Raw genomic sequence first — 51,486 nt, forward strand, 5'->3', positions numbered from 1 at the left:
CATACTAATCTCATATTCTCCCGTACTTCACTGATAATGTGTTTAAGATCTATGATGTTTTGCAGAATCTCTAGAATTTTTTATTTATAGGATCATGTCATATGCAAAAAGTAGTAAGTTGACATCTTCCTTTCCAGTTTGTATGCTTTTTATTTCTTTCTCTTGTCTTGTTTCTCTAGCTGAGTCTTCTAGCCCCCATTTGGGCTTGGTCTGTCTAACTAAAACATCATGTACTTAGGCAGGGTCAAGACTCTTTTTCTCCTCATTCAATTGTCTACCTTTCTGTTCCTTCCAGGTCCCATGTGTGGTAGTTTGAAGGTAATTGGCCTCCATAATCTCATAAGGAATAGTACTATTAGGAGGTATAGCCCTGTTGGAGTAGGTATGGTCTTGTTAGAGGAAGTGTGTCACTGTGGAGGTGGGCTTTGAGGTCTCATAAATGCTCAAGACACCACCCAGTGTCTCAGTCTACTTCCTGTTGCCTGAATATCAACATGTTGCAATTCTTTCTCTAGCACCATGTCTACCTGCATGCCGTCATGCTCCCCACCATGATGATAATGGACTAAATCTTTGAAACAATAAGCTTCTACCTCAAATGTTTTCCTTAATAAGAGTTGCTGTGGTAATGGTGACTCTTCACAGCAATAGAAACCCTAACTAAGACAGAAGTTGGTACCAGGAGTAGGGTGTTCTGTGACAGACTTGACTATGTTTTGGGGGAAGATTGTGGAAGGACTTTGGAACTTTGGGCTAAAAGAACCATTGAGTATTAAGAGTTCTGTGGGATGTTCTTTAGGAGCTTGGAAGATAAGAATGTTAAGAGTAGTGCAGAAGATGGAGGCTTGCTTGTAAAATTTCAGAGGGTTTAAAGACTATCAAGACCATTTGTTATTTGAATTAAGATTCTGTGTTTCTGGTTAGCTGGGGCTGAAGAATAATTTGTGTTCAACAGGACACCAGAACTGCTGGAGTGAAACCTTTATGCTACTGGGTCAATTGATACTGGTTAACTGGAACTAAGAAATTAGTGATGATTAAGAAGAGGCCAGCATTACCGAAGTAGGTGAACTCTTCTGGGAAGTGTTTCCTGAGAGCACAGAGAAGTTATGTTCCAGAGGCGGCCAAGGTTGTTCCTCATGCTGGCAGCCGGACTTGGTAATGTGTAAGAGTCACCCAGGTGGTACTGGTTTTGAAGGTATGAAGGAGTACTGGAGAGCAGGTGAGGCTTGGCACTGTGAGAGGCCAGGAGAGGCCATTGGTGAAGGTGCAGCTTCAGTGGTAGTTGAAGGCCCAGGACTGAAGGGCTCATGCAAAGAAGTTGAGGCTTGGCACCATGAAGAGAGCCCATGAGAGGCTATTGGTGAGAATGCAGCCCAGTTGCAGCAGAAGACCTCAGTGTTTTGGAGATGCCAGCACCATGGGATGAGCACCAAGAACAGCAGCAGCAGTGGAGGGGAGCAGCTGGAGCCTAGAAGACGAGCTGTCTGTGCTGCAGAGGGCAGAGCAGGGGAAGTGACCCAAGCCCTTTGGAGGAATCCAGAAGATCATGAATGGATCCAAGCCATGGAACAGTTAGAATTTGGTTTTGATTTTATTTTATTGTGACTGTGCCCTGATTTTTCCCTCTTGAAGTAAGAAAGTATTTTACTGGAACCCACAGTTGAGAGATTTTGAATTTTAAAAGACTTTGGATTTTTAAAAGAGATTGGCTGTATTAAAGGGACTGAAATTTTAATGTGTTTGAGACTGTGAGACTTTTATGTTTTTAATGTGAAATCTTGGGGATAAATAACAAAGGAAGGGTTGTGGCTTAATAGTGATGTATTTGTGTGTCAAGTTGACAAGGAGTCAGTTGTAATACTGTCTGGTTTTGTTTCAATTTGACACAATCTTGAGTCATCAGAGAGGAAGGAGCCTCAGTTGAGGAAATGCCTCCATGAGATCCAGCTGTAAGGCACTTTCTCAATTAGTAATTAATGGGGGAGGGCTCAGCCCATGGTAGTACCACCCTTGGGCTGGTGTTCCTGGGTTCTATAAAAAAAACAGGCTGAGCAAGCCAGGGGAAGCAAGCCGGTAAGAGGCACTCCTCCATGGCTTCTGCTTTGGCACCTGCCCTCCACGTTATTGCCCTGTTTAAGTTCCTGTCCTGACTTCCTGACTTCAGTGATGAAAGGCAATGTGGAAGTATAAACCAAATAAACCCTTTCCTCCCCAACTTGCTTTTTGGTCATGGTGTTTCATTGAAGCAATAGAAACCATAACTAAGACACCATGTCTGTTAGTCTTTGGGATTTCAGAAAATCTCAACATAGAACCATCTTCTGGACTGAAGTTCCCCTCTTGACCAAACAGACACGCTCGGTCTTCAACTCACAGAGTTCAAAATTTCTCTGAATTCATATTTCTTTGAATCTTAGCAATGCTATCTGTAAAAGATAAGGCATGACACTCGGAACTTTGTAACTGAACTGTAAATGAACTTTGTAACTGAATCTCATAGTGCCTTTGGTGGACACATCTGAATGTATAGGGACCTTTAGAAGGAAGTGAAAAAGAGGGAGAAAAATTATGTGTTTGGTACAATTTAGGTTATGTAAAATGCCTTGAGTTATTCATAGTGAGTTGGCATGTATGTAGCAGACATCAAGTATCCAGGAGCGGGAGGAAACAAATACCACCCACCTGTTTACCTTGCTTTCATTTATGGATTTAACACATCAGTATGCACCAGGACCTGGTCTTTTGTCTGTGTGGGGAGCACATTGCTCATTTGTGGCTCCATAGTCATCTTTGGGGAAAAACAATAGAGCCTGAAGAAAACTCAAGCCTGTCACAGTCCCTGATTGGAGCAAGAGAGGGTCCTTCACCTAGTCATGTGCATCAACTCACTCAGTGGGAAGTACATCTACTACTGAGCAGGATATAAAATCATCCCAGTGTTGATGTTGACAGCTCCCTGGTGACAGAGCCTTCTCTCTGATATGGAACAGGCAGTGTGCTCTGAATCAGGGACCACCTCATCACATCAAAGATGAGATTGGCAGATCTTCTCGGAGACAACAATGAAAGCTTTGCCTAGTCAGAATGTGTCTGCGGTGGTTTAGAGATTAGAACAAAGGTACGGATATGACTTCCTAATAAGAGTATATCTGATGGATTCAGGAGAGGGAGGGGAGGTAGAGAGAGAGAGAGCAAATCCTTTGTGGGATATCATGACTCTGCTGGTTGGCTTAAACACAGTAACTATTTAAATAAATAAATAAATAAATAAATAAATAAATATACATACATACATATATATATAATTAATATATGAAAACATGCATATATATGAAAACAACCTATGTATACTTTACTATTCAATGAATGAAAAACATTTGATGCAATAATAACTTCCATCTGTTGTGATTGTTGGTTGTAGAATGATTCTTTGGACCCCTTCATACCACCAGTCACCCAGATAGAAGAACATGATTCACAAAGAAGTCATTTCTGGGCCAGGTCACTAGGAAGCCTGCCTGGAATCCACTGTGAAGAGAATAGGTTACACATAGGGAAAGCTGTGCCAGAGAAATGACTCATTAGTTAAGAGCAGTTGTTGCTCTTGCAGAGAACCAGGGTTTGGTGTCTAGCACCCTTATTAGTAGCTCACAACTGCTTGTAACTTCAGCTCCAAGGGGATTTGATGCCATCTTTTGGCCTCCACAGGTACCTGCACACATATGCACATACATGTGTAAATAGACAATGCCCACGTATATGTAAATAAATAAAAACAAAAAATTTTAAAATAAGGAGACCAGTGTATGTAGACTCACAGTCAAAATCAGTCTGATACTGGTCCCTGTGTAGCTCCTCAGTGCTATGACTCTGCCCACAGATGCCATGTATTCCTTGGTCAAGACGCCAAGTCAGATATGTCCAAAGCAGCGGCCATGATTGCTACTTCTCTTCAAAGTCAAACACAGCTAACTTTGCAATAAACACCTTGAAAATGAGAGCTCACCATTTACTATGACACTATCTGTGCTAATACCTAACTCACAAATGCCCTTTAGATTGCCCATGTCTCATGATCCGAGCTTAGCTCGCATGAGGCAGGGAGGCAGGGCTGAAGGAAGCAGGGGGAGGGGCAGCAGCAAGAATCCAGCTTTTCATCTCTGTGGTCATTCTCCCCAGGTAGACATTTTTACTTTGAGAATCCAAGAAACATAGTCTATAACACCCCTGCCCTCCTGCCATGAACAAGCAATGCTTATGCTGTTTCCTTGGCTACCCTGTGTGTGGGACCTGAACAATCCATATCTACCACTTACATTCATGTTTTCTTTTAGGAAACCAAATGAAGAGGTGGAGAATGGGAGGTGACACACCTCTCTGCATTCCTTTATCCACAAGTAGCTCAGGCAGATAGCAGTGGATCATTTTGTTGTTGGGAGATGAAGAACAGAAGCAACAGGAAAGAGTTCTGTGTGGTGATGTATTGTGTACCCTAATAGACTTGCCCGAGGATCAGACGACAGAGCCAGCCACTAGATTAGACATAGAGGCCAAGACAGTGGTGGCACACACCTTTAATCCTATCACTCAGGAGGCAGAGATCCGTCTGGATCTCTGTGAGTTCAAGGCCACACTGGAAACAGCCAGGCAGTGGTGGCACTCACCTTTAATCCCAGGAAGTGACAGCAGGGCGGAGAAAGGTATATAAGGTGTGAGGAAACAGGAACTAAGGCGGTTCAGCTGAGACCCTTTCGGGTGAGGACTCAGAGACTTTCAGTCTGAGGATTCATGGAAACAGGATTGGCTGAGGAGTTGGCGAGGTGAGGTTGGCTGCGGCTTGTTCTGCTTCTCTGATCTTTCAGCTTTCACCCCAATGTCTGGATCTGGGTTTTGCTTTCTGGTTTTTTTGTTTTTGTTTTGTTTTGTTTTTTGTTGTTGTTTTTGTTTTTTCGAGACAGGGTTTCTCTGTGTAGCTTTGAGCCCTTCCTGGAACTCACTCTGTAGCCCAGGCTGACCTTGAACTCAGAGATCCAAATGCCCCTGCCTCCCAAGTGCTGGGATTAAAGGCATGTGCCATCACTGCCTGGCTGGTTTTGTTTGTTTGTTTGTTTTTAAAAGACCATCTAAGGCCGGGTGGTGGTGGCACATGCCTTTAATCCCAGCAATTGGGAGGCAGAGCCAGGCGGATCTTTGTGAATTCAAGGCCAGCCTGGTCTACAGAGCGAGATCCAGGAAAGGCGTAAAGCTACACAGAGAAACCCTGTCTCGAAAAACAAAAAACAAACAAACAAACAAACAAAAAGACCATCTAAGATTCGAACAACAGTTCTGGGTCTGCTAACTGGGTGAAAGAAAAAAGAGAACACAACTGAGGTAAGTGTCCAGTGTGGCTTGTAAGATGCCTCCAAGTCTGTTTGGGTTTTGTTCTTTGCTTGGCCCAAATCAAATGGTATCACTATTCATTAGAGACCCAGAGCTCTCTAGAGCTACTGAATGTTTCTCTAAGACCAAATGCCATTTTTCCCTCGTGCATTCCAAAGCAGTGGTAATCAATGATAACCCAAGGCCTTGAAGACTGTGTTCTAGCCAGCCATGTGAATCTGTTTCCAGAATCTCAAAATACCCAGCAGCCAGATATCCCGAGCCACTTTCTCAAGTGAAACTTGGTGTCATAATTCCAGGAAACAGTATCTAGGAAACTCCTCATTTACAAATGGGCAAAAATATTCAGGAGTCAGGAGCAGAGCTAGAAAGGAGAGTATTTTGTCCTCATATAACATCCTTCTTCTTTAGATCAGCATGGTTAGAAGACTCAGCTTCTATGGAAACACTGTGGGTTGATGATCTTGTCCTGATACTGAGGGAAACATAGTGGGAATTCCAGACAGTACAGTGATCTAAGCCAAACCATGGAACTCAAGGAAATGTGTTGTTTGACACATGGTTTATAACCACAGTGGAAGTAAACTAAATGCCCAGACGGTGGGGAGTGGTTACACATTGCGCCTGTACAATGAAGTCCTGGGAAATAGCCCACGAACAGAAGAAAACTACCTGTGCAGCCACATGGGAGCTTTGCAGGTACAGTGTGATATGCAAAGAATGGAAGTAAGATTTCCATTTATCTACCCAGGGCAGCAAAACAAACATGGCAAACCTTAAAAAAAACCAAAAACGAACAAAAAACCCAGGCCACCAGTGAGAGAGATTGCCTATAGCTGTTGTCAGGGATGGAGTGGGGCAGAAGAGGGAGTGGGGGGGGGGTTGGAGCATGCCACTAGTTATGCTCAGACCTGACTTTGGGGGGACTACGTGAGTTTCTCATGTACAAATGAAACAACAAATGGATACAACCCAAAGAGATAAGGTTTATAAATGAGTGCCCCTCAACATTTTATCTTAAGTAGGGAGGGACTCTTGGGAGTTAATGACTGTTGGGGAGCGGATGTGATTTTCTGTGGTGTTGTAGACAGTGAAGAGTTGTCCTTGGTCAGTGACTAGCCCCCACCCACACTCAGGCAGGAAACTCACTGGCCATACACAAAAACAAGACATTAAAGTAGGAGGCAGACTTGTTGGGAGAAGGGGAGAGGAGAGAGAAGAACAAGGGGTGGGGGTGGGGGTGGAATTCATTATATAGATGCATGAAACTGTCAAAGAATTAAAAAAAAAACCCACAAAGGAGATGCATAAATGGCTGGTGTGCAAACATTATTTCATCCTTGTTGGGCATGTTCCCACTGAAGGTGTTCTCAGCCCTCTGCTCATCTCCTGCAAATCTCCTCCTCACCAGGCAGCTGCCCTCACTTAATCTCCCATGTGAGATTTTTCTTTCAGTATGCTCTTAAATTACTCTTCTGGTGATTATCAAGGATGTCACTGCTGTTATCCTCTCTCTCAGTCCCCGTGTGTGTGTGTGTGTGTGTGTGTGTGTGTGTGTGTACACATGCACATTTGTACACATGCGTGTGGAGGCCAGCAGTTGATGGTGGGGATTTCTTCAGTTGCTCTGCCACCTTTTATTTTGAGTCAGGATCTCTCATTGAACCTGGAGCTCATTCATTTGGGTAGATGCGTGGCGAGTGAGCCCCAGGGACCCTCCTGTCTCTCCTCGCCAGCGCTGTCGTGGCCAGCTTTTTATGTGTGTCAGGGATCTGAACTCAGATTCTCATGGTTTGGGCAGCAAACACTTTACCAACTCAAGCCATCTTTCCAGCCCCTTTTATCTCTCCTAGATTCAAAAAGCAGATTTCATCTTTGCAGACATTCTTCTTAAATAACAAATGAGCCTGGTTTGAACACTTGAGTATATGACTTTTTTCTCTCTTTCTCTCTCTTTTTTTACACTGCTTTCTCTTTTCTCTGCAGTGGTTAGATGCTTACAAAGGGAACAGCAGTTTGATAGCTATCATTTCTTCTTCGTTTTTGACTGTTTTGGTTCACATTGTGTCAGTATGCTTTGCTTTCAATATAGGTTGTGTTAAGATGTTTTAAGTAAAGGAAGTTAATCGCACCGATCACAAATGTGGAAACACATGGTGAGGTTCCCAATGTTTGGTAGATTTGACCAGGAAAGCTGTCTGTCCCCCTGGTGGACAAGTTGTTCCTCCCTCAGTGTCTTCAAGTTTCTTTTCCCCTTTATTTATTTTTTTCATATAATATACTTTGATGATATTATTTCTTCTCCCTCAACTCCTCCCAGATCCTCCCCACCTCCCTACCCACTCAACTTCATGTTCTCTCTCCCTCTCTCAAAACAAAACAACACAAAACAACAAAACAGAAAACAAAAACTGAACATCAAGACAATCCAAAAAGGAAAATTAATAAGATAAAAAAATACTAAAGCAAACCCAAAGTGCACCACCAACAATAAACAAACTTAGAGAGGAACAAAAACCATGAATTCATTTTGTGTTGGCCCACTGCCCCTGGGCATGGGCCTACCCTGGACTGTGGCTGATATGCCCAGTGAGACTCCACTGGAGGGATGTTGGTATCTGAGTCCCTCAGGACGATCAAAGAAAGAGGGTCACTCAAGGATGAAGTAAGGCCTTGCGGGCAGCAGAGAGATGATGTCTGTGGAGTGAACCCTGAACAGCCATGCAGAAGCGTATTTATTGATTGTTATACAAGAGTTGTTTTTTGGGTAAAACAAGTTACTCATACCAAAGCCCCTGATCTAATCTGTGTGTTTCTTGAATGAGCACCTCACCCTTCAATTTCAGTCCTTATTGTCCACTGTTTGTAGTACTCAATAATGCAAGACATTCCAGATGTGTCAGGACCATCTTGTGGCTAAAGTCACGCAAAAGCTGTAAAGCTCCTTCAGAAAAACAATCCTATAAATCACAGAAAACAATCACTGTTTTCTACAATGACTTCTTGAAGGTCTAAATACTTTCAGAAACAACTGTTTCATTCTAATGTTTACCCTAGATACAATGATTCTTCCAGATTTCCTTCTACAGAGAGAACAGATTTCCCTTACCCAGCAGGTATCAATTTCAAATAACTTCTTGGTTGGGGTGGGACACGATGCCCACTTACTTCCCTTCTCAGCACAGGAATTTTGTCTGGTTTGAACCCACTCGGGTCTTGTTTGTGCTGTCGCAGTCTATGAGTCCCTATGTAGATCCTGTGATACACACGTCTGTTACGTCTGGAGGACGCTGCTCCCCTGCAACCATCTGACACCTCTGGCTCTTACTGCCTCTTGCTGGGACCGCAGTGGGCACCAGTGTTCTCGGAGTGTCATCGTACTGCCCAAGGATGGCAAGGGAAAGATGCCAGAGAGCTAGCAAGGAAGTAACAAATCCTGGGGCAAAGCCAACAAGGAGCCCAGGTCTAAGTCTGTACGTGCTCAGAAACCTAGTCCAGCGTGACAGAGCTCTGTAAGAAAGGTCCCAAATAGAAGCTTATCACTCTGCTCTGGTCTCTGAGAGACTGAGATTTGGGGTTCCCTGGGCAGGAAGCCCCTCAGGAGCTCCTTAGTAAAGGACTTATCAAACTGTTTCAAGACACTGAACCCCAGTAACTTACACCAGAAGCACAAAGTGTGGAGAAGGCCCAGCCACTGGCAAAGATGTATAGACAGGTTCAATGGGTTGTACATTTAGAAAAATAAAAGTATTTAATAATAAATAAATTCACATTTAAGTTTACATTTTTATGTTTAAAAATAAATGTAAAAAAGAGTAAAATGTTTTAAATAAAAATCTAGAGTGGTATTTGCCTAGAACACATGTGTATTCTGGTGTACTTTAAAACGTGTATAATACCCACTGCCACCTATACATGGGACAGAGGGTTTATATCTGGAATATTTAACGAACAATAAAAACTAATCATTAAGGCTAATCTAATCAAAAAGCTAGCAAATGAATCCAGTGATAGTGAAGAAATGCAGGTGACTAATATATGAACACATTTAAAAAATATATTTGAAAAATGGTTCAATATACCCCCAATCACAGAAATGTCCATGTTCAATGCTTCCCTCTCTCTCCACTGTCACAATAGCTATTATGAAGAAAATAGCTGAGATGAAATGCTAGTGTGGATACAGGGGAGGAGAATTCCTCACACATTGCTGGTACCAGTGGAAGAATTCCTCATACATTGCAGCCACTGTGGAAGTCAGTATGAAGGGTCCCCAAAACCCCAAAGTTGAACTAATACATTGATCTAGTTCTGCCATGCCTGGATATAGACACAAAGGAATCAGAGCCATCACGCCGTAGGGATGCCTGCACACCCATTTTTACTGCTTGGAGATCATTTATCATGAAAGCTGGGATATGGAAGAGTCTCAGTGCCCCTCCCCCATCAGATGAATGGATGAAATCTGGTACATTTACACAATAAAATTTTATTTGTATGTAAAGAATGAAATTATGTCATTTGCTGGAAATAGACGGAAATGGAGACTATTAAGTGAAATAAACTGGAGCCAGAAAGACTTTAAACGTATCATTCCAATCTCTCCTCTTTGTGTGGATTCTTTATAAGTGCATCACATTTCTCAAGGTATTCTTTTTTAGTGCACAGTTGCAAGACTTATGCATGTGTGAGTGGCCGCTTGTGTATGAATGTGGAAGCCAGAGGACCACCCCAGCTGTTACTCACAAAGGCCATCCTTTCCCTTTGAGACAGGCTTTTTCACTACCTGAAGCTTGCCAACCAGGCTAGACTGGCTGTTTAGCAGTCCTCAGGGACCTGTCTGCCTTAGCCTCCACAGCACTGGGACTGCAAATAAGCACTGCTATGCTTGATAGGTTGACATGCATGCTGGGGACTGAACTCAGGTCCACACGCGTGTAAGGCACCTCAGCTCTCAAGGAATTCTTTTCAGAAGGACACCAGCAGTTAGGTCTGGTTGCCCATACCTGGTCATCCGGGGCACTAATGAGGTCGAGGGTGGGAGCATCACCAGTTCAAGGATGGTCTAGGCAAAACGGTAAGACTCAATTCCAGAAAAAGAGGGTACTAGCAATAAATAAAATGGAAGGCCACACTAGTCCTGTATGACTTTGTCTTTCATGGGTTTATTTATTTATTTATAATTTTTAGTTAATTTTTTTCATGCAATGTATTTTGCTTGTTTTTCCCTCCCCCAGTTCCTCCCAGATCCTCACCATCTCCCTATCCACCCAGCTTTATGTTCTAAAGGTTTTATTTGCAAATATCATTACTGGGTAATAACATTAAACAGATATTTGTGGGGGGACTGCCAATTCAAACTATAATAATCTAACTTTGGTTCCTGATAACACACATATATGTGTACACACACACACACACACACACACACACACACTTCTGTTTCTGAGTATAATGGCTAATCTTGGTTGTCAAACTTGACTACATCTGGAATCAATGTGGAGGCCCACAAAGGTTTCCTAGTGAGATCTGAGCTTGCTTTACCCAGCAGAGCTGCATTAGAGGATTGCTTGACCATGTGCATGGTTTCTAGGTAATTGGAAGGGTCTACACTTGGCTGAGTTGGGGGGAGGTCTTTTGTTCCACCCCTTGGCATTCCTATAAATAGCCCTTTAGAATAGACAGAAGGGGCCAGTGGATAAGGATCCAGGCCCTTCTGAGGCTATCCTGTGTTTCTGTTTCTCTCCCCTTTATCCTTCTATCTAAATCTCTTATCCCTCTCTCCTTAAGAGTACCCTGGGGTAAAATGTGGGAGCCAGTCTCCCAGCTGGTCTCCTACAAATCAACTAAAACTCAAAACAGCTGGGCATGCTTGTGGGATTTTCTTGATTGGATCATGTGTTGTGGAAAGATTCACTCTAAATCTGGGCCACACCATCTGGTGGCAGCCCACATAAAAAGATATGGAAGAAGGAAGCTTTTGCTTTTTCCTTGCTTGCCCTCACTCTCGCTGGCAAGTCCATTTATCCAATTGCTGAGGCACTCCTTCACCAGAACCCACTTTGGGATTTCAACATAGGCTGAAGACCAGCAGCTCTTCAGTAATCCTGTTGGATTCCAGTACCATAGCAGGAGATAGCCACTGTTAGACTACTCAGATCACAGACTAGAAGATTCTCTCTCTCTCTCTCTGTCTCTCTCTCTGTCTCTGTCTCTGTCTCTCTCTTTCTCTCTCTCTCTGTCTCTCTCTCTCTCTCTCTGTCTCTCTCTCTCTCTCTCCTCCCCTGCTTCCCTCCCTCCCCCTCTCTCCTCCCTCACCATATTCATTCTATCAGTTCTGTTAGAGAACCTTGACTAATGTCCTGAGGCTGGCCTAGAACCTACCACATAGCTGAGGTGAGGGTGACTTTGACCTTCTGGTCAGCTCACCTCTACTTCCTGAATGCTGGTATTGCAGGTGTATGCACTGTGCTGCAAACTGACCTTCAGGCCTCTTTCAGGCTTAGTAAGCATTTTATCAGCTGAGTTAGTCTCAGCCCCAGCTCTGGCTAGTATTTGTTCTTCTCACATGTGAAAATTTATTTATTTTACCCCTAAATTATCTACCTTTTAACAACGTGCTCTCAAAACTTTGTATTATTTACTATCGCTTACATAGTCTATGGTAGTTATGATCTGGTTGATTCTGGACAAAATTATTTTCCATTTACAGATTGTGAAAATATGTGAGTAATGTACTTTCAGAATAAAATTATGGAACAAATACAGGATCAGAATGTATGTTCCACAGCTTTTGGATGCAGTCAATAATACCAGACATTAGTTCCATCTTGTGGAGTGGGACTAAAGTCCAATCAGAAAGTGGTTGGCTGGTTACTCTCATAACCTGGGTACCACTATTACGCTAGTGGGCATATCTTACCAGGCCAATTGTGTTATTCTAGTTTATAGGGTTCACAGCTGGGTAACAGTGTTGATGATGACTTTTCCTCCATAGTAAGAATGCATAGTATCTTTTAGCACTGTGAAAGCTAGCCAGTAGGATGGAGCTTCCAGATCAGTATCAGCTTGATTTCTCTGTGTCCTATGACTCAGGTATGTGGTGTCTTCGGTGATAAAGTCTTACCATAACTTTATGGTAAGGGTAACTAGGAGCAATGGCAGTAGCTTGTAATGTTAGGGGTAGGATCCCAGTGGCCAACAACTCAAAAAGACATAACCCATACCTGGCACAAGGCTTTTTATTTGATAGCCTATGGTGTCTAAGTGAGGCATTGTTCCCTTGTTACATGTTAACTCCCTATATCCATTCTGCTTTAAGACTTCAGAAGAATTCTTTTTTTGGTTTTTTTTTTGAGAAAATAATTTATTTAACTTTAATGGGCATTGGTGTGAAGATGTCAGATCCCAGGGAACCGGAGTTACATACAGTTGTGAGCTGCCATGTGGGTGCTGGAAATTGAACCTGGGTCCTCTGGAAGAGCAGCTAGTGCTCTTAACTGCTGAGCCATCTCTCCAACCCCCCAGAAGAATTCTTATGTCTCTATCCAGAGATGGTACCCAACCCCTTTGAATCTATAGCAAAGGAGAACTTCCTTCTTCTCTCCGTACCTAATGAAGTGACTAAACCTTCCAGAATAAAAGTGAAAGTGTCTCTGGGGCCTGCCCATGTTTCTCTGTGGCTGTGCTAACAGGGGCAAGTCTCATTAAACAACATTCAGAGTCCTTCTACGTTTTCCGTAAGTATCAGATGTATTAGTAAGTAACTTTCAGTCCACTTCCTGCCTGTGGGATCACAAGAGGAGTGTGAAAGCCTTACTCGATTTCATGAAGTTAAAAACAGTTGGAGGAAACTTTTCCATATGTAAACGGTGGGCTTACAGCCAGAGAGAAAAATTTAATTGAAAATTGATATGTTTCTTATATTTTTGGTTGTAAGCTGAGCCTTTAATGGCTAAACCATCTCTCCAGCCCGAAAAAATCTGTTTCTATGGCAGAGTTGGAAACCAACCCCCTTGGGCCAGTGAACTTTTAAATCTGGTTGTCAGTTTCTAAAGACCGACTAGAAAAAGAGTTGAGAGGGATTGTAAAGCTGACTTTAGGTGGCTCATGGGGTGACTGGCACAGTTCCAGCACCTCTTCTGTAACCCAGACATCTACAAATGGGGATTTCATTGCTGTTTTCCCCAATGCTACACAATTGTCTCTTCCTTTTGAAACTGCCCATCAAGAATGGTCCCAAACCCAGACACTGGCAGCAATCAGATGTCAGTAAACAAAAGCAAATGATGCAGAAAGTTACATTTTTATTGGAAAGCAAGTGTTTGAGGAAGCTCCAGGGTTAGGTGTCCTACAGAAAAGCGAATGTGAGTAGAGGGTTGTCCATGAACCAGAGACCTGGGACCACATTGCAGGCGGCATCTGGAAGGTGTCATAGACTTGACTCTGGTGAGGTGAGTCCTGGAAAGAGAAGGGGTAAACCAGAGCAGTCAGAAGTTGAGGTGCAGATGAACAGGTGTCTGCCTCTTTCAATTCTCCCAGAACCAGCCTCTACAAACTAAGGTGTTCAGCCACTAATGACTCCAACGGACCCCGAGTGTGTCTACAGTTTTTGTGGCTCTCTCTTTCTTAATGCAAACTTAAAAGCGGTGAACATTGTCTTTCTGCTAGGGCTCAGGCTTCATCCCCAGTGTTGCAAATGTCCAGCAGCAACTTGTGGATGCTTACTACCTTGTACTCACATTTGAACTCGTCCTGCATCCCAGGTACAGATTTAAAAAGAAAAACAAAACAACCTTTTACTAACTTTGTTCTTTGAGAATCTCATGCACATCTATAGGGCATTCTGATTACGGCCAATTTCACCCTCTCCTACCTTTCACTCATCCCAATTACTCCCACTCCTCCCTACAAGTCCCCTTCTCACAATCATATCTTTTTGTTTTGTTTTCTGACCAGCTGGGTTTAACCAGGGCCACAAACATGCCCACAAGCCTGGGACTGCCCGTTGGACTCTAACCGGTTCATCACTGGGCACACAATTGAAGATAGTGTCTGCCCCAAACAGATCTTTGTAATTGTATCTTCCATCTGATGGAAAGGACAGCTAATCCTTAACCCCATGGTTTATGATGGAAAACAGAGGTAATAGGAACTCAAGAACACTTACTGGTATGGAGAAAGAGATCATCTGCAATAATATCTTATACCAATGAAAGCAAGAAACCAATTTTAACCAAGCCAAAGTGTAAGAAAAAATAAGATTACATCATAAATGTTAAATACGATTGCATAGGTGGTACATATTTAGTAATATAAACTCTATGTTTAAAAAAAAACATTGAGGGCGTTGGTGGCGCACGCCTTTAATCCCAGCACTTGGGAGGCAGAGCCAGGCGGATCTCTGTGAGTTCGAGGCCAGCCTGGGCTACCAAGTGAGTTCCAGGAAAGGCACAAAGCTACACAGAGAAACCCTGTCTCGAAAAACCAAAAAAAAAAAAAAAAAAAAAACCATTGAGAAATACTCCCTTAATGTAGGAGTTCAGGACCCGTTGTTAACCTGGGTAGCTTGCTCTGCCTCTATCATACCACGTGCTCATTTACCAGGACACGCTCATCATATTTCTAAAAGTTTGTAACATAATGCTTCTACTGATAGGAACCAATGGGTATCAATCCCATAATGGACCCAGGGCTTCCTTATATACCATACATAAACACTTGGATAAAAATCTCTCCTATTTGGTAGAAACATACCTTGATATTGATCTTGGTCTTTAGTTGGTTAATGACTATATTAGCTCTTAAGTTGAGTTTGATATAGGCCTTCTCCTCCCTTTGTAAAATAGCCACCTCCATTAAAATTTCTTCTTTGTTGATAGTCGTCTTGTGATTTCTTTTGGTATTGTTCAAGATATCCTTTATAGGATTGTGAGCGTTCTTGTCCAAATTGGCGTTGTTGTCCAAATTGGGATAAATCGTGCTCTGTTTTTAGCTGTTGGCTAGACTTTTGTTGTACAGATGCTTCATCATCATATTGTTTACGCACTTGTGATAGCCCTCCACTCATAGCAAATCCTTTATGCTGAGTTTGTTGAGAAAAACCTTTTAGGGATTTTGCTTGGCCAAAGGATTTTAGTTGGCCACTTTGGGATTTTGCTTGGCTAAAGGCTTGTTGGGCTACTTGGGATTTTTGTTGGGCATAAGACTTCAGTTGGGCATCTTCACCAAAGGATTTTTGTTGACCATAGGATTTTAATTGGGCATCTTGGGATTTTAGGTGGCTATAAGATTTCATTTGAGCATTTTCAGACTTCAGTTGTCCATAGGATTTCATTTGAGATTCATGGGATTTCATTTGTCCATAGGATTTCATTTGTCCATAGGACTTCATTTGAGATCCAAGGGATTTCGTTTGTCCAAAGGATTTTACTTGGGATTCCTGGGATTTTATTTGGGGTGTTTGTCCTTTACGACAAAGTGCGGCCCCCTTTACACCTGTGTGTTCTTGTGAAAGGCGTGCCTGTGCCATGTTACCACCCTTGCTATATACTTGTTGTTTTGTTTGCAAGAAAGCACTTTCTTCAGCTGCATTCTCACTTCCTCCTTTGAGCCCGTAACTGACATGACCTTTCATAAATCCTGAAGAGCTACTCGTGAAGCCACCTTTGGTGACGCCACCTTTCGTGAAGCCACCTTTTGTGAAGCCACCTTTGGTGAAGCCACCTTTTATTCCACCTGGAAATTTATAATAAGAATGTTTGTTATATTATCTGCATAGTTCCTTCCAAGTCTTATGCCCAAAATTTCCTCATAAAACTGTTGATGTTCCCACAAGGGATTTGGGTTTGGGTAGAGAAGAATTAAGTCTCATAAAAAAGATCACCCTGTGGAAGGATCTGCTCACTCCCAGAGCACCCTTAAGGACACTCTGAGTGACTTTCCCCCTAGCCACCATCTCCATACTCACCATATTGTCCAACCACAGCTGCTTGTCTTTCCAGAATGAGGAGCAGAGAAAGGATGAAGACTAAGGACTTCATCTTGTCAAGAAGGGCGTTCACTGAGAACTGAGCTGAGGTGCTCATTTATATATTCTTTAGCTGGCTGTACCACTGATGTGGCTGAAGCTACAAAAGACACTGCCCCCCTTTTTTATTATCTCTAAATGTCAACTTCCTTCCCTCTGCGCTGTTGGGGACATTGGTAATGTTCCCAGGGGTTTAGTGCAGGGACGCAATGTTTTTCTGTTATAATCCTTAGCAAATATTTATCAACCTTCTGAGTTTATCACACACTGTTTGCATTTTCAAATGAAATCTGGAGTTGAGTTGGGAAGGGACTTTTTGTCATGCTCTGAAAATAGCCAGGGCCTGATCAAGTTTTGCCTGTCACAGTTTAGTGGTGCTTTTTTCATTGTGACATTCTTTAGCCTGCTATCATACAGAAGCCCATGAAGCTGCTTGTTTTACATTGAGTTTGACATAGCTTCTCATTTACACGCAAAGGAGCATTCACATGTGTAGAACAACATAGGAAGAACTGAACACAAGGAAACCCAAGGTAGAAAGTTTAAAGAGTAAATGGAGAGGTTAAAGATGTGGCTGTGTGGTAGACCAGTTGCCTAGCACGTATGAGGCTCTTGATTGAAACCTCAGCTCTGGAAAAAAAATAATTGGGGCACATCAATGTCCAAATAATTGGGGCACATCAATGTCCAAAAGTAGCTCTGAGCTATGTAGCTATAAACACTGACATGCCAGTGTCTATATTTATCTAAGAAAGACATGGGTACATGCTTTTACAAATAGTTTATTCTGGAAAGACAAGACCGCCATGGTTGTGGTGGTTTGTTAGCTGTAGCATTTCAAGTAGTCTCTGTGTGTAGTGGAATAAGCTTAGGGATGTATCTGGAAGGCAAGGTGAAGTGCAGAGGCATTTTAAAGGGGGAAGCATTACAATAATTGAGCGGTGATAGCAATCACTGTTAGAAAAACAAGAAAGAGTGTTGGTTTCCTTACTGAATGTATGCCATGGAATCCAACAAAAAATAAAACCCAGTGTTTTAGTACAGAAAACTCAGACAGGAGTGTCAGACAGCTGCACTAGCAGTAGGCTGTGGGGAACACTGGTGATGTCGTTAGTATCCTGAGACAAGATGGAGGACTTGCCTTCTTGTTTAGAAACAAAGCTTAGTGCAGCTGTGAGAACAGCATAAAGGGCTCATTATGGCATTGGTGACTCAAACATACACTCAAAAGGACAATACTGTGGACATGTTCTTGGGAGAAGAGAACATCCCTACAGTGTTCCATTTTATACTCAGCCATATAAAAGTACTTCCATGAGGAAGTCTACTTGAAAACATAGTTTCAATCATCCTGGCCAACATTCTGGGTAGTGCTGTATGGAAGGTACAAACAAAAAGCCTAACCAGGTCATCACAGCAAGAAAATGCATAAAGTAAATGTAATGTAAAACACATGGTTTGGGTGATTTTACACAGAGCCACTCTGGTCTCTTAGTGAACTGGTCTCTGTCCCAGGGAAGTAACCATTTCCCTTGGGAGACCAGTGAGTCACCTTGAAATGATTCTAACATACAATTGCTAACTATACCCACTCAACCTTGTCCCCCACTTCCCACGTCTCTTCTTTGTTTTAGAAAAATCCAGGAAATGCTTCAGTCAGTAGCAATAAGGAAAGGATCTGAAAACTTTGATCATATTTCTGAATTAAGAGCAAATTTTTTGACAATCTCCTTTTTAAAATGCAGATAAAACTCAGGAATAAGATGTGTGAACAAAAATCAGGAAGTTGAAAATCACAAATACCATGTAATTATGCAATACATACCAGAAGAGACTATTGAAATGAAAATTTAAATTTAAACATTCAACATACTGGCAAAAAATGAAAAGAGAAATGGGCAATTGAAAGACTAGAAAAACAAGTGGAGAACAAGTCCTACATACTGATTTCTAGAGAACGACAGTAAAACTCTTACTGGATAATTTTAAAAAATGTAGGACATTTTCCTTTTGAAAACATTTTATTATTGACAAGGGTTGCAAAATCTCATTCAGATGTTGTGAAATAATATGCTTAGGGAACGGAAAAGGAGATTTAAGAGTTTTGTTTAATTCTATGCAAGAAAATTACTTGACAATGTGGAAAATATAATAAGGTAAATTATCCTAACAATAGGCAGAAAACCTAAAGTGTATGAATATCATGGGATTACAGAAGTCCATCCAAAATTATCTACCCTAAACTCATCATCTCTGTAGAGTGGATGAAGTCCTGGGTGAATGTGTATTGTTGACATGAGCATGGCCATGTCAAGGATGCCAATGCCTCAGAGCCATGGGAATGATAAGGCCTTCACTTGGCCCAAGTATGGATGATGATGAATGGTTGACCTTTAGTTAAAATGAGTGTGTACAAAAACTACCAACCACAGCTTCCTCATCCAGATGACTGCAGCCTGAGACTGCTCCCCTACAGAGACCTCCTACCAAGATTAGCTTGCCTGCCTCCTCCTCCATGTCTTATATAATCAACACACCAAGTTTCTACTGCTGGGGTGTCTCCATCAGAGAGCATGGCCCACTTGATCCCAGCTTTTCTGGACATGTCTCTGTCCTTTGTTCATTTCCAGTAATGGCCCCCATCAGGTCAGTTCCAAAGCTGTGCAGGTTATACAACCATCTATGCCATATATATAGTGGTGTACAGAATCAGTCTACAGCTACATGAATAAGAACCTTACATTTTAATACATGTGACATAAAATTTACTATAGTAAATATTTTTTTATTTTTCAACTTCATGCTTTTAAGTACACTAATATTGCTAGTATCCATCTGCAGATGTTTTTCATAATTACAATCCAAATCTGTGGTGTTATATAACACTACATTTCTCTCACATCTCAGGCTATTGTAATCTACTAATTCATTATGTGTCTCTATGAATTTTATCATCTGGGGTACTTATACAAGTGAAAAAAATGCAATATTTATTCTTTCATATCTGGTGTTGTTTCTAATTTAATGTCTTAAAATCTCAGTTTTTTTAAATAACTCAAATTTTAAAAATAATTTTTGTGTTATTCATATGGGTGTTTTGCCTGCATGTATGTTGTGAGCCACGTATATGTTCAGTGCCTGTGGAGGCCAGAAGAGGGCACTGATCCTTTGTAACTGGAGTTACAGATAATTGTTAGCAACCATGTACATGGAAGGAATTAAACCCAGGTCCTCTGACAGAGCAACCAGTGCTCTTAGCCACTGAGCCATCTCGCCAGCCCCATCCCATAACTCAGTTTTGAAAATGAGCATATAGTCAAGAGTTTCCAAGTGTTTCAGCACAACTAACATGTTAGGAATCAGCTGAATTAAGTCAGAAAGAAATCCCCCCAAACTCCAGAAAAGTCATATTCTTTTTTTTAAAACATGAAATTAGGAGTATAAGAAATATATAGCATTATATGAATAATTGGGTATGATTTTTCAGCACAAAAGAAATCAGAAAAATTAAAAGTTTATTAAATAAGATAGAAGAACGTACCTCCTATCTGAACAAGATGCTTGTATATTTCTGTGAGGAAAAGGGTATCTGTATAGACACATACTGGCCTATGCTGTGTTCATTCACGCTCCCTTAAGTCCTCCACCACTGACACTCTGATAAATGGGGTGGCTATATCCATTTTTTTTTTTTGAGACAGGATTTCTCTGTGTAGTTTTGGTGCCTGTCCTGGATACCAGGACCAGGCTGGTCTCAATTCACAGAGATCCGCCTGGCTCTGCCTCCCGAGTGCTGGGATTAAAATCTCAGTTTTTTGAAATAACTCAAATTTTAAAAATAATTTTTGTGTTATTCATATGGGTGTTTTGTCTGCATGTATGCTGTGAGCCACGTATATGTTCAGTGCCTGTGGAGGCCAGAAGAGGGCACTGATCCTTTGTAACTGGAGTTACAGATCATTGTTAGCAACCATGTACACGGAAGGAATTGAACCCAGGTCTACATGGCTAATGGTATAAGCAGGTACAGAGGGAAAGATGGGGATAAGGCCTAATGAAGCCAATGATGCTTCCACCAGCCAAGGAGCGCAAAGGGCAGCAGTAAGCCAGCAGAGGCTAGGAAGACACATGGAAGGACCCCCTGGGTGGTCCTGACAATTCACTGAACTTCAGACTTCTGGCCTCTTAACTTGTGAGACAATAAACATCTGTGAATCATGCGCCAGCGCCGCCCGGCCGGCTATCTCCATTTTTAACACAAGTTTAAGTTTCTCCCAAGTGGCGGGCTTGCCGTACACATCACGACTGCAGACTATGCTCATGAACTCCTCACCCACCGGAGTGTCCGCGCAGGCAGCACACAAGACCCCAGCTGGCAACAAAGGAGCCACATTGGTCACCAAGGAGGAAACACACACATGACTCTGCCAAGCGCTTTCGGATCTCAAAGTCACTACAAGCACAGGAACTCCAGGGTGTCGTGGGGTCAAGTGTCACATGCTCTGCTCAAATCACTCAGAGAAGCAACAAACAGGGGGACTTGCCCCACCCTCATGCAGCATCCTCAGTTCTCACGTTGCCTGTGTCCTGGGTCTGGAAACGTCCATTTCCAAAAGTACATAATTAGCTGAAGCAGCTCTGTCCTAGCTCTCTATACATGTGCTTTACCTGGGAGCCTTGAGATGGAAGCTCCTGGAATAGTAAATTGAGAAAGGAGACAGGTAGAGTGTAAAAGACACTTCTTAGAACTCCTGATAAACTCAGTGCCACGGTAGATCCTGATAGTCCCCTTCCATAGGCATAAGCATTGAAGACTTGTTAGTAGGAGGTGCTTAGGCCTCAAGGAGGTGTGACCAATGAGAAGTAGAGGCTTATTGGCCCATACCGTGGATGAAGAGAAAATATGTAGACAACAGCCTAGTGGAGATGGCCTTACACAATGACTTCTCTAGATGAGGACTCCCAAGGCTCCCCGAGCTTCACCTGCATCATGGTTTGGATATGATGTGTCCTGAGAAGGGTTCACATGTGGAAAGCTTGGTCCTCATCTTGAGGATCCCATCACCGAGAAGGGATTGTTATATGGCTACCTCTGACATCATCAGTGGATTGATCCATTAGTAAATCAATCCCTGATGACATTATCGGGAGGTGATGGAAAAGAGGAAGTGGGCCCCAGTTGGAGGAAGTGACCACCGCAGACACACCTTGGGAGGGTGTACCTGCCCTCCTGATTTTCTCTTCTGTTCTCCTTACTGGCCATCACCATGTGAAGAAATTTCTCTATCACACGTTCTTGCCACCATGGTGCTCAACCTCACCATAGACCCACAGCAATGAAGCGAACCAGGCATGGACTGAAGTCTAGGAAACCTCAGGGCAAAATGAATCTTTCACTAGTTTAAATCATTTGCATCAGGCTTTTGTCATAGCAAGGAAAAGCTAGAAAATGCAGTAACTTCCTGGGGCTTCTCCTTTTCTCTTGGGACCTGACTGCCTCTGTCTGTCAGAAGCGCAGACCGCTGCTAACTGACAGCTGGGTCTGTTTTTCTAGGGACCTGTGGGGCCATTCTGGTATCTCTCCCTCTTCCTCTTCCTGTTCTTCTACTCAGTGGAAGTTCGATTTCCTCCAAGTCCTTCTTCCTCCAGAGTCGCAAGGGAGTTTCTGCAGGACCTTGAAATTGGAATGACTATCTCACGATGTTGCTGGATACTGAATCCCTTAGACCTAAGAGAATCTGAGTCCAGGGCGGGAGCCTTCAGACCCTTTTCTGTACTTTCCCATGATATTTGTACAGTTTAGGTTGTCTAGATATTCTTAAGGAAAGTACCATACTGTTTGTTACTCTCTACAAGAGAAAAAAAAGTTGTCAAAAGCACTTTACAATCATTTTTTTTCCTTTGCTCCAGGATGGCTTTCTCCTTTTGAGCATCAAGACGCCATGTTTAGGGCTTACTCTCCACCAGATACCTCCTTCCTTTTTCATGTCACAGGGTTCATCTTTAGCAATACATTAATTTTCTATGCTGTTTGGTTTTTCTTTTCCCATCTTTCTTTGTTTTACTTTATTTAATTAACTTTATTATTATTATTATTATTATTATTATTATTATTATTATTATTACTATTATTTTACAAATCTCCCTTGTATTATCTATGTCTTTGGTTCAGAGGATTGGACAAAGACTTTGTTCTCTGACTCATAAATATGATTGGCATTATTCTATCTTTTTTATTATTCATCTCAGTAAGAAAGAGTTCTTGGCAAATAGAAAGTACTGAGGTCACAAGGCACTGTGGTCAATGTTAGCTGCGTACTCTTTCCGCCTAATCTCCAAAGCCTGCTTGAGGGAAATGGAAAAGGATTAGATAGACTCCTAGGGACACTCTGTAGCTCTCCTATCTCAGATTTGACGATTTGGTGTTTTTATCTATGTTCTTTCTTCAGCATAGTACAAGAGAATGGATTTCATCGTGACCTTTCCTCCCATGAACTTCATGTACTCGGCTCATACTCAGCCTCCATTACCTTGTCTTGTTCTCTTCCACCTCTCATGGCTTGCCCTCCTTCACCCAGAGCCCCTCCTCTGTGCTCATATATACATCAGTGTATGAAATTCTCAAAAATAAAAATCATACAAAAGGAATCTCATTGTAGTTCTCACCGATATGTCTCTCTCTGATAATTAAGGATGTTGGACATTTTTCACATATGTGTTGGCCAGTTGTACTTCATCTTAAAACAAAACAAAACAAAACAAAACAAAAGCAACTTGTTTTATTTGTGTGTGTGCCTGAGTGTATGTGTGTGCACCACATACATGCAGAAGCTGTCGGAGGTCAGAAAAGGGTGTCCAACACCCTGGAACTGGAGCTATAGGTGGTTGTGAGGCACCCTGTGGGTGGTGGGAATGTAACCACTGAGCCACCCGTTCTAGCTCCTCTACTTCATCTTGGAGAAGTGTCTGTCCAGTTGATTTGTCTGTTTACTGATTGGATGATTTAGGTTTTAGAATTTAATTTTTGAGTTCTAAATATGTTCTAAATATCAATCCCCTAAGGATTTAGCTAGCAAAGGCTTTCTGTGTTTTGTATGCTGTGTTTTCACTCTGAACATTGTTTCTTTTGGTCTGCAGAATATTTTTAATTTGATGCAATCCAATTTGTCAATTCTTGCTGTTATTTCTGAGCTATTAAACTTTCTCCAGAGTGTCACTTTCTCTGCGCACATGTGAAAGTGTTTCCTCTAGCAGTCTCAGTGTTTCACATTTTACATTAAGTTCTTAGATCCATTTGGAATTATTATTTATTATTTGCCTTTATTTTTTTAAGTAGCATACAACATTCTAAGTTTCATTTTGACATTTTATCTTCTTTTGTGGTGTAAGAATTTTAATTGCTTTTTTGTTAACATCTACCCATTAAAGCCAAACATAAACTGTTAGTGTAAAAGTGTTAATATTTGTTATTACTGAGAAACAAACCATTTTGTGAATTTAGTTCTTTGACAGTTTCACACATGTATATTCACTCATATTTCCTTTTCAAGTCTATCAACCCTTCTCCTACCTAACTATCCCTTTCCCAGATTTGTGATCTTTGACTTTGTTTTGTGGCCCATTTAGTTTAACTGGGGACATCAGTGTGACTATGGGACTGGGATTATCTATTGGAGCCTACTGGATCACTAGAGGTTATACAACTGAAAGCAATGAGTTCCCTTCTTTGAATCTATGCAGAGAAAATGGTTCATCAGTGAAGGATAGGACACTCTGAGTCCCTCCTATATCTTTGCTGGGTTGTTGATGGGCCCGTTCTTATGCAGACCCAGTGCAGTCACCCATAGTTGTTCAGAGTTCACAACTGCAATGTCTGTGTGTTGCCTAGAAGATGGCATTTCTTAGCCCTTCTCCCTGTCTTCCAGCTCTTATAGTCCTTCCTCCCCATTTTCCACAGTGTTCTCTGAGCCTTAGAGATACCCAAACAAACACTAGATGCTGTTGCCATTGCTCTTAGTTACCATCCAGAACTTGATGCTGAAGACTCCACACACTTGAGTCAGGGACATGGAGAAATGAAGTGCTGGAAGGGTCTATGTATGTTATTGAGAGAGAAAAATAATCGACATTGTTGAGTGAACTCTGCAAGCTACAATAACAACTGCCCTAGCAAGATATACCCACTGGTGTAATAGTGACATGAATGTTATGAGAGTAACCAACCACTTTCCAGTTGGATTTAAAGTCCACTCCACAAGGTGGAACTCATGCCTGGCACTCTTAACTGGGCCCCAAATCTGTGGCTCACTAGGTCATGGATCCTAGGAAAAAACTTGTACTATTATTCTGCTAAATGTACAAAGTAATAAGCAGCCTCCTAAGTTCTTATTTTAATACCCATAGATCAGTGGGTCTCGAGAAGATTCCTTTGACAGATTACTGATGCAGAGACCCACAGTTGGTCAGTGTGCAGAGACTAAGAGACTACAGAGTATAAACGGGATAGCAATATTATACCTCCTACCCCTATAGATCAGGGGACATCTTAGAAGATGGGAAAGGAAAGCTCCTAAGAGCCAAAGGTAGCAGATCTCTTCAGTGAAGCAGTATTTGCTAGGCATGGCAGTTCATTGCACATATAAGCTCACAGCAGCTGTGACTGCATGCATGAAACCTGCACAGGATCAAATCAGCCCAAACCCCAGCATGGATCGGGGAGAGGTCATGATGCCCACTCTTAGATGAGCAACTATTATCAATTAATGGCTGCAGGCAAAGGGGGGATAAATTTTCTTCAAGGATATAGCCCCTGAGAGGCTACCCATCCTGCAGTAGATCATCCCACACCCACAAATATTAAGTGAACTCAGTGGATTTAACAAAAGAACACATGAAGCTGGAAAGATGTAGTGGAGGTAGATATAGAAATTGGAGGGAAAAGAAAGGGGGTTGGATTTAAGCAAATTCATTATATATGTAATACCAGTCATAACTGACTGTGAGTTGTACTAGTGTGTGACCTCATTTTGTTGATTACAAACAATCTCAATAAATCTAATTTCTAAATGTTTTCTAATTTTTACTTTCTAGGTCTTAGAAGTCAACATTTCATTTATCAGGGAATCTAATTTAAGATATAATAATTTACATCCTGTCTTCTAATATTGGCCTTCCAATATGTAAAATATGTTTATTCTAGTCTTATTTAGAAATAAGAGGCCATTAATTGAAAGAGAGAAAGGGAGTATATGGGAGGGTTTTGAGGAAGGAAAGGGAAGGGGGGAATTATGCAATTGTGTTATAACCTCAAAAATAAAAGAACTTAATATCATCTACACATCTATCTACACATGTGTCCCTTCCAAATGGGGAAATTACAAGAAAATTGACTCATATTCATCAAATTTCCAACGAAGTAACACCACTGTGTTTTAAAGGTTCTAAAGCTCAAAAGAATTCTGCATTTTAGTATAGTATTTTATTATTCTTTCATATGATGTATTTTGATAATATTCATCCCCCCTTCACTGTGGGGTTCGTCCAGAATCCACTCCTCACCGTAATACCCCTCCCAACTTCATGTCCACTTTTTAAATAACTCATGGATTCCATATAATCATGGTTATTGAACCATCCACTAGAGTGTGATAGTCCTACCAGAGTCCACACATTTAAATAAAACTAATTCTCTCCCCCCGCAACCCCAAAGCCAGAAACTTTCCATCGTTCCTCAGTTGGGGGAGTGTCCATGAGTACCCTCCCTGCTCTATGTTAAAATGTTGATTGGTTGATCTTGTGCAGGTCTTGTTCAGGCAACCTTAGCATTGGTAGAGTCATGAATGCAGTGGTCCTATCATGTCCAGATGACATTGTCCAGATGACATGTTTTTGGTATAATCCCAAGACTCAGAGACTATCTTTGAAGGTAGCAAGAAGAGGGACAGAAAGAATATAAAAACTGGAAGTTGAGGAGGACCCAAACAATATTTTGATGCTCTTTTTACTAGACACATACGGAATATCAACTCCTCTGGAGCCACAGTTAAGGAGTGACTGCTTTCTGTAGCTGGAGAGTTATACTTTTGAAAATCAGAAAGATGGTGGCGCTGACTCTAGGTCACGTGACTCTGGACTTGTGGGGCCAGAGGCAGGTGTGTTGGTATTTGACCACATTGAGAGTCATTCTTTCATTCTCACAAGCTTCACACGTACTCATGAATAAATAAATTAGGTCAATCCCTGTCATATAATCACAGAAGTGGGGCAGCCCTACCTCATCTCAGCCAACAGATATGAAATGGAGTTCAGGATTACTGTCTGCACTTTCCCATGTATGAATGGTGAACTCAAGTCTAGAGACAGAGACAGATTTCCTGAAGATGAATGGCTCCTGTGGCTGAACTGGAACTGGAAAACCATCTTTACTCCTCCCTGTTATCTTCTGTTCCTAAAGAATTTGCCTTCTCAGGAAGCATCTTAGATACTGGAAAATAGGTCATTTGGGCAGCAAAGTTTTCATGTGGAAGACACTCTTCCCAACAATTATAATTAGTCCGTCTGTTTTTCCAAGGTGACTTTTTTTAAATCTTGAATATTTTTTGTTTGACTGTTATATACATTTGTATAATTAATTCTAGTCATTTTCACTTCTCATTCCCCCCTCTTACCCCTCCCTTGTTGAAACCCTCCTTCTGAAGGCGTTTAGCTTCTACTTTCTTTCCTTCTTTTTGTGTGTGACTCTCTGGGTTAACTAGGGTTCCTTGCCTGAACATGGTTGGGGTTATTTGCTGGCACAAAGGCAGCTTACCAGTGGCTACACCACTGAAGAAAATGACATTCCCTTTTTGGTGTTTTTTATTTTACATATTTTGTAAGTATAAAGCTATAGACACCTCTATGAGTCCATGAATTCCCAGTTTGAGATCTAACGTCTGTTTACTTGTCACAGGAAATTTTATACATGTAAATGATCTAACATTTCAGGTATTTTTCTTTTCACCAGGTTGTTCTTTATTAGTCAACTGTAATGTACAGCATTTGTGCTGTCGTTTATTTTGACTCTTGTATCATTTGAGTTACTTTCATTTCTTTTTGCACGTCAGTACTTTCAGAGCACTAATTGTTCCTTTACAAATCATTCCTAGGACTGAAATGACTAAGATTGGAGGTGTAAGCATTTTTAAGGCTCTTGATATCTGTTTCCTAATGGATGTAACCAATCACAGTGCGTGTTTTACCCCACCAGAGTTGTCTGTTTTTTGAAAATAAATGGAGGTGTAGTTTGTACTTTATTTATTTATTATTGTTAATTTATTAATTTTTATCGTTTCCCTTCCCTCTACTCCTCCCAGTCCCTCCCCTCCTTCTCCGTCCTCCGGACTCACTCCCTTTCTGTCTCTCATTAGAGAAGATCAGGCTTCCTTGTCCAGCCTCAACACGAGGGCTCTTGCCTTGTCCTGTTGTATCTTCTTTTGTGGTGTTTTGTCTTTTGGAGGCCTGCTCCTTTCTGAAGAGGAAACAAGGAGAGTGGATCAGGGGAGAGGGGAAGTGGGGGAGGACCAGGAGGAGTGGAGGGAGGAAGACTGTGCTTGGGATGTACTGTAGGAGGGAAGAATATTTTCAATAAAAAGAAAACTATCACAGAAACCCAACAGGATAAAAAGAATCCCCAAAGCAGGCACAAGAGTCAAAGACCAACTTGTTCTCATACTCAGGAGTCCCATAAATAAACTAAGCTAATAGTGCTAATGTGTATGCAGAGGGCCTGGTGCAGACCCATGTAGGCTCTGGGCTTGCTGTCAGTCCCTGTGAGTTCATATGTGCCTCGCTTAGTTGATTCAGAAGGCCTTGTTCTCCTGGTGTCCTCCATCCCCTCTGGCTCTTACAATCTTTCCACCTTCTCTGCCCCAGGATTACCTGAGCTCTGAGGGGAGAAATTTGATAGAGACCTCCAATTTAGACTCTCTCTCTCTCTCTCTCTCTCTCTCTCTCTCTCTCTCTCTCTCTCTCTCTCTCTCTCTGCATGATGTCTGGCTATGGGCCTCTGCATTTGTTCCCTAAAACGACATTTTAAAAAACACATTCCTTGTGATGGTTGATTTTAAATGTCAACTTGATAAAACCTAGAATCACCCAAGACGAGAGTCTCAGCAGGGGAGTGTGTAGATCAAATTGTCTTATGAGCATGCTTGTGGGGGATTGTCTTGATTATGTTGACTAATGTGGGAAGTTCCAGCCCACTGTGGATGGCACCATTCCCTGGGCTTAGATCCTGGACTGTGGAGTAGAAAGAGTAAGAATAGAGAGGGCAAGTGTGCATGCATTTATTTCTCTCTGGTCTTGACCATGGGTGAGATGGGACTAGCTGCTTCAAATTTCTGCCTCAATTTTCCCTCACTGATGGACTGTAGCCTAAAATTGCAAGCTAAAATAAAACCTTCATTTCTAATTTAAAAAAAAATCAAAGTATTTTAGCACATCAACAGAAATGAGACCTGAGCTCTTCATCTTACTGGAATGGTTGAGACTTCATATGTCAGCATATGAGACATACATTTTGAAAAGAAACGGAAGTAGTTGGACTGAGGGAGGAATGCACTCCTCTAGACTGGTAGACCTGCAGGCATCAGCAGATCAAAACATTTGGCATAGCCTTTTAAAGTTCCTTTTTTATTTTTCTCATAGTGAGTTTTTTCTTTTATTTTTAGATTATAAGAGAACCAAAACATTTTCCTCCTTTCTTCCCTCCCTCCAAACCCTCCTATACACACCTCCTTGCTCTCTTTCCAATTCATGGGATCTTTTTGTGCATTGTCATAACATATACATATATGTATACTCATGTATATAAGCTGTTCAATCTGTATAATGTCACATATTTGTATGTTTCCAAGGCTGACAGTTTGGTATCGCATAACCGATCAGTATGCCCTTTCCTAGAGAAGACAATTTCTCCCGCTCTCAGCATCATCAGTTGCCTGTGGTCCTTTGTGTTGGACTGAGGCCTCACAGCCCTTCCCCATCCACGTTGGTATGTCTGTTGGTGTTATCCTTCTTCAGCTCACTTAGGCAGTCTTGTTGGTGAGAGTTTATGGGTGTAGTAACAGTAGTGTTACTACAATACCTTGGCAGTAACCAACAGCTCTCTAATTGAACTTCAGGCGCACATAACAAGAGGGAGGCCATAACTGCAAACTAGTCAATTACTCAGGGCTAATGAAGTCATGGATATTGGAGGAGAACCTACAACCACTGCTTTATTAATCCAGCACAATTTGAAACCACAATCTAAACATTGCCATAACCCTTTGAAATACATCTTTCCTGGCATTTCTAAGATATTGGTTTCTGAAAGCCCATTAGAAAAAGGGTCATAGGGCTGGTCTCAGGTGGGTTATGAGGTTCATGAAGAACTCTATCAATCAGTTTCTTCTCTATAACAACTTCATACGTGTATGTACTGTGTTTTCACCCGGTTAACGCTTCCAAACCCCTTCCCCAATAAAAACTTTCCTCTTCCCAACAATCTTCCTTCTGCTTTGATAACTTTTTCTTTCCTTCTTTTTCAACCCATTGAGTTTAATTACATTTGTTTGAATGAATATCACTCAAGGGGGTTATTTATTGGTACATGGGCAATTTATAAGCCATGTCAATCTTTAACTGTCCACAGGCCTCAATGAAAAGTGGGGCCTCACTGAGGTCTTTTATCTACTTGGATCTTATTTTGGGGCAGGATGATAAACATGGACCTAATATTATTCTTTTGCATGTGGACATTCTGTTTTTCCTTTTCTCAGGTATATTTTTTGCCTTTTTGTTTTTTGCTAGTTTTTCTTTTTTGCTGTAGTTATGAGAATATGTGTAGAAGGAAGAACTTTTATTCACTGTTGGTGGGAATACATATTGGTGCCACCATCCAGGAAATCAGTGTGGAGAGTCCTTAAAAAGCTAAAAATAAATCTACCAGATGACATAGCTGTGTCACTCCTGAGCACATGCCCAAAGGACTCAACACGCTACTCCACAGATACTTGCTCAGTCATGTTCATAGCCACCCTATTCACAATGGCTATGAAATGAAAAAAAAAACACCTAATATCCTTCAAAAGAAGAATGGATAATGAAAATGTGTGGCATATACACAGTGGAAAACTATTCAGCTATAAAGAAAAGTGAAACTTTTCTTCAAAAACTTCAAAAACATGAAATTTGAAGGTAAATGGATAGACCTAGAGAAGATTATATTGAGTCGGTAGTCCAGACCTAGAAAGGCAAACATGGCATTTTCTCTCATCTGTTGTTCCTAGCTCCAAATCCTCAGGTATAAGTACACAACATGGTAAGATAGCTGTTAAAGGTGCAGCAAGGGCCACTCACATATTGGTAGTAGCCAACATGTGTCTAATTGGACTTAGGCTCACTCAAAGGAGGAAAATCATGTCTACTTCAGAGAACTTATGCAACTTCCTGGGGCAAGTGAGGTCATGGAACTTAGAAAAGAATCAATTACCCCTTCTTCCTTTGCTAGACAAGTGTAATTCCTCTCAATCTTACCTTTATATCACTCCTCATCAAACAAGCCTCTCTTAACAAATGGAGACCACCACAGAAACCACTACAACCGGAAACAATGCAGAGATCAGGGGATCTCGGTAACCCCATCCCCAACAGATATATCTACACCATACTTCCTGCATTTAAGACTCAGGGAACATTGGAGAAGAAAAGGCAAAAAGATCTTATGAAAAAATCTGCAGTGAAACAGTGTCTACTAGAAATTGTTTCATAAACAAGACAAAATAATGGCAACATCAATGGACATATTACTATAAAAGGGGGAGATTTCACAGGGACCCATTCCTAAACAACTAATGACTCCTTGGAGAAGAAGAATTAGCCTATCCCAGGAATGAGCCCCCTCATTGGTTGTACAAATTAGAGTGCTCAACTCTGAAGCCATATACATGCAAACAACAAACATAGACTCAATAAGCTATATTTATATATTTATGAATATATACATATATATGTACTCAAAACCAATAATCAAATATAAATAGGATACCAATTTGAGAGTTTGGGAGACGTTGGAAGGAGGGTGTCAGGGCAGGGCTAGAGAGAAAAGGGGGAGGGGAAAAAGATAAAATTCTGTTTCAATTGAAAATATATATTTAAAAAAAACAAATGATGCCAGAAAGGATCTCTTTATTAGAGAGCATTGGTGTGAGGATGCATCAAGTTTAGAAGCTTCAGGAATGAAAGTGTGGTGGGTCCTGTCCTCCATGTAAGAGCATCTAGGACTACAGAGGAGTCTGCATCTGGAAGACATCACAATCCACACAGGTCAGGTGACTCCTGTGGAGAGAGGACACAGGTGGTGATGCACATTAGTGAAGACGAGCAGACAGGAAGCGAGTGTGACCAGGGCCCTTGTCTGTGTGGACCAAATAACGGCCATTTGGGGGTACTAGCCACTACTGGTCACTGGGCCCACAGATTGTGTTGCTTTCCTTTTCTTCAGACGAAGTGTCCCTTGACACAAACATACAGGTAACGTCCTTTTTCTCCCCAAGCTGCAGATTTCTTTCCTGATGGAGCAAACATCCCCTGGAACTGGTTCCTCACCACCCTAGGCCTCCCTTTCACAGCTCCTGTATCACAAACAAGGATGGCTCTTGGCACTCATTTAGCTCCTGTATTCCCAAAGATGGAGCAAACCCCACACATCTGTGACCTCTGAAGGATAAGGGAACCTGCAAAGGATAAAGGATAATGGGACTGAAGAACATTAACTGGTATGTGAAAGAAAACCACTAATGCTTGGTAACACTGTAGCAAGACACTGAGCCATGTCAATCCAAAGCATAAGAAGCTACAAAAATACATCTTAAATTTACATGATTTATATGTGGCACATGCTCAAATCATTAATGGCTACACACATGCAAAATAAATGTATAGAAAAAATGCATTAAGGAGAGGAATGTGAGACACACTGATGGCCCAGGAAGCTCCCTCGGCCTCTACCAGGGCCTTGCTTCACCAGAGAATGGAGCTCAGCTCCATGCACTTTGCAGTCCAGCACATCCACTGCAGTAGGCTTCACTACCAATCCCATAATGGGCCAAGGGAGTCCATCGTAGACCACCTATAAACACTGGGGTAGCTAGCTCTCCTGTTTGGTAAGACACTTACCTCTAAATGTGTCCTGATCCTTGACTGAATAATGAATGCATTATTCTGTGAAGGCATCTTGATATAGGGTTAGCCCTCCTTTTGGACAGTAGCAGGCCCCGTGACCTTGGTGGAAAGATTTTGTGTGACGAATTCCACCCTGTAGTTGTTCTTGAAACTGCACAAAATACCCATCATCATCATTGTCTTGGGAGTCATGTCTAAAATATGGAAAGAACACTGCCATTTTCCTGGCCTGGCCAAGCTTTCTTTGGAGCCTGTGAACCTTTTTATGCTGTTGACGCACTTGGGCCAGATCTTCCTTCAGGGCGTAGTCTTTGCCCTTGATTTGTTGAGGAAGGCCTTCTTGGAGAGTTAGTGCTGCCTGGTAGGATTTCAGAGGGGCTCTGTAGGATTTCAGCTTGATTTGTGATTTCACCTGGCCTAGAGTCTTTAGCTGGCCTGTCTGGGACTTCAGTTGGGCTCCACTGGATTTTAGTTGGGTTTGGGATTTTATTTGTGACTGAGATTTGAGCTGGGATTTTTGTTGGCTAATCTCGTCTTCTTCATCACAAACTATGTCTTCGTTTAAACCTGTCTGTTGCTGTGAACTCTGAGTCTCTCCCAGGTCAGCCTCAGCAGCATCTTGGCCATATACATGGTGTTTAGTTTGCACAACAATGGCTCCTTCAGGTTCATCTTCCTGGGCTCCTCTGGGCCCGTAGTGGAAATGGCCTTTTTGGATAAATACAACTGGGGGCGATTTTACTAGAAAGTGTCCTTTTCTCCCACCTGGTAATTGATAACAAGAATGTCTGAGTTACGTTGTCTGCCCAGCTCCCTTCCTAGTCTTATCCCAGGATTTCCCCCATCAACCCTCTGAGGTACCCACAAGGCATGGTGATTTGGATGGAGAAGAGTCAAAACGCATCAAGATGACCCTTTGGAGGGTTCTTCTCACTGCCAGAACACCCTTATGGACATTCTCCCTGAATGCCTTCCTGTCAAGTGACTCCCTGCACTCACCATAGATTTCTATCCCAGCTGCTTCCCTCTCCAGAAGGAGGAGCAGAGAAAGGCTGAAGAAGATGGACTTCATCTTGCCAGGAGGGGCCTTCACTGAGAGCTCAGCCAACCTTCTCTTTATATGTTCTTTGCTTGGTGCACAGATGTGGCTGGAGTCACAAAAGGCCTCCCCCATTCCTACTTATCTGGCGTGCTGGCTTCTGCCTTCTTCTCAGTAGGAGATATTGTCAATATTTCTAGAGACTATAGACACATGATGTCAGTCTTTGTCTTACCCCCACATGTCCCAGAAAATCTTTATCGTCACTTCAAGATCATCACATGGTGTTTCCAGAAGAAGTTCAAGGCAGAGATCGCAAGAGTAACCAGGGCCTGTCCAAGACTTTGTAGTTCAAGTGTGGGGCCTTGTCCACAAAGGCCTTAGTTTCATGCCGTGACGCAAACATGATGTGCACTTCTTCTTCTTTCTAAATGAGATGGACATGTATCTGTTTCATCTCAAAGGGTCTACTCACAGAGGTAAAGAATGACACTGGAAAGAAGGCGAATGTAAGGATTCCAAAGAAAATTTCAGTAATAACTGAGATACCACTGCACTAAAATAACTCTAAAATGCCTAACCTTACTACTGACCTTTATGAAAATCCTCCAGTGTTTCCTCTCATTAGCAGCTTCACGAGCGCCTATGAGTGCAGTATGGCAGGCCATCATCTGCAGGACGGAGAGCAGTAGAGACAAGGTCAAGAGGGCTCTGTGGTCTGTATTCAATGAGCAAGCATTGGGGCTGCATCTCAAGAGTGAGGGGAGCTACAGAAGGCTTTTCAAGTGGGGGAGAAATTTTATGTGTTTGGCTGGAGACAGGAATGACTGTTGGAAGAAGGAGAAAGGAAACTGTTTCCTTATTTCATTATGTTCATGAAATCATCTAAAACCACAGTACCCACTTAATGAGGGAAGTCTTTTGCAAATGAAAAACAACTTCAGCCAGTCACTGGTTATGTCTCTCATCACTAGTGAATGTGTTAATATAAGAATGCTATAATACATGTTGAGTGGATGCAAAGGGAGCCTGTCCACCTCCTGTAAAAGTGCAGTTCCTTGCAACTGTGAGAAGATTCCCAATGGTTCCTGAGGCCGGGCTTTAGTTTCCCCAGGCAGACATGGTGTGGGAAGAGCACAGCAGAATTAGGTATCTCTGCAGAGAGCCTGCATGCCCTCACAGCAGCCCGGCAGGGGATCTAAGAGAAGGCATGTGAAAAAGTATTCTCAGTCATTATACCCCCAAGGCTGGTTTACCTAGAAGAGTGTTGTGTGGAAGGGGTTAAGGTGAAGTCCACTCATGTTTTCATGGGAAGACCGCAGATAAAGGTACTCAGTCATTTAACAGAACATGAGGATACTGGCTTTTATCTAGGAGCTCTGAGCTCCTCCTAATCTTATCTCTTTGTCCCAAGCCAGAAGATAACTGCCCTCAGTAGAGATGCCAGTCAAAAGATTTGACATTACCAAGAAGGCAAACTACTTCCTTTTCTTGCTTACTTCTCCACTACTCCATGTACTTCCCTTGAGAAAATATCAGGAAGAACTCTTCTATGGTGAGCTGACTTGTAGAAGAATGAGTCTAGAAAATGGATATTGGTTGTGGGGCAAAAAACAGAGTCTGTGTCATGCTGTGTGTAGAAGATGAAGATAAAACCAAACAGCTCATGATCTTCACAAAGAAAATCAGAAAAAGTCCAATTAAACCTATCAAGAGATGGTGGCTCCACATCAGAACAGGACTCAATTACATTCGTAACAGACTGCTGTATCTCAAGAGATGGTGGCTCCACATCAGAACAGGACTCAATTACATTCGTAACAGACTGCTGTATCTCATAATTCATTGCAGTGGTAAAGGGGAACAAGATCTATGATGTCTAGAAAAGGAAAGTGGTGTGATAATGAAAAGCATCTTGATATAGTGCATCAGGGGAAAGGAAAAAAACTTGAGGACAAATGTAAAGGACAGAAATGGTTTCTTCATAATTGTCCTAAGCATAGACAAATTATACTCCCAAGGCAGAAGAAAAACTTATCTTCTTGTTAGGAGTCATGTTCTAGATGTTCGGGTTGGAACTGGGTTCCACAACTCTTCTTTGATTGGTTATCTTATTCTGTAATGGTCTCTGTTGCAAAGGGAAATTTCTTTCATGAGTGGAGAGAATTACATTTATCTGTGGGTATAAGGAATAATATTATATTATAATCTCAAAAAATAAAAAGTTAAAAAAATTTCTGTTTAAAAAACATGTATTAAAATTTTATCATTTAGAAAACTTGCAAGTAAAAAACAATATGACCAATGGATAGCACAATGGTCAGTGCTTTCAAGCTGTGGCAAGGAGCAAGTCCCATCACCTGTGAGCGACTGTGGAGACTGAGAGCTGGGGGCTTATGGTTGGTAGATTACTTGGGCGATGCAGCTCCTTCTGTCCCACCTAGGGCTTGCTGCAGATCAGTCTGAGCTCAGAGCCTAGCTAGTCCCACTAGTTCAGCTGGTTTTCCCAGCCTCCTCCCTCAGGCAGGATGTTTACTGCTGAGAAAGATCTGGACCCTCAGAGTGCTGACTCCTCCACCTTCAACCTCAGTGGAGACTTCATTGCTCTCTTTACTTTACCACTCTCTGACATGCTCAGGTGTCACCCCAGGGCTTGGACATTTGCTGTCTCTGAGTGGAAGTCAGTAGAGTGAGAAGGAAGCTGCCACATCCACAGGCTGAAAGTTCACCGGGACATGCAATGGCTTTAGTATCCACAGAAGGCAAGATTATAATACAAAGGCAGCTCCGATGTTGAGAATTGACCTTTGAGGCCACCAAGCCCTCAGCTTGCATAGAATACCAGCTGGAACAGCAGAAATGACTGTGGAGTCCAGCAGTGACTCAGTGCTCTCCCCACATGTACTTGGGAAATCTAATAGTATAGGATCCAGAAATAGGCCTCTCAAATTCTCAGTCATTTTGAAATGATTTATAAGGTTTTTTTCCCTTTAACTATATTTTTAGTACTGGCCATAAAAGAACAGAAAGTTTCATATAAATTTAATAGACCCACTTTCTTCTGTATTATCTGTATTGAGTCATCTAAAAAGAAAACTAACAAAATTCTGGTTAAAGCAACTGCAGATCATATATGCATCATAATAGACATCCTTACAACTGAAGTTAGTACTCATTATTGGAAGCTGTGGAACTTTCTCTAAGATGGATCGTGATTTAGGCTCCAAAACCATATTTTTAACGAACTCAAAAGAATAAAACAAACTCAAAATAATAAAACACTTTCTTATACCTCATCAGACTATGACAGAGTAAAGTTAGAAACACTATAGGACCTACAGCCACATGGAGATTGGCAATATTCACTTTTCAATGGTCAATGAGTCTTTGAAGAAATCTGGGAGGGATGAAAATTTTTCCACAACTACTGAAAAAGCAAGACATTTTGGGATAAGGCAAAGGCAGTTATAATAAGTTTACAGATATGAGCGCTTGGCTTAAAAAGACAGATACTATCTTATAATGAAATAGAAACAGCAACAAAAATACAAGGGATCTATAATGAGAACTGATTCTTCGAAAAGATAAACCAATTGGCAGACCTTTATCTGTGTTAACCCAAAGTCACAGAGAGAAATTCTAAATCAATAAAAGAAGAAACAAAAAGGGACATTACAAGAGATACCAGTGAGACTCAGAAAACCATATTTTAAAAACCTCTATTCCTCTAAATTGGAAAATCTGAAAGAAATAGAAAGTTTTTAATGCATTCAACATACCAAAATTAATCCAAGATGAAATCATAGTATACACTGGCCCCCAAACAGCACTGAGATCGAAGTGGTGATAAAGTCTCCCAACTAAAACAAAACAAAACAAAAAAGCCGAGGACCACATGAATTCATTGCAGTTTTACCTGGAACTTCACAGAAGACCTTTCATCGGCATCACTTAGATTATTATATACGATAGAAAGGGAAGGCTTCCAAATTCTTTTTATGAAGTCAGTATTACCCTGATGAACACACACACACACACACACACACACACACACACACACACACACACGAAGAAAAAGAAAACTACAGACTTACTTCTCTGATGAACATAGATGTAAAAATTATTAACAAAATATTGGCAAACAAAATCCAAGATCATATACAAAAAGATCATTCATCATAACCAAACTGGCTTCATTCCAGAGATGCAGGCATGGTTCAACATACTTAAATCAACAAATATTATTTGCCATTAAGTGGACTCAAAGATGAAAATCACATTGTCGGCTCATTAGATGCAGGAAAGGCTTTTGACAAAATCCGACGTCCTTCATAGCAAAAGTCATAGAGATCTAGGAACATAGGGATGAACCTCAACAAAATAAGTGCTGTTAACAGCAAACCTATGGCCAGCAGCATTCTAAATGGAGAAAAACGCAAAGCGTTTACAATGAGATCAGGAACAAGACTCTGTTCACTCTTGGATAATACAATGCTTGAAGTCTTAGCTACAACAATAAGACAAGAGAAGGGAAAGGGGGATACAGATTGAGAAAGCTGATGTATCCCTATTTACAAATGACATGATTCTACACACAAGAGAGCCCAAGACTCCACCAAAAAAGTTTGGAGCTGATAAATAATTTTAGCAAAGTAAAAGAATACAAAACATGGTACAAAAATCAAAGCCTTCTTATATGACAGTTACAAACATATTGAAAAAGAAGGCAGGAGAACAATCCCATTCACAATAGCCACGTAAAAACAATCCAGTAATAAGCCTAACGACGAAAACAAGAGACCTCCACAATAAAACCTTTCAGATGCTGAGTAAAGAAGAAAGCCGCCAAAAAGAAAGCCCTCCCATGCTCATGACTGACAGAATTAATATGGTGAAAACGGCGGTCCTGGAAAAGCAGTCCAGAGAGTCAACGTAGCCCCAATCACGATGCCAGGTCTTTCTTTGCAGACATAGGAAAGGGAATCTCAAAATTTATATGAAAACACGAAACACCAAGGGTAGCCAAAGCAATCCTGAACAAAAACAATACTGCAGAAGGTATCACCATACCTAGTTTCATATTATACTACAGTGCCCATAGTAATAAAAACAGCGTGGTACTGGTACAAAAAGAGATGCATAGACCAATGGATAGAACAGAGGACTAAAACACAACTGTGGAACTGCAGCTCCAGGATTTTTCACAAAGATGCCAAAAATTACATTGAAGAAAAGGCAATATCTTCTATAAATGGTCCTGGAAAACATGGATTTCAATGAGAGAGAGAGAGAGAGAGAGAGAGAGAGAGAGAGAGAGAGAGAGAGAGAGAGAGAGGATTCTTACCTTGCACAAAACTCCACTCCAAATGGACCAAGGGTCTCAATATAAGACCTGATACCCTGAAACTGCTAGAGGAAAAATTAGTGAATATGCCTATAGGCACAGGTAAGGACTTCCTAAGTAGGAGTTCAATAGCTCCAGAGAATAAGACTGGTAATTGACATGTGGGGCTTGAAATTAAAAAGCTTCTATACAGTAAAGGAAATGGCCAGTACAGTGAAGAGGCAGTTTACAGAATGGGATAAAAATCTTTGCCAACAAAAACAATACATCTGACAAAGGATGAGCATCTAGCATGTATAAAGGGCTTAAAAAAATCTAACCATAAATAAAATAAACAACTCAATTTAAAAAATAAACAGAAAGTGAACAAAAGGTGAAATAACTCTGTGATAGAAACTATAAAGCACCAAATTAATAAATTGAAGAGGGCACTAGGTGTATGTACAGACATCCTATGAACATGTTAGCAGACTACATTTTAAAAAGGTGACCATCTTACTAAGAGAAACCCACAGATTTAATGTAATCTTCGTCAGAATCCCAATGTCATTCTTCACAGGAAGAGAGTAACAGTCCTAAAAATATAAGTCCATAGATGCATATAGACATCAAAACAACCCTGATCAGAAAGAGAAACACTGAAGGCGTTATAATATCCTGAAGTGTTGTCTTTCATGCATAGTTTCTCTGTGGCTTTCATCATGACAGGAGGTGCCTAGAGACAATCTTTTTAAGAAACCTGCCTATGAAGTAGTATGACAATTGAGGTTCTTCACAGAGCATCAGGTGAGTCACAAAGATATTCTACAGGATGTGAAATATTTAACACGCTTTGCTTTGGGGAGGGATGACTTAGTAAAAGACAGAGACATATTGGTTCCCTACTTCATTTTATGAAACTTGCTTAAAGAACACATTATTAGTGGGAATTTTTCTATGACGAGCTAAATTGCTGTACTCCCAATGGCATTTTGGGAATATTTAGCAATGCTTGTGAATTGATCAATCTATTGATGCGGAAGAGCAAAGTGAGTATTTCTGCCTTGTGTAGAAGTATGGTTTTCTGCTATGGGGAGATCACAGTAAAGGTTCAAATACAACATTCACTTCTTTGCTTCCTCATGACTGTCGTGTGAGCAGACCACAGGAGTGTGGGCCCTGGTTAAACTTAGTATGTATGCATGCAAAGCAGTATGGCAGTGGATCTTGAGGAAGGATGACTTCAGCTACATCTTCATCCTTTCTGTCTAAAATCCTAATATGCTATAAAAACACTATATGAAGGGACAGAGAAAAGAATAAATCTTAACAAAATATTGGCAAACCAAATCCAAGATCATATAAAAAAATCATTCATCATAACCACAGTGGCTTATCACACCATATAGCCTAACATTAAAATATGGGTTTATTCTGATCTCCTCTTAAGGTTCTCTTATTATACTTAGAATGGTTAGTTCCCTCTGCAGGGACCTCAGCAAATCACATTTAAATTATCTTGATATAAAATTGCTTACTATTGGGGGCTGGAAAAATGGCTCAGCCATTAAGAGCACTTACCACTCTAGGTGACCTGGGCTCACCTAGCACCCACACTGGCTGGCTCACAACAGCTGGAAACTCAGTTTCGGGGGATCTGATGCCCTCTTTCTGGCCTTCTTGGGGGCATACACATACATATAATCATTAACATTGCTGAATGTGCCTGCTTATTTCTGAACCTTCTGCTCTTTGGAGCAAACATCAGTATCTGCTCCATCCACAGCTTGCTAGTTGATCTGGTAACTTTGCTTATATTTTTGGATTACAAATCTTTAATTTAGTCTACTGTGAAAAAGATTTATAGACAATACCATTTAAATAAAACCTTCAGGAACTTGTAGACCACAAGTAACGTTGGTGTTATCAGTCCAAAATCCATGGAAGTTAAAGAAACATTTTCACACTTGAATGTCATGCGTGGAATCAGCATTCTGAGTGACAGAAGAAGATATGGTCACCAAATTGTAAGTAATGAGTTTTACTAGGTAAAGGAAAAGTTATTCTTGAATAATTTAAACATATAACCTGATTAAAATGGGTGACATTTGCCTAGATATGTAAACAGAGAGCTATTGTTTTCCTTCTGGAGTATTGTTTACAGGATATGGTTGCCGTGGAAACCTGATATCATACGTTCAGCTCTCTGTGCACTCTGAGATTACAGAATAGGACAATGTTTGGACAACCTTTTTTGGCAGTTTCTTAGGCTTTCCTTGTTCTGACCTCTGAGCACAGGACACTGTGTTCTGGTCGCCCATGCAGTTCTGTCCCCAGGAATCCTGAGTGATAAGGATCACACACAGGCTACCAGTCGTTCCTTGGCTGAGCCACAGTTCCTCACTGAGTCTGTGGTAGGATCTTTGCTCTCATAGAATCCAATCTTCCTCATCTTGCCGAAGAAAAAACTGGAGTTCAGGGAGAAGACCCTTCCAGTTCACTCTGGGAGTCTAAGGCAGAACTGGGCCTTTGCTATTGCCCATCCTGATATTATGCCATTTCTTTTTCAATATGATGCTGGCCAAAGTGGAAAGATTTAGCACCCTTTCTCCAAATCCAGAATATACAAAGAACTAAAAAATAAAATAAGAATAAAACCCAGAAGACAACACAACTGAAAACCAGCTATGGATCTGAATAGAGAGTTCTTTAAAGAGAAATTTAAAATGGCTAAGAAATATCTTAAAAGTGTTCAACATCATTAGCAATTGCAGAAAAACAAACTGAAACTACTTTGAGGTTCGTCTTACCCCAGTTAGACGGCTAAGATTGAGAAAACAACTGACAACAAATGCTGACAAGGATTCAGGGAAAGGAAGAACTCTTGTTCATTGCTGGGAGATTGTAAACTGGTGCAGGCACTAGGGAAATCAGGGTGGAAATTTGTCTAAAACTTAAAAGTGGGTGTCTTCCTATTCTATTGCTGTGAAGAGACACCATGGCCAAGACAGCTCTTAGAAAGGAAAACATTTAATTGGGAGCTTGTTTATAGTCTCAGAAGGTTAGTCCATTATCATCATGGTGGGAGCATAGCGGCATGCAGGCAGGCATGGTACTGGAGCAGTAGCTGAGAGCTTTACCCCCTGATCTGCAGGGGGAGAGAGAGAGAGAGAGAGAGAGAGAGAGAGAGAGAGAGAGAGAGAGAGAGAGGATGGGGGAGGAGAAGAGGGGAGGAGGGGAGAGAGGGAAAAGGGGAGATCTACTGAGCCTGAGCCTGCTGTGGGCTTTTGAAAGTCAAAGCCCACTGAGCCCATGCACTTCCTTCCACAAGCCACACCTCCTAACCCTTTGCTGACAGTTCATCAAATGGGGACTAAGCATGCAAATATATGAGATTATTGAGGTATTCTCACCCAAACAACCACAGTGGGTCTACCATATGACACAGCTATACCACTCCTTGACATACACCCAACAGACTGGCAATCCTACTTCGCAGATACTTGCTCAGCCATGTACCTTACTGCTCTATCACATAGCTAGGAAATGGAAAGAACCTAGATGTCCTCAACTGATGAGTGGATAATGCAAACATGGTACATATACACAATGAGATTCTATTCAGATGTAAAGAAAAGTGAGATCACAAAATTGGGCGGTAAATGGATGGTAAACTGGAAAATATTGTATGGAGTGAGATAACCCAGATCTAGAAAGACAAAAGACAAACGTCACATGTTCTCTTTTATTAGTGGGACCTAGCTCCAAATCTTCAGATGTCAGAATATAACATGGAGTCACTGCAGAAACCAGGAAACCAAAAAGGTGCAATGTGTTGGGTGAGAGGTGGGAGAGAGGGAGCTTTCTAGGGAGGATTGTAGGGCATGGGTGTTATGAAAGAGGAAAATGGGAAAATGGGAGGGGCTTGAATTTGTGGAGGAAGGGTAGAACAGAGGGAGGGGGAAGTAGGCAGAATATACAACATAAAGGATGCTTGCAAGTGCTATGAGAAAACAATATTATTTTACATTTACTTGGAAATATACACATAGCATATAGTTTAAATGAAATAACACTACTTGGGGTGATAATCTTTCACCAAAACCATAGACCAGTATGGGAAACCTCCCTTCAAGTTGTGGTCAGAGGAGACTAGGAAACTCCCCAAACAACAAAGCTACTGCTCCCCCCCCCCCCCCAGAACGTGAAGGTAAGAACCAATTGCTGAAGATACCAAGTCCTTCAGACACAGGACTTGGAGGAATCAAGCTGTAACTAACCTGGAAGCCTCCTTCCTGAGGACTAACCCTCTTAATATTGAAAGTTGTTATTCAAGCTACCGAGAGAGAGAGAGAGAGAGAGCGAGAAACCAATCAATATCCTAGCCAGCTGTAAAGCCCATAACCAGCCTGCCAAGATACCCTCAATGTGCAATAGTGGCACTCTTGGGAATAACCAACAGCTCTTTGCTTGGGTGTAAGTCCTGGTCAATGGGTGGAAACTCATACTTGGTATTGTAAATCTGTCCTACTACCTGTGGCTGGTGAGGTCATGGACACTAGAGGGAACCTTCTATTGCTACTTTCCTAGACCACTATCATTTCTATTTGGAGGTTTTAAACACCTTATATTCAAAGTGCTTACTATAGCTTATTTTCTATGTAATGACATTTCATGGGTTATTCTCAGATTTTAATTTTTCAATATGCTTACATTTACAGAAAAATATAGTAGAAAGCATAGTGCCTCAGTGCCATCATTGTCCACACAAGTTTTCCAAGTTGGTATGATTGTACATCATGATAACATGGAGTCACTTGGTATAACTGGTGAATGAACAGTAGTATATTTAAAAAATAGAGCCAGGGTCCATTTAAACTGCTATTTGGTTCTATGTATACTGACAAGCACATACATAGTAAAAAGAAAAAATTATATTCTTGAACGTTAGATATTCATCCCTTCCTTGTTTCCCTGGATGAGTGGCAAAACTTGATCTTTCATGGACTTTTACAAACAGATCACACACCAGGTAGCCTGAGCAGACTCTCTTCTCCCACACAGCAAGATTCCTTTATTATTTCCCACCAAGTTTTGGCTTAATATGTGTTCTAAATTTTTTCTCTTAGAATGTCCCATTGTGGTGATGTACCATTGATGTTAATTTTGTCCAACAATATAGAGAAAATTATCAAGTTAATTGTCTCTTCTGTGTGTATAAAGCTGCTTAAAATGTATGTGCTTAAGTATTTCTGTGAATGTAATCTTTCCTTCCACTTGTATAAGTGTGAAGAAGAATTCTGTATTCTATCATGGATTGCTTGCTTTGGGCTTCCTACAAAAGTTCCAGAAACCCTAAAAATGGGCATTTTTTACTTCAGGGTTCTGATGACCAGGAATATGAAATCAAAGTGTCCAACAACAAGTTTTGTTTTTGTTTTTTTTTTTTGTTTTTTTTTTTTTTTTGGTTTTTTTTTTTTTTTTTTGGTTTTTCGAGACAGGGTTTCTCTGTGTAGCTTTGCGCCTTTCCTGGAACTCACTTGGTAGCCCAGGCTGGCCTCGAACTCACAGAAATCCGCCTGGCTCTGCCTCCCGAGTGCTGGGATTAAAGGCATGCGCCACCACCGCCTGGCAAGTTTTTTTTCTTAAGGCTGGGAGAGAGAATCTGTTCTTGCCTCACTTCATGCTTCTGATAGCCCCAGAAATTCATTGATTTCCATATGTCTCACTCTCCTCTCTCCTTCGCTTCTATTCCCACGTATATGGCTGTGCTCTTTCAAAATGTCCTTTATGGAAGGAAGCCAGTCACAGGGAGCCCGGTGGTGCACACCTGTAATCTTGGCTATCTAAGAAGCAAACAGGTAGATTGTAGGTGTCTGACCTTCTTCAACAACACGGAGGGAGGCTCATAATGATTTAAGCCCAAACTATTCCTATTAGAACATCATATGTGATTATACATAAAAGGATGTTCTTCCCATATAGTCTCACATTTGTGGCCACTGGGAGACAGGTTACAAAGGTGTGATGTGAGCTAATAGTCTTTCCCACCTGCAAAGGTTACAAGCCCCACAATGACTGACTAAGCAAAGCATCCCCCAAATGGTGCCATAGTGACACTTTTATCTTGGGAGTAACCAACAACCGTCTAATTGGACTTAATGCCCACTCAATGAGAGGAAACTCATGCCTCATTCTGTAAACAGAGCCAATGACCCATGGCTGGTGGGGCCAAGAAAACTAAAGAAATGTTTGCTGCTATGTTCCTTGCTCCGTTCCTAAACCAATATATTTTCCAATTAATTTAGTACCATCAGATACCTGTAGCTCCAGATAGAAATTATTTCAGAGATCCACAACTAGTCAATGCAAGTGACTGGTCAGAGAACAAGTGACTGTGGGGTGCCCGACTCCAATGGACACATCTGCAATGCAATCCCTGTGCCAAGGCTCAGGGAAAATTGCACACGGGAGATGGAAAGATCGTAAGAGCCAGAGTTCCAGGATACATACTGCTAGAGGGTGCTCTCCACAAATGGCAGGGAAACTGCAACCATGAAGTCTAGTCAGTATGGCTAGTAAACAAGACCTGAGTGATGACAGCACCATTTGACATGTCGACATGGACTAGAGAAATCCCACAAGATGCTACCCTAAATGGAGAGCTATAGGCAGACAATGGCTGCTGAGAGGGAGGATTCATTTTACTCAGGGAGAGCTCTTGCATAGGTTATTCAATCCCAAACCCCAAATACATGTATAGACAAGCGATATTAAATGGAGTCAGTAAGTTGTATATTCATTTATACATATATGTATAAATATGCACATACACATGTAACAAAAATAATAAAGAAGAGGTCAGGAATTTGGGTTGAAGTGAGGAACATGCAGAAAGTTGGAAAGGATAAGAAGAGGTAAGAGTGAGGTAGATGCAGTGCCAATGTATGAGGTACTGAAACAAATTAAATTAAAAGCACCTATTTTGGAGAGCACCTAATTCAACTTATAACTACCCAGTTCTTTTTTTTTTCTGTTTTTCTTTTATTGAAGACAGATTTTTTCATACACTATATTCTGATTATTGGCTCCCCTCTTAAAATACCACCAAGATCCTTCCTACCTACCCTCCCATCCAAACCCACACCCTTTCTGTCTCCGCTTAGAAAGACAAACATGGTATGTACTCACTCATAACAGGATACTAGATGTGGAACAAGGATGACTGGACTGCTACTCACATCACCAGGCAGGCTACCTGGAAAACAGGACCCCAAGAAAGACACAGGGATCGCCCAATGACAGAGAAATGGAATGAGATCTACATAAACAGCCTGGACATGAGTGGGGGTAGTGAAGGGCGAGGGTCGAGGGAAAGAGAGCTTGGGTGAGTGGGAGATCCCAGCTGGATCAACAACAGAGAGGGAGAACAAGGAATAGACCATGGTAAATGAAGACCACATGAGAATAGGAAGAAACAAAGTGCTAGAGAGGCCCACAGAAATCCACAAAGATACCCCCACTACAGACTGCTGGCAATGGTCGAGAGACAGTCCAAACTGACCTACTCTGGTGATGGGATGGCCAAACACCCTAATTGTCGTGCTAGAAACCTCATCCAACTACTGAGGGATCTGGATGCAGAGATCCATGACTAGGCCCCAGGTGGATCTCTGGAAGTCCAATTAGCGAGAAAGAGGAGGGTTTATATGAGAGAGAATTGTTGAGACCAAGGTCGGATAAAGCACAGAGACAAATAGCCAAACAAACGGAAACACATGAAATATGAACCAATGGCTGAGGGGTCACCAACTGGATCAGGCCCTCTGAGTGGGTGAGACAGTTGATTGGCCTGATCTGTTTGGGAGGCATCCAGGCAGTGGCACTGGGTCCTGTGCTCATTGCATGAGTCGGCTGTTTGAAACCTGGGGCCTATGCAGGATCCCTTGGCTCGGCCTGGGAGGAGGGGACTGGACCTACCTGGACTGAGTCCACCAGGTTGATCTCAGTCTGTGGGGAAGGCTTTGCCCTGGAGGAGATTGGAATGGGGGGTGGGCTGGGGGGAAGGTGGGGGGGGGAAGGGGGGAGAACAAGGGAATCTGTGGCTGATATGTAGAACTGAATTGTATTGCAAAATAAAAATTTAAAAAAAAAAAGAAAACAAATGGGGGCGCTGGAGAGATGGCTCAGCAGTTAAGAGCACTGATTACAGCCGGGCGGTGGTGGCGCACGCCTTTAATCCCAGCACTCGGGAGGCAGAGCCAGGCGGATCTCTGTGAGTTCGAGGCCAGCCTGGACTACCAAGTGAGTTCCAGGAAAGGCGCAAAGCTACACAGAGAAACCCTGTCTCGAAAAACCAAAAAAAAAAAAAAAAAAAAAAAAAAAGAGCACTGATTACTCTTCCAGAGGGCTTGAGTTCAATTCCCAACAACCACATGGTGGCTCACAACCACCTGTAATAAAATTGGTGTCCTTCTTCTGGCCTGCAGGGACACATGTAGGCAGAACACTATATACATAATAAACAAATAAATCTTTTTAAAAAAGGCATTTAAAGAATAATACTGAAATAAAAATAAGATAAAACAAAAAGAAATAAATTGGAATAGGACAAAAAAAAAAACAGAATAAAAAGAACCAAAGAAAAAACACAACACATATAGATGCAGAGCCACACATGCTTGCCCACACAAGAATACTGTAAAAACACAAAATAGGAAGCCATAACATTATATATATATATATATATATATATATATATATATATATATATATATATATATATATATATAACCTGTAAGGTAATTAATAGAAATAAATAAATAAATGTGAATGCCCTGACTAAAACATTATGAGACAAAAGTAAGTAAGTAAGTAAGTAAATAAATAAATGTGAATGCCCTGACTGAAACATTATGAGACAAAGAACCTCCAAAGATATCATAGAGTTTGTTTCGTGTTGGCCATCTACAGCTAGGCATGGAGCCTACCCTTAAGAGTGGCTTGTATCCCCAGTGAAACTCTGTTAGAGAAAACCAATATTTAATTAGCAAGTGGTTATTAATTAGAGATAGCTTCTGGGTTAGAGATAGGGGTATATGTCCACTTCTCTGAGCACTAGGACCCCATCTGGAACAGATTCACACAGGCCCTGTGTATGCTGCTGCAGTCTGTGAGTTCATGTGTGTGTCAATCCAGCTGTGTTTAGAAGGCTGTTTCCTTGGTGTCCTCCATCCCCTCTGGCTCTTACACTCTTTCCACCTCCTCTTTGCAAGATTCCTTGAGCCCTGAAGAGAGGGATTTGATGGAGACATCTCTTTTAGGACTGAGCGTTCCAAGGTCTCCCATTCTCTTCATGTTGTCTGGCTATGGTTCTCTGTATTTGTTACCATCTATGCAAGAGGAAGCTTCTCTGATGATGACTGAGCAAGACTCTGATCTATGAGTATGGCAGAATGTCTTTAGGAGTCTTTATTGCTATCTTCCTTTAGCAGAACAGTACTTGGTTTCCCATAGGTCCATGGGCTATCTAGTCTTATGTTTTTGATCACCTGAACAGTGTCAGGAGTGGATTCTATCCCATGGAGTGGGCCTTAAATCCAATCAGATAGTGCTTGGCCACTCCCATAAGATTTGTGCCCCTGTTGCACTAGAAGACCTTGCAGGCAGGTCATCATCACAGGAGGGTTTGTAGTTGAGTTGGCATTTACCTTTCTCCTTTGGTCGTGTGCATAGTACCTTCGTGTACCATGAACACTAGTCAGTATGTGGGAAGACTCTAGGTAGGCATCAACTTGACTTCTCCATGCCCAATGAGTTGTCTAGATGTTGTCTTCAGCAATAGGGCCTTACTGTCAGATTGTGTAGAGAAATCTATTGCCTTTCCAACAGCCTGGGTTGTTTGGAGGTTCACATGGGGCCCTTTTGACCAACAACTCAATTAGATGTAACACACTTCTGGTACTGGAAGCTTTATTTGGTCATGAGAGATATCCAGCTGGTGCTCTGTCTCCCCTGTTATGGGGTGATTTCATTTAAATTTCCTTAGTATATGCATATATTTTAGGAAGCTTCTATTATATTAGGTTTCCATATGATCTCTCAAATGGCTGGGTTTTAGCTGCCCCTTCTATATTCCTTTCCTCACGCCCACTTCCCTACCCATCTCCATTTGGCACTTCTGTTCCAATCTCTTCCCTTATCCCTTGGTAACTATCTATTCTATTTCCCTTTCCTAGGGAGACCCCTCTCCCCATAATCTCTTACTTCATGCCTAATCTCTATGGCTATACTGATTGTAGTTATTCAAGACTTAACAGCTAAAATTCACATATAAGCAAATACATACCATTAATTGTCTTTCTGGGTCTGGATTATCTCACTCCATCCATTTACCTGCAGATCTCATTTTTTAAACAGCTGAGTAGTATTCCATTATGTAAATGTACCACATTTTCTTTATCCATTCGTCTATTGATGGCTATTTATTCTGTTTCCATTTTCTGATTATTATGAATACAGAGGCAGTGAACATGGTTAAGCAACTGTCTTTGTGGTAAGATGAAGCATCCCTTGGGTATATGCCTAAGAGTAACATATCTGGATCTTGTGGTAGATCTATTCCCAGCTTCCTGAGGAATCACCACACTGATTTCCACATTGGCTATACAAGTTTGCATTCCCACCAGCAATGGATGAGTTTCCCCTTAGCCCACATCCTCCCCAGGATGGGCTGTCATTTGTCTTATTAGTCTTGGCCATTCTGACTGGTGTAAGATGAAATCTCAAAGTTGTTTTGATTTTCATTTCCCTGACGACTAAGGATGTTGAACATTTCTTTAAGTGCTTCTCAGCCATTTGTGTTTCCTCTTTTCAGAATTTCTGTTTAGATCTGTATCTCATTTTTTAAGTGGTTTATTTACTTTCTTTTACATTTTTTTATTTTATAATTTAATTTAATTTTACATATCAGTCACGGATTCCCCTGTCCTCCCCCCTCCCATGCCCCCCTTTCCCCCAGCCCACTCCCCATTTCCATCTCCTCCAGGGCAAAGACTCCCCTGGAGATTCAGCTCAACCTGGTAGATTCAGTCCAGGCAGGTCCAATCCCCTCCTCCCAGGCTGTGCAAAGTGTCCCTGCATAAGCTCCAGGTTCCAAACGGCCAGCTCATGCACTAAGGACAGGTCCCAGTACCACTGCCTGGGTGCCTCCCAAACAGTTTAAGCTAATCAATTGTCTCACTTATCCAGAGGGCCTGATCCAGTTGGGGGCTCCTCAGCTATTGGTTCATAGTTCATGTGTTTCCACTAGTTTGGCTATTTGTCCCTGTGCTTTTTCCAATCTTAGTCTCAACAATTCTCGCTCATACAAACTCTCCTCTTTCTCGCCAGTTGGACTCCAGGAGCTCCACCTGGGGCCTGGCCGTGGATCTCTGCATCCGGTTCCCTCAGTCATTGGATGAGATTTCTAGCATGACAGTTAGGGTGTTTGGCCATCCTACCACCAGAGTAGGTCAGTTCGGGCTTTCTCTCGACCACTGCCAGTAGTCTATTGTGGAGGTATCTTTGTGGATTTCTGGATACTAGATGTAAAACAAAGATGACTAGACTGCTACTCACAACTCCAGGGAGGCTACCTAGAAAATAGGACCCTAAGAAAGACACAGGGATCGCCCAATAACAGAGAAATGGATGAGATCTACATGAGCAACCTGGACGTGAGTGGGGGTAATGAAGGGCAAGGGTCGAGGGAAAGAGAGCTTAGGGGAGCGGGAGACCCCAGCTGGATCAAAAACAGAGAGGGAGAACAAGGAATAAGAGACTATGATAAATGAAGACCACATGGGAATAGGAAGAAGCAAAGTGCTAGAGAGGTCCCCAGAAATCCACAAAGATATCTCCACAATTATTTACTTTCTTGATGTTTGATTTTAGGTATTAGTGCTATGACGGATATGTAGTTGGTAAAATTCTTTTCCCATTCTGCAGACTGCTGCTTTGTCCAAATGATGGTGGCCTTTGCCGCACAGAAGCTTCTCAGCTTCATGAGGTTCCATTTGTTAATTATAAGTCTCAGTGCCTGTGCTGTCAGTGTCCTGTTCAGAAAGTGTTTTTGAATTCAGTTTGCACAAAATTTGAGAATTTTTGCATCTACATTCATAAGGGAAATTGGCCTGTAATTTTCTTTCTTTATTGGGTCTTTGTGTGTTTGGGGTATCAGGATAACTGTGGCTTTGTAAAAAGAATTCAGCAATGTTTCTTCTGTTCCTATTCTGTGGAATAATTTGAAGTATGTTGGCATTAATTCTTCTTCTAAAGTCTGGTAGAATTCTACACTGAAGCCATCTGGCCCTAGGCTTTTTTTGGGTTATGAGACTTTTAATTACTGCTTTCATTTCACTAGGGGTTATATGTCTACTTAAATTGCTTATCTGATCTTGATTTAGCTTTGGTAGGTGGTATATATCAAGAAAACTATCCATTTCTTTTAGATTTTCCAATTTGGGT

The 51,486-nt window shown here is 41.5% G+C and overlaps 2 protein-coding genes across 3 annotated transcripts; both read right to left on the bottom strand.

Moving 5' to 3' along the window:
* Positions 1-13,674: 13,674 nt before the first annotated feature.
* Positions 13,675-16,483, bottom strand: Semg1 (semenogelin 1). 2 transcript variants are annotated; one of them, XR_009378653.1, is made up of 4 exons: positions 16,355-16,483; positions 15,142-16,122; positions 14,127-14,139; positions 13,675-13,845 (listed from the first exon to the last, which is right to left on the bottom strand). XR_009378653.1 is itself a non-coding variant. In XM_059259742.1 (3 exons), the coding sequence occupies exons 1-2, from the start codon at positions 16,470-16,472 to the stop codon at positions 15,182-15,184; spliced, it is 1,059 nt and encodes a 352-aa protein (XP_059115725.1). In that variant the 5' UTR covers positions 16,473-16,483; the 3' UTR covers positions 13,675-13,845; positions 15,142-15,181. The 2 variants fall into 2 exon arrangements, 1 of the variants encoding a protein (XP_059115725.1); XM_059259742.1 differs by lacking the exon at positions 14,127-14,139.
* Positions 16,484-32,617: 16,134 nt separating this feature from the next.
* Positions 32,618-33,689, bottom strand: LOC131908713 (seminal vesicle secretory protein 3A-like). The gene is made up of 2 exons (XM_059259743.1): positions 33,617-33,689; positions 32,618-33,382 (listed from the first exon to the last, which is right to left on the bottom strand). The coding sequence occupies exons 1-2, from the start codon at positions 33,687-33,689 to the stop codon at positions 32,652-32,654; spliced, it is 804 nt and encodes a 267-aa protein (XP_059115726.1). The 3' UTR covers positions 32,618-32,651.
* Positions 33,690-51,486: the final 17,797 nt, after the last annotated feature.

The sequence above is a fragment of the Peromyscus eremicus genome, chromosome 4, assembly GCF_949786415.1.
Source record: "Peromyscus eremicus chromosome 4, PerEre_H2_v1, whole genome shotgun sequence".
Taxonomy (NCBI): domain Eukaryota; kingdom Metazoa; phylum Chordata; class Mammalia; order Rodentia; family Cricetidae; genus Peromyscus; species Peromyscus eremicus.

Coding starts and splice junctions, on each gene's coding strand:
- Semg1 (XM_059259742.1), bottom strand. CDS start 16,472: ATGAGCACCTCAGCTCAGTTCTCAGTGAACGCCCTTCTTGACAAGATG. Junction 16,123..16,354: donor AGCTGTGGTTGGACAATATG/GTGAGTATGGAG, acceptor ATAAATTTCCAG/GTGGAATAAAAGGTGGCTTC.
- LOC131908713 (XM_059259743.1), bottom strand. CDS start 33,689: ATGAAGTCCATCTTCTTCAGCCTTTCTCTGCTCCTCCTTCTGGAGAGG. Junction 33,383..33,616: donor AGCTGGGATAGAAATCTATG/GTGAGTGCAGGG, acceptor ATCAATTACCAG/GTGGGAGAAAAGGACACTTT.